The sequence below is a fragment of the Odocoileus virginianus genome, chromosome 2 (assembly GCF_023699985.2).
Source record: "Odocoileus virginianus isolate 20LAN1187 ecotype Illinois chromosome 2, Ovbor_1.2, whole genome shotgun sequence".
NCBI classification, from domain to species: Eukaryota; Metazoa; Chordata; class Mammalia; order Artiodactyla; family Cervidae; genus Odocoileus; species Odocoileus virginianus.
In genome coordinates, this window is record NC_069675.1 from 76320550 (window position 1) to 76392638 (window position 72089).

Sequence of the window (72089 nt, forward strand, 5' to 3'; positions counted from 1 at the left end):
AAGCTATCCATTTTGTGACATGGACAGTGTCCACTGCTAACGCATGAATGCCACTGTCTTCAAAACTTTATAATATTTCAACTATCACAACTGCCATTTGGTGCTGATACCATCATTATGTTCATTTTCTAAGTGAGGACACTGAGATTTAGGCCAATTAAACAACTTGCCAGAGATCACAGTGAGATATGGGGGCTGGGAGGAGACTGGATTTAAGGATGCAAAACCAGGCAGTCTAACCTGGAGTGTACATAACCAGCTATCTAGAAGACCTCTGGAGAACTTTGATTAAAGCTGTCAAAACTTCTCCTGTCTCAGTCCATGATGGCTTGACAAAATCAGATTGGCATGGCACATGTCTCTGACCTAAAAACAGAACCATAAGTGAAGAACATTATTGGACCTTATACACCAGAGTCAGGGACTGGAATTTACAAAATGTTCTCTGTGTATACACAAGAGGGACAGATATGTGTTTAGATGTTTTGGGATGGGCCAAACACCAGGCAAAACAGTGCAAGTGTCATTCTGCCGCATTATGTCTATCCACATTAAGTACTTCAACTTAATGAATGGACGTGGCCTTGCCATTGTGAAAGATACACCAAACACTGAAGCTACACTCAAGCCTAGAACAGGTCTCAGCTGTTAAAAATAGTCTCCAGATTTTCAGAAAGTTCTCCAAAGTCTATCAGGATAAACAATAAGAAATGATCAGGCCCACAAATGAGTCTGCCATTGATTTTGGCAGTACCATAAAATGTACAGCCACAAATGGGATTGATAGGATGAGTAACTTAGAAATATTAGACAGATTTAAAAAGAAGGAAACAGTAATGCTGCTTATGCTACATATTAAACATTTGAACATTGCTTAGACATTGATTCACAAGAACCCAGACAACGGTTATGAATGGATACACTCAAATAAATACTATTTCCTTTTTTAAAAAGTCACATATTCGCAGAGTCAGCTGGTTACTATAGAATCACATGTGATGTCATAAATTTGACATTCTAAATGCAAACCTAAACTGAGCAACAGAAACAACAGGAAATGGAGCTGGGGAGAAGAAAACCTAAGTAACAACAAAAGAATATCCGTAGTTAGAGAAATGAGTCAAACATCTCTGAAACAGAAAAAGAAGGTCAGTGAATTGAATGTCCTAGAATCTTGCCAAAGAACTGAGGAAACATAGATATCAGCCCATCATTTGCTCTGGGGCAATGCTTTGCAGCAATCGTATTTCAGAGGATGACCACACATAGAGACAAAAGGAGAGGTAAAGAACATGGAGAGTGGAGGAAAAGGAGATGAAAGCATGTGGTATACGTCCATCCAATAATCAGCATTCATTGAGCAGATGCTCATATGCTAGTTGGAAGAGGTGAAACACAGTTGCTATCTTTGAAGAATGCACAGCCTAGTAGGAAAGAGAATACATAAACAAAGTACAGTTTGGTGCTCAGTAAAAGTATGTACAAAAGACACAGGCAACACAGAGGAATGTTTAACACTGGGAACTTCTCCCAGGCCATGCTGAGCTTGGCTTTGAGGAGCACTGAAGGGAAAAGTAGGTTTTAAGAAAATAAGGGTGGTATCCAGGCAAATACAAGTCATTTGGCATAAATAGAACAGAGATAAAAATGTAGAGTGGAAGGTATACAAGTTAGAGGTAGACAGGATACAGTATGAGTCTCTTGTCTCTCTAACCAAGCAAACGAAGAGTGCACCTGAAAATAAAGCATCAGTAGATTTATATTTTATAAATATCATAAATAAATCGAGTAGATAGACCTAGAAGTTGAGAGGATGTGAGGCCATAAAATCTGGTTAAAAGCTGTATTTTTAAGATTACATGTCCATAATGATCTAAAGGCCTAGAACAAGGCAATGGTAAAAGGAATGGAGAAGAGGGACTGGATTAAAATATCTTTTGGAGTTAGAAGTGACAGGATTTCGTGGTGGTGGTGGTGGTGGTGGTATGTGGTGTGTTTGGGGGCATGGTGACAAAAAGATTTTAGGATTAGTTCTAGGACTGCACAGCTATGCCATTCTCTTCAGACACAGACTCTATCACTCAACTTGAGATTTTTCATGGGTGCAAGACACAGAGCATAAAGAGACTAAAGGACTGCCCTTGAACACCTCAGTTATGCTGGAAGTTGAGATCCTTAAACAGATAAATAATATTAATCTTGACTGCATTATAGTTACTGAATTGGCAGGAAGCAATAGAAATACTGGTCCAGTAAAATAGTATTCCCTGCAATTGAAAATGAAAAAGAAAATTGAATAGATGTCCATGAAATAAGTTATCTTCTTATGTTTCCCTGTATGGACTTCCCTATTAGTTTATTGATAAGAAACCTCTTTTCACTCGATGCTATGAATAGTTAGATGATATGGATAAAATACATGCCTGTTGATTGATTTCTACAGGATTAAGGTCTTTGATTTTAAAAATCTATTATTGATGAGGCTCAGATCTACAGAAAATTGGTTTATGGAAAAAAAAAAAAAAAGAAGTTTCAATTCTATCTGGTAAATGAAAAAGTTCCATAAGCAGCAACCTTCTGAATAATAGCGAAAAAAATGTTCTGTGTGAGCAACTCCACATTTAATTCCAAGTGCTACTGACCTCTGGGAAATTCTCCCAAAGCATTTCCCCTGTTATCATTTCTCAAATGATAAACACCTCATGTCTCGAAATCTACTGGGCTTTCTTGGTGGCTCAGTCGGTAAAGAATCCATCTGAAATGCAGGAGAATGCCTATAAAGCAGGAGACCCAGGTTCAATCTCTGGGTCAAGAAGATCCCCTGGAGAAGGAAATGGCAACCCACTCCAGTATTCTTGCCTGGGAAATCCCATGGATGGAGGAGCCTGGTGGGCTACAGTCCATGGGGTCACAAGAGTCAGACATGACTTAGCAACTAAACTACCACCACCTCAAATCTATACATCAACAAATTTCTATATTAAAAATTTGTTTGTATAGTTCTCTCATATGTATTATTTTTACTCACGCTTGTTAGAACAGGGGAAAAAATAATATCTAAAATTTATATTTTTTGATAATGGCAAGGAGACAAATTCTAATTCTTATTTATCCTTTCATTCCCCATACCCAAGGTTTCTAATGTCCCTGAGGTAAAAAATTAATAAACATTCTTTGTTTCCATATTAAGAATGAGACTGGATCGAGGTACTCAAAAGACAGCCTAGAAGGAGACAAATCTAGAAAGGACTCTGAGAAATCAGTTCGTCTGACCACTCAGGTGAGCTGACCTCTTTAGAGTTGGTGAGAGGATTAAAGAGTAGACAGCATAACAAAAAATATTAGGGGGCAGTGGAGCTTGGGGAGAAAAGACCAAGCTATCAAGATGTGTATTAAGGGATACCTAATGCCCTTGTGGAGAGGTCAAGAAAAACCTAGGAGAATCTAGCTGGTCCCTGCCTCCCAATCCAGTCCACATCCCAGTGTTCATGCAGAACAAGTGGTATAGAAACCTCCGCTCAGCCCAAGGGAGGAAACTGGTCTATGTTCAAATCAGGGAGGGAAGGGGAGTCTGGCCATCACATTGACCATTTTCTGCATGATCTTTCAGATGAGGCATGCAGTCATACCGAATCACTCGCTGAGATGTTGCTCCATGCGGGGTCACCCATCGTGTAGACGCTGCCTTTGTGCAGCTGAGGGAAAAGTACTTCTTAGCCCCTGCCGCACAATACGTATTTATATTCACATGTGCCTGTTGTGGGAGCAGGGCCGGCAGATGACGGTGATCAGGGTGAGCAGAGATCAAACTATTGATTTTGGAGGGGAGCCACAGGCGATCTGGGTGAGGGGAAGGATATGGGAATAGAAATGTCCACTTGCCTCTCCTTGGTCTCCTCCATCCTGTTTCTCCCAAAGGGAGAGCTAGAGGGCGCTATTCCTTCTCCTGCAGCTGCCTGGAGCCCAGGTGCAGCCTTGACCAGACGCCAGCTGCTTTCATCTTTGCAGTCTGGTCAAAAATGCTGGATATGTCTTTTCAGCATTTGCTAACAGGCTTATCCTTAAGGAATGAAGTGGGGAAAAGGGAGGAAGAATGCTCAACGCTACTAAGCTTCGCATAAGAGGAGTCACAGGTGAAAAAACATGAGATATCAGACTTGCTTCTTGGTTTTGGATGCCCTTCCAGGTAGATTCCCACTTCATGGATCCTCACAGAAGTTAGGATTCAATCAGAGCTAGAAAAACACACAAGGGCCAAGGCTGAATTACAGGTTATAGAGGGCAGGGACCTTCTCACTGAGCACTGCCAAATTTAGCTTGACATGCCTATTTTCATCAGCACATGTGTGGAAGGACAGGAGGTGGGGGATGGGGTATTACACTCCTGGGTCTCTTCTCTCCTCAAAAGGGATCACAAGAATTAACTTTGCCGAAGTCAGACTCTCGAGGGTACGTAGTGCGAAATCAGGGGTCTCGAACATCACGGAGTCCATCCACCAGACCTCCATCAGCAGAGGAGTCCAGAAGCAAGAACACCAGTCTTAAGGTAGAGATGGGCACAGAAGGGAAGAGCACATTGCAGAATAATAGTAACAATAACAACAATGTGCAGTGATACTTTCTATGTGCCAGGCCCTGTTCTGTGTATTTTATATCTTTCAGCTGATTAGTGTCACAAACTACCACCCTCACTAATCCCCAGCGTAAGAAAACTGAAACACAGAGTCACCTAAGATTTCTCATTAGTAATACCCACAGAACTAGATCAAAACCTAGAGTCTCTAGGTCTCTAAACGGCTCACTGAATGATTAAATTCCATGGTTTCTACTTCCTTACTTCACACATTTAAAAACTATTCATTGAGTACTCAAGACTCAGAAGAGAGGGTGAAAAGGTCATCAAAGGGGATAAACTGTTGAAGAATACTAGGTTGTGTGACACTGTGAGCCCTTAACTAGGCCTAGTCACACAAAAGAAAAAGTCTGTCGTGAGATTAAGTTTTTGAATGCAGAGGGTGACCCAGTCCCAGGCACTGGGAGAAACAATCTATCTGTCTCTGTGAGGACTGGCTTAATAATTTAACCAAGAACATGCCTTTTGAAACGTGTGAAATAGTCACAAAAGCTGGAATGATATATGGATGCTTAACAATCTCTCGTACACCTTAGTGAAAGAGTCCTTTCTCTAGAAAATTGCTTCCAGTTTAGGAAAATGAGTCTCTCCAGTCGAACTTCCCTGGCATGAGAAACTCTGAAGGGGAGACACTTGATTCTCCAGCTTGCCGACCCTCCCAGCATTTTCTGCTTTAACCACAGGGGGCAAAGGTGGAGACACATGCCCCCAAGATGCTTTATAAAGCATATAAGCTTTATAAAGTGCCTTCCGTGGTGGGGACTTCCGGTCCAGCCGCTCACTGAGTTTACTGGAGGTGGCAGGTGGAGACAGCGGCAAGCAAGGTCCCTCACTCAAGCCCTCTGTCCTACCTGGAGGTCTCTGACTAAGCAAGTGTATGTGAACAAAGTTACAGAACTTTGCAAACTGTGTGCCAACTATGTGGGAGCAAGGAAAAGGACCTCCGCCCTGTCTATCACAAAAGGAAATGAACAAAGAAAGTGAGAGGCGCTGACAGGGCAGCTGGGGAAAATGAAAGCTCTTCGTGTTCACATAACAGAAATGTCTAATATTTGGAGCCCCTTAAGCCCTATTTACAGCTTCCCTGGTGGCTCAGAGGTTAAAGCGTCTGCCTGGAATGTGGGAGACCCTGGTTCGATCCCTGAGTTGGGGAGATCCCCTGGAGAAGGAAATGGCAACCCACTCCAGTACTCGTGCCCGGAGAATCCCATGGAAGGAGGAGCCTGGTAGGCTACAGTCCATGGGGTCACAAAGAGTCAGACAGGACTGAGCGACTTCACTTTCACTTTCACTTAAGCCCTATTTAAGGGCTTCCCTCATAGCTCAGTTGGTAAAGAATCTGCCTGCAATGCAGGAGCCCGGGGTTCGATTCCTGGGTCGGGAATATCCCCTGGAGAAGGAAATGGCAGCCCACTCCAGTATTCTTGCCTGGAGAATCCCTAGAGGAGCCTGGCAGGCTACAGTTCATAGGGTCGCAAGAGTCAGACATGACTTAGCAACTAAATTACTACTACTACTACTAGTAAGCCCTATTTAAAAGGAGCCGAGATGAACCAGCATCCATGTAAGAGCTAGGAATGGAACAGAGAGAAGGGACAGCTCCTTGACGCCAGCTGGGCAGAGAGGAGTATAGGGACCCTAAGCAAGCCTGGAACCCAGAGGCCTACTTTCTTGTTCCAGCTCCCCAGTAGCTCCACGACCTCCCGGACTTCATCCACCTCCCCTAGCCAGCGAGACTCGCCGAAGCCACTGTCAGCGCAGCCCTCGCCACCCACGCAAAACATGCCACTCGACTCACGGTCTTCCATGTCCCCGGAGGCCCAGCTGCAGACCGCGTCCCGGCGCACAACCAAGTCTGAGAATCCTGACACCTGGTCTCACAGCACGGGGCGGGAGATCCGAGAGAGCCGGGATAAGAGAGAGTCCCGGGACACACGAGACATGTCCCACTCTCGGGACTCGCATGATTCCAGGGACACGCACCAGCGGGAATACTCGCGCACGCCTCCGTCCGAATGGAAATCCTATACTCAGCGCAGGATGCTCTACCCCTCTCAGATGGACCACGACTGTGTGTCCGACCTGGCCAGGAAACGAGAGGAAGAGGAGGACGAGGACGAGGCCTATTGGGCGTCTGTGAGAACACTGTACGAGAAGACACCCAACTGCTCGCGCCCCAGGCCGGTGAGCAGGGCCCGCCTCCCCTGGGTACCCGGGCTTCACCCCCACGCAGCCCAGCCCGGAGGCCTGGCTCCTCCCCACGGTGTAGGGAAGCTTACTCAGGCCACTGCCTCTCCTCCCTAAACCTCCCCCTCTGCACTGTACACGCCAGGATCCCATTCTTGGCTGTCTCCAGCATCCCAGTCCTCCAAGCCAGGCCCACCTATCTGCTTCCCACCCTACCCTGGCATGAGCTCTACTGCTGACCCCTGTGTATCTGTGTGACTGTCCTCCTGTTGGTGCTCCTCTCTGCAGCCCAAACCCAAGCATGCCATCACCGTGGCTGTGTCATCCGGGGCACTCTTCAACATGATGGACAGCAGGAAAATCTATGATGAAGAGGGTCTGGAGAAATACATGGAGTATCAGCTTACCAATGAGAATGTCGTCTTGACCCCAGGGCCGGCCTTCCGCTTTGTCAAGGTACTCTGCAAAGCTGTCTCTGGCCCTCCAGGACTCTAGAGGGCAGGGAAGGGCCCATGCCAACCCCTAGGGTCTCATCCAGTTTTCCTTATCATTCCTAGTCCACCCTTGTCATTCTTGCCCTTTGCGAGTTGACCCTAGGTCACTTTGCATTTTCAAAGAAACTTCAACACTGTTGAGGGAGGGATTGCAGCCTGAGATTTGGAACTCTGAGTCCATATCCTGAGACTTGTAACAGAAACGATCATTCCCTCCACAGAAGGAGCAATAACCAGAAGCAATAATGAGTTTCCAATTCCAAGTAGTAGAAATGAAACACCCCATTCAAATAAGATGAAATTCACATTAGCTTCTCCTGTCCCAAACACAGCACATTAAAAAAAGTCAAGATGCTCTTGGCACTTAGGGGCATGATTTTAATAGAGAAAGTAATCTTGGAACTTACACTGAAATGTATAGCACTTCTAGCTCTGATCCCCTATACAGCTTATACAAATATGATGCAATGACATCATAACCAGGCAGAAACAAATGACACCTCCACTAGTTGTAGAAAGTAGTTATGGGGCATAGTGGAAGCATTGGAGGAAACCACAAAGCTATTCTAAAGACTCATGTTTAAAAAATAGACAAAATGCTCACTTTGGCCACACTTGTGCTAAAATTGGAACAATACAGAGACCATTAGCATGGCCTCTGTGCAAGGATAACATGAGAATTCTTGAAACAGCCTATATGTTTCACAATAAAAAATAATCATCAGATGATCAAAAAAGGCAGGTTTTATGAATCAAAAACAAAAATAGACAAACCCTGAAAGGGTTAGCCTGATCCTATGTCTACCTCACAGAAATAATTCTAGTAAACCAAAACATCACCCATCTTTCAATAAACATTCGCTGAGGTCCTTTGTATGAGAGGCTGAAAATACTGAACTGAATGGGATAACCCTGCCTTAAAGGAGCCACATCTCTCAGGGAAGAGTCTTTGGAGCTTGAATTGGACACCTAAGGGATCCGTTCCCTCCAGACCCCCGATGCCCACCTTGCCTGGCCCTCCTCACACACATTCGTGTTTGTAACCTGCAGGCACTGCAGTATGTCAACTGTAGACTCCGTGAGCTGTATCCTGACGAACAGGACTTATTTGATATTGTACTGATGACTAATAACCATGCCCAAGTGGGAGTGCGGCTTATAAACAGCGTCAATCACTACGGTAAGTAAAATAAATACCGTGTGGAGGAACAGCTTGCTGCTCTGGAAGAGAGAAGCCATGTTATTTTGCTCGCCATGGCCTAACTAATGCAGCCTCTTTGATACTGACACCCCCTTCTGCGTGAGAATGTTTATTTGCCTATGTCAGAACAAGAGAGGCCATGTTCATTTTTAACTTCAGCCCAGAGTCGGGCCCAAAGCTCTGGACTTAACTTGTCAAGTGTGAATTTCAAAGTCTTAATCCCAGGTCCTGCAATATATTTCTCTGTTTTATGTTTTTCACTTCTGAACTTGACTTCAAGGAGCCGTCAACCTAGGGCTTTCTCTGTGTGATCAGACTTCTTGCTCACCACAGATGCATGTTAAAGGTTTTAAGGTTGTTACCTTTCCTTTCCACTCTTAACATCTGACTCTCCCCGGCTGCTTGCCCCATACATCAAATCCATACCCATGCCAGCAAAACTGTCTTTATTCCTTTACAGGGAAAATTTGTTTGACACGAGTCTCTTCATGACATCTCCATCAGTGTGTTAGAGATTTTCAAGGGAGGTCCCCATTTTTCCTCTTATGAATTTACCTGACTTTTGTGGAGACCTTTAGCATATTTGCTAAGTGACATATCCAGTCTTATGGGTACGTCCAAGTAAAAATAAGATTTAAATTTGGTAAAATGGTTATCCTTCAATTAAAAGTAAATAAATTTAATTTAAAAATGTTTTATCACTAAATATAAAATTACTTTCTAGACAGTCTGTACCAATTCATACTTCATCCATAGTGTATGTAAGTGCCTATTTTACAGACTTCTCACCAGCATCTAATGTTTTTTAAAAAAACTGTTTTTGATTCAGAAGGCATTTAATGGTCTATTAATTTTTAGTCTGATAATGACCTCATTTAAAATTTCAAGTCAAGAGAAACAATTTCAGACCTTTTGTTTTTCAGTTGTAGGGAAATAGTTTAAATTCTACCACTACTTGCTATTATATTGTATTGTAAAGGTGCACTGTTCTAGCCTAGACAAGAGTCAATGTTATTTAGTGGGCTTAAACAAGTATTTATGTCTCAGCCTCCTTTTCTATAATGAGGATGATAATGCCTGCCATAACAGCTGTTGTGAGAGTAAACTGGCATGGCCTATCTGGATATACTTCATAAATTATCATGCACCAGACATACCTACTATTATATAAAATAGCTGGGAGATTTTTCAATATTGGTACTATGAAGGTAATTCTAAAATTTCTTTAGGCACTCAGTTATTCTGAAGGCAGCTTTCACTTGCATTTCCAGTAAGCATACTGTCTTTAGTCTCTGCCATAACAAAGTCTTTCTTGCCTGATAATAGGATTACTAATTGACCGCTTCTGTCTGACTGGAGGAAAAAGCCCCATTGGCTATTTGAAGGCATATCTTACCAACTTGTATGTTTCTGCGGATTCTGAAAAAGTACTGGAAGCAATACAAGAAGGTATTCCTTGTTTTTTTCTTTCTCATGAATAAAGAAGTTTCACTAGTGTTTCATTGGGCCTCAATGATTATGTTGTTTATGTCATTGTCATTGGATTTTCTGCTAAGATGTTTCCACAAGTGGCAGCCCTTAAGTTTGCCTTTTAGAGCTTTGACCTTCCTTGAGGTGAGCGTCTTCAGTGATTGTCCTACGCCCATTTCACACTCTCCCATCCCTTAGAGCAACAGAGGCCGTTCAAAGACAGCTCGTTTGAGATGTGTGGTTGTGAGGGAGTTGAGCTGTCAGGTAACAGCCAGAGAGGAAATTCAAGGGAGGACTGTTTTTTGTTTTTGTTTCTCTTTTTTTTTTAATAGTAGATACTAAAACTCATGGTCCTAAGAAGACTATTTATTAATTCCAATGGTCTGCCAGGGATCGCCTCTGCAACAATATTTGATGGCGCCAAGGACACGGCCTACTGTGACACTCAGCTCCGTGTGGTCTTTGATGGGGACGCCGTCCTCTTTTCTGAGGAGCCTGAACATGGTACCAAGGATCACGGGCTGGACAAATGCTTCCAACATGAAGCCCTAGCAGACAATAAGCCTCTTGGCCAGGTAGGTTCAATGAAAGCTACTGAATTTTGATCTACTTATTTTCCAACATATAAATATAATTACTTCTTCACTGTGATGACTTTTAAATTTTTTTAGGTACTTCTCACTTCTTATCCTTTGTAGCTTTCTCTCTTTCTTTCATGAACTCCTCATTTTAAAGCATCTGCTGCCAACTTTTTTTTTTTAAATTTTAGTGTTCTTTTATCTATCCTTCTGGAAATGTTTCTATCCTCTCCTCATGATGAAGAGTTCATCTCCTCCAAATTATAAATAAAGAGAGGTAATACAGCTTACCAATTGGCCAGTTCTACATAATAAGTTCTCAAAATAGTAAGATTATTTCCAGCCAGTCAGTAAACTTGTTGAACCTCTCATCCATGACCTCAAACTCCATGAAGGCATCACATGATTGAGAAAAATCTGCAAAACTGAGAGTTTGAATCAAGTCAAATAATGAGCCTCAAACAAGTGCAAACTATGAACAAGAAATCAAACTGAAATTAAAATTTTAGATTTGAGGAAATCAATCCATGAACTGAAGTGTTAAAGTTGTGGTATGAAATAAACAAAACCTACAACTTCTGAACCAAAGGAGATCTGAATATCAAAATTTTCTCCAAACTGAACCGGAAACAATAGATCATTCAGGTTTAATCTGTGAATCTTACCAAGACCTGCTTTTAATTGGCATTTTTTTTTTCTCAGCTCTTCTTGAACTTAAGATGTACTTAAATATTGTTAATTTTATTACATTTATAAAACTATGAAGAGACTAGTTGAAAGCTGAATGTTTTACTAACTTACCGCACATTACAGCAAGTGATATTTAAATTCTGTGTGTTCGTGTGTGTGTTTAGCTTCATAGCCCCTTCCTAAATACTTTGTTTAGAAGTCTTGAGCCCATGTCAAGTTGTTCAGTGTTAACAAAGTTTACTAATAAGAGGAATACCCTGTGTTATAGTTGATATGCCTGCTTTGCTGAAATTTAGAGTCAATTGTATATTAGCGTTTAAATATTATTAAAATATACAAGATCTCTAAAAACTAGCATTTAAAAATTCTGAAAATAATTATTTCAAGATAATCTTAAAACACCATTTTACCTCATCTCAGGGAAATGAGATTCTGTACTTATCAGTTCCTTTTTTCCATATTTTAAATCATTTTTCCCATTAAACAATTGTGAAGCTCAACACTAATTATTGCAAAAATACCCAATGAATTTTATTATTATTAAGCATACTTGTTTCCATAATGTGGTCCTTCTGACGGTGGAAAAATATGCTACTTTTCACATAGAAAGGGTAGCTCTTCTATAAAGACCAGACTTTGCCAGATGTTTCCAGTGATGGGAAAGAAGTTATGAGGTATGATTCCTAACCATGACTTTCAATTATGTTGGCCATGAGGCTTGTGGTTTGATCATAACAATGTCCAATTGTCTCAAATGGAGGAGATCTGAGGGTCACCAGCAAATGGGACAGCTGGACGGGATTAATTTATCCACTCTCATTGTCTCCCGATTTGATCTGTCTCATTTCACCATTCTAGAATAGTGATCTCCATGTAGATGTGTGTGTATGTGTGTGTGCACGGGTGTGTGTGTGTCTGTGTGTGTTTTAATCAGAATTGTTGAGGTGTACTTCATATATAGTATAGTTCATCATTTTTAGTGCATGGTTCTGAGAGTTTTGACAAACATACGTGTACAGACATGAAACCATGATCAAACTCAAAATACCAACAAAATTCACTTGTGTTTCTTTGTAGTCATTGTACTCCCTCTCTCTAGGATCTGTTAACCACTAATCTGATTTCTGTCGCTATATAAATGAAACCCCAAAGGATGCAGTCTTTTGAATTTGACTTATTTTACTTCAAATGATGCATTTGAGATTCATTTGTGTCATTTGCGTATCAGTAGTGTATTCCTTTTTATGCTGAGTTGTAGCCTGTTCTAATGAGAAGGCAATGGCACCCCACTCCAGCACTCTTGCCTGGGAAATCCCATGGACGGAGGAGCCTGGTAGGCTGCAGTCCATGGGGTCACTAAGAGTCGGACACGACTGTGCGATTTCACTTTCACTTTTCACTTTCCTGCATTGGAGAAGGAAATGGCAACCCACTGCAGTGTTCTTGCCTGGAGAATCCCCCCAGTCTATGGGGTTACACAGAGTCTGATACAACTGAAGTGACTTAGCAGCAGCAGCAGCAGCCTGTTCTATGGATGTACTACATGTTTATAGCAGTTTACCTACTGGAGAATATTTAGGTCATTTCCAGTTTGGGACATTTACAAATAAAGCTACTTTAAGCATTTTCACACAGGATTCTGTGTAACATAAAATCTCATTTCTCATAGGTAAATACCTTGGAGTAAAATTTCTAGGTCACAGGATAAATATATGTTTAACTTTAAGGAAACTATTTTCCAAAGTGGTCATGCCACTTTGCATTTCCATGAGGGATCTTTTACTCAGCATCCTTGCCAGTATTTGGTGATGTCAGTTGCTTTTCATCTGTTTGTTTTAGGCTGTTTGGGGTTACATAATAGTACCTCATTGTGATTTTAATTTGTATTATCCTAATGACAAATGATATTGAACATTTTATTAAGTGCCTATTTGCCATTATATGTATTCTTTGGCAATCTCTTGCTCATGTGAATTGGGCTGTTTTTCATTTTATTTTCAAGATCTGAGAGTTCTTTATATATTCTGGGTACAAGTCCTTTATCATATATTTCTTTGCACATATTTTCTCTCAGTCTGTGCTTGTTTTTAATCCTTTAAATATTGTTTAGTGTCCTTCAATTAGCAGAAACTTATTTGTTGCTGTTGTTAAGTCGCTCAGTCGTGCCCAACTCTGAGACCCCATGGACTGTAGTCTGCCGGTCTCTCTGTTCATGAGATTTCCCGAGCAAGAATACTGGAGTGGGTTGCCATTTCCTTCTTCCGGGAATCTCCCTGATTCAGGGATCAAACCTGGGTCTCCTGCACTGTAGGTGAATTCTTCACCATCTGAGCCACCAGAGAAGCCTCGGACTAAAATCTACCATCTTCTTATTTTTTTTATTTGTTTCATCTTTGATTAACTTTAGTTTATTTTCTTTTATTATTTTTGCTTTTTAACTTATTGTACATGGGGACTTCCCAGGTGGCACCAGTGGTAAAGAATCTGCCTGCCAATGAAGGATATATAAGAGACACAGGTTCAATCCCTGGGTTGGGACAATCCCCTGGAGGAGGAAATGGCAACCCACGCCAGTACTCTTGCATGGAGAATCCCACGGACAGGGAGGGCTGTGGTCCATGGGGTCACAAAGAGTCAGACACGGCTGAAGTGACCTAGCACTTGTTGTATATATTGTATGTTTTTAGGAACCCTAAAATTTCATCGCCATTAATGATTTATTACTCGTGTTAGATTTTATAGTGGTTACCATCAGATATATAATATACAACCTTAATTAATCACAGTCTACTTTTAAATAATATTATGCCACATCATGTATAATGGAAGAATCTTACACTAGTATACTCTTAATTCCTCCCTCCCATGTTTTGTGATACTGTCATACATTTTAATTTCACCAATACTATAAACTCAAGTTTTGTTTTAAAAATTAAGACTTTCTGATTGTATCACATTGCAAAATCCAATTCTCTGTCCTGTGCTATAGGTACAGCTAAAAGTGTTCAGAAAGGCTGAAGAAAAAAGTAAGTGTGAAGTTGGGTATATATAAAGTACAGTAAATATAGACAAGATTGGATTCAAACCCCGAAGAAATTGAACAAGATAGAAAAGTACACTTTATATAAATATTAAAATGTACAATTCAACAAAAACAAATTTAAAAAGTAGTGCTTTTGGTTCAGTTCTAAGCTAAATTTTAGAGTAACCCCATTTTCCCATGGATAGTTTATGTCTGTTGCCCTGGTTCAACTTTTATAGAAGCTTCTTTCACTCTTAAAATATGTGTGTTCAAATGATAAATTATATGGCCATCCTATTTTGTATTCTAAGAATGCAAGGATGGTTCCACAGAAGGAAATATAATCACAATAAATGAAGGAGTTTCAGCATTGTATTACTGGTCTATACTGCATGCTTCATGCAGTATTACAAGTTTCTTATAAACATCTGCTTTTGTAGCATTCACTTCCTTTTGCTCCCTGGATGACAGCTGTGACATATGTTCCTTTTGCAGGGTCCCTTGAAAGGCTTTATGGAAGATTTAGGCAGACTGCAAAAGAAGTTTTATGCCAAAGATGAACGGTTATGTTGCCCTATCCGGACCTACCTGGTCACAGCCAGAAGTGCAGCCAGTTCAGGCGCCCGCGTGCTGAAAACCCTTCGCCGCTGGGGTCTAGAGATAGATGAGGCTCTTTTCCTTGCTGGAGCCCCCAAAGGTCCCATTTTGGCGAAGATAAGGCCCCATCTCTTCTTTGATGATCATATGTTCCACGTTGAAGGGGCACAGAAATTCGGCACCACCACAGCTCATGTACCTTATGGAATTAGTCAGAAGTGAACAATTAGGCTCACTTAGGGATGGGAGGAGAAATAAAGCATCGAGTCTGATATTACGGAATCACCTGTGGATCCCTAGGGTAATTAGGTATTTGAGTAGACTAGACCTCACACCTTTGTTCATTTGGAAAGGTTTTCTCTTGAGTTTTTAAAAACATTTTGAACTAGCAAGTCACCTTCAAGTTACTTCAGTTCGCACTGTCAATGCTGTTGATAACATGGCAACTACCTTTGTGTGTAAGTCATAGTGATGACTCTCTAGAGTAAGTTTAGAACTTGCAAAAGGGCTATGTCAGAAGCCTACTTAGTTTTACAAAGCATTGCTCATTTTTGGATGTTGGTAACTAGAATGAATCATTACCAATCATTGTGATAGAATAGTGGGTCTTCACAAGTGGAAAGAGGGGTTAAGTACACTCTTGAAAACTGGAGCTTTTTAGTCTGTTGTCCTTGCCTTTCTATCAATGCAAAAATGAAAATACTGCTCTACCTGCCTGAGTATACCAATTTTGATATTGCTCATTCAGAAATAAAGAAGCTAGTTATTCATACAAGTTACTTTCATCTAAGATGAGTTCCATACAGAGCATCCTAGAAGAGTTCTTTGAAGTTTATTTGGTGGGTTCATTGCCTCTGGACTACATGGCTTCATATTTGAAGTCTCTGGCTTTGGTTCTGGCAGATAGGTCCAATGTTTGTATAAGGAAAGAAGTCTTGGCTACCACTTCAAAATGTGACAGTAAGTGTAGTTTCCTAGCTTCATTGTTGTCATTCTGTTGTGATTTTCATTTAGCAAAAAAAAAAAAAAAAGCATTGATTGGTTAGTAATCATAATCTACTACAATGTTAGAAACAATAAGCTGGTTATTTTCAATGGTTACCTTATTTTTCATCAAAGCAAACTTCATGACATTATTATCTTCCTTTTTTTTTTTTAATGAATGAAGAACCTAACACTCAAAAAGATTAAATAGTTTGACCAGGGATGTGCAGGTAATAAATGGTAGGACTAAGATTCAAATTCAGATCTCACTTCAAAAGATATATGCTATTTCTCTTCCTCATATCCTCTCTTGCTCCTTCTACTCCATTTCTTCTCTACCCCACCCACATATTCCATCCTTAGTTCTAGTAAACCAGACCGCTGCTGACACACATTTTTTGATCTGCTTCCTAACTGGATGTAAGCCAGTCTAAAATAATATGTCTTTATGCTTTCTGAGTCCCTATGTTTTCTATGCACTCCCCAAGAATAAGGCCACAAGACAGACTCAGATATTATCCCATCCCATCCTATTTAACAATCCCTTAGAAGAAATCAAATATACAAGTTCAAATACCCAACACCGGAGGGTTAATAGTCTTCAGTGCCAACTGAGGATCACACATGAGGTTGAGGCAGAGATCTCTACGGGCTGGAAGTTATCAGGAAATGAAGGTGGGCTTTGAAGGATGGGAAGATGTGGGAAGAGAGAAAGGAAGAGAGAGAGGAAACATGTGCTCCTGGCTCAGTGAGTTGGAGAGGCAGCTTCAAGTTACAGGTAGGGTGGAATAAAGGCCACCGTTTCAAGACTTTTGTTCCCAGTGTTCGTCCCATCTCTGAGCTCCATTCTCAGCATTCATAAGAAACTACCTTCCAGCATCCTACCCGTTTGCTCTTTGTATTAATATTATGCCTTTGGTTGCATGTTATATCCTTCCCAAATATAAGCAAGTGGAGGAGGGATTATCAAAATCATCTGTGGAGTTTAGTTCAAATTATAAAAGTTGCGTGTCTCTTCTTTTGTCTTGAAGATTCTAGAATGGGGGCAGGCAGGGAGGTCTCTGTACCAGACAGTAGACACCCTGAGGGTAGAAATAGTACCCTATTTCCTTGTGACTCTCACAGGGCACTGGGCCTGGTACACACTAGATGGGTGAGTAGCTAAATATATTCCAGCTTAAGAGTAACTCGGCCTAAAGTTTGAAGTTTGCAGCTTAAAGATGTATCTCTGTGGCTATAGCCACCCCCAGCTCCCTCATTTCTGAAGCATTTTACAATGTAAAAAACACTTTCACTTCCTCGTTACATTTAATATCCTCTGCAAACAGGAAAGAAGACACTTGTGAATGAGCCTGTCTGTAAGTCTATATGTACCGTGAGTCCAAGCTTTCCACAGTGTATCTCTGTCAGTGTACCATAAGACCGTCTGAGGATGACTTTTTATACAGTGGTCAGTGCTACAACAGTCTTCCGTTCCCATGTCGTAGTCCCCAGATCAGCCACATCAGATCACCTGGGAACCTGTTAGAAATGCAGTCTCAGGTTCCATCTTGGCTTATAATAAATTCGAAAAGCTAGTGCCTGGACCCTGAAATTTCTGTTTTTACATGTCCTGCGGGTGATTCCGATGCAACGCCGAAGTCTGAGAACCGCAGATCTGTTTCTAACTGATTCACGCTGCTTAAGTCCTTAGAATCAGCTATGGCGGGGGGGGGGGGGGGGGGGGGAGCGTTTCCTCAGACTTCAGTTCCGCAGGGACCATCCTCCCTCCAGAGAATTAGGGTAAACTGAACTGAGGGTTAACAAGTCCCAGGTGTCCTAAACGGAAAACACAGTAAACTAGCCCTGAATTGTGGGATTTGTAAAGCAGCCTATAAAGAGATTCGTAACTTAAAAGTAGTCATGAGGCATTCCCACAGGCAAGGCCACCACCACTCTGGGATTTCCGTGGGCAGTGACCTCAGGAGCCTGAAAATCTAAGGACCTGCGGTCACCCTCCTCTGGCGATGGGAGCCCATTCCACAGAGGCACCACAAACGCCGGACTCTCTTAACAAATCAGGTGCCCTCGGAAAGGAGACTACAAGTCCCAGCATGCCCCACGTCGCCGTCAGGAGACGACAAGCCGCGTGCCCCAGTGTCCTTTGCGTACAGGTGGCCGGCTTTGGGCCAGGCACGCCGCGACCCCGGAAGTCCCGCGCAGGGGCCGGTGGGCCCTCGGCCCCGGCGGCTATGGCAGTGGCTACCGCGGCAGCGATACTGGCCGCACTAGGTGGGGTCCTGTGGCTAGCCGCCCGGCGGTTTATGGGGTCCAACGTCCAGCGACTGCACCAAGGCGGGGACTCCGGCCTCATGCGCGGGAAGACCGTGCTGATCACGGGGGCGAACAGTGGCCTGGGCCGCGCCACCGCGGCCGAGCTGTTGCGCCTGGGGGCTCGAGTGATCATGGGCTGCCGGGACCGCGAGCGCGCCGAGGAGGCGGCGGGTCAGCTCCGCCGTGAGGTCTGCCCGGCTGGAGGCCCCAAATCGGGGGCCAACTCCGGCGGGGTCGGCGAGCTCGTCGTCAAAGAGCTGGACCTCGCCTCTCTGAGCTCCGTGCGCTCCTTCTGTCAAGAGATGCTCCAGGTGTGGGGCTCGGGGCACCTCCTGGAGATACGCGACCGGCTTTAGTTGGGGGGGGGGGGGTCTCGGCGGGCGGGGCGGGGCTTGGAGGGTCGTGGGCAGAACGAGGAAAGGACCGCCCTCAGTCGAGGGTGTATGACCTTGGGAATGACCGAAGCCAGGAGTAGAAACCATCGAGTGATGGAGGCGGCTGGGGAATTGAAGGCTGGAAAAATTGGTAGGGCAGTCTTCTGTCTTCCAAAACTGTTGAGGGAAAACAAGTGGACCCAAGAGGAAAATAAGCAAATTTCTGAACATTTCCTCTTGCCATGTGAGGACAGCCCAGGAGGAGACCCGCCAGTTCTCTAAATTGTTTTTTTTCCTGTGTCCCCAGTGACTCTAATGCACCAAGCCATCTCTCAAAGAGCCTGAGAGCAGATAGGGGAAGTTGCTCGCCAGGGACCTTGGAGCAAGTCTTTTTTTTTTTTTTCTTTTTTTCTTTTAGTTTTTCCCCTGCTGGAGTAGGAAGTTGCTCTCTGCCATCGGTGAATTTTTGAGTAGTATCCTTAGTCGGGACTCTGGCCTAATTTCCAAATAGACTGGAACTTGGAACGCCAGTGGTCATGTGCTCTAAATAGGGACAGAAATAAAAATATCATACCTAGTATTTATTGAAAATTCCTGTGTGCCAGGAGCTGTTCCAAGCATTTCATATATATATATATATATATATATATATATATACACATATATATATCAGATATATATATACTTCTAATTTTTAATGAAATTAAAGGGACTTTGGCTGCTACTGTCATCCAGTCCTCACTGTAACCCTGTGAAGTAGGCATTGCTATCCCCATTTTGCCTCGTAAGGCTACTAAGGCACAGGTAGGCTAAGCAGTTGGCCCAGGATCGCTCTAAAGCCCTTGCTTTTAACCCCTGTATTTCTGCTGTGTGCCAGTGAGGTAGAGGATTTCTTTGTTTAGATAGTAAATATTACACCGAAATGGATGTCCTCTACTGAATTTGTGGTAGAAGCGTTTCCTGCAGAGGTGACTTGCCAGAGGTCTTCAGAAAAGTGATGTCTAAAATTAGCTGGCATAAAAAAAGAACCCATATGAAAAGAAGTCTCCTGGGTCTAGAACAGAAGCTCCATACTTTCTAATTTTTTCATGATGCCCTTGGTTCAAAAACAAATACCTAGTTTATTCATTAAGTAACTAGGTCCAAAACAACCTATTTATTTCTGTAACAGTAGCTGTTTGGAAAAAAAAATACTAGCTGAAAGAAAAGATTTTTATTTCCTTTTTTTATAACCATAAGTATACTATTGGGAAATATGCATCTCTTATTCACTGTACAAGCTTGTCAGAATCAGATTGGACTTTGCCACCCTCATTTCTGTTCTCTGCTGATTTTTAACATCGTACTTGTATTTATTACAACTGCTAAACACTCACCTTTGCAAAGAGAGGAACATCATCAAAAGAAATATAGAATATATTATATTGAATGTGTTCAATATAAAATGTTGAAACTGTGCGCTGCTTGGAGACTGTAATTTTTGAGATGTTGAGCAACATATTGTTTGCCTTGAAATTTTAAAACACTCCAGATCATCCTAGAGTTCCTTGTGACTCTTAGGGTTCTTTGATGCACAGTTGGGGAGCTGTTACAGATCTAAAGAGGTTTGTTTCATTTTGTTTTTAGGACTAGTATTTCATTATCAGGTAAAACAGGTTTAGAAAATAAGAAGTAATAGTTTATAAGAGATGTTGGAAGGATCAAAAGTGGACCTTCCCATTCATTAAAGATGTACATGGGGCAGCAGTGTATACTTATTCCTTGATACTATGTTTTTTTATTACTTTGGAAAGTAAAGGCACTTGACAGAACCAATTAAAAGTTAAGGAGATAAACAGATAACATTGTCCTTCCTGCTAAGTATGTATTTAGTTCCTTCCTGGCTCTGAAGTTCAGTAGTTCAGTGACTGTAATCAGAATTCATAAAAAGGAAGTGTAAATTTCCCACAAGTTGGTATTCTTGGTATTTATCTCATTTATCTTCTAGAACTTAAAAAACAGTAAATGATAAAGTCTTAAAATACACAAGCCCAGCAAAGAATGATGGCTCAGAAATGATTAATACAGGAAACTCTTCCAAAGGATTACTGAAAAGAACACTCCTTTCTTTCCCCCACGGGTGAACTTTTGCCTTCTTTTTGAAGTCGACTATTGGAAAAGCAAAAGGTGCTGAGACAGACAGAATGAGAAATAGTTAATCCTCTGACAGGTAGGCTCTGATAACAGTTGTGAAATTTAACACATTTTTCTTTTCACTTATGTTTGGCAAAAGGACCAGTAATATTTGAAATTTGACCTCAGATTTATATAATTGTGGGTCATCACTGTGTCTTTACACCTGGAACATGTTGTACGTTTCTTTTTTTTCTTTTTTCCTTTGCCTATCAAAAGAGACAGAGGAACAAGGAAAGGATGAGGGAAAGCCACCTTACATTAAGTAAGGAATGAAAAGACTTTCTTTTTAGGACAGTCTAAATTTTAGGACTTTAATCTAGAGGATGCAGAAGGATATGATCAAACTGCAGAACTCTTAACTGTATAGATCACCTAAGTTGGGGGACCTTTGAAGCTTGAAAGGTTTTCATATGGGAAAAAAAGAACTGTGAATTCTAAAATCGTAATAGAGGTCAAAGATGCTTGTTGGGCTTACCTCCTGTTAGTCTCCTTTGCTGTTGTTGTGAGACTTGGTATATCTGATTCATGGTGGTGTTTCTGATATTTGTATACTTGTATAACTGTAATTTTTGTCTTAGTGTTTCTTTGATTTATTCATGATGTTCTCTCCAGTCTTAATTTGTATCCCTGATGTGCAGTATTGCTTGGCCCAGTTGTAAGGAAACAATTTGAAGTTGCTCCATCTTCATGGTGCCTTTTACCTTTAGAAAACTACAGAGTAAAGCAATCCTGACTTACCCCTGGTGTTGATACCAGGAGCCCTGGGAGTGAACAGTGCTGACCTGTCTTCTGCTCTAGTTCCACTTTCGAGCTCACGTTGGTTGTCTTGCTTTGGTTTAAAAATCTCAATTAGAAAAGCAGTCCTGCTTACCAGTTAAGAATAGGGTCATCGGTGTCAATCTCATCTTCAGATTTTTGTTTGCCACTGAGGAACCCTGTGATACTGGACAGATCACCTAACTTTAGTGCTTCAGTTTGCTTATAGAGTTGTTAAGAGTAGATGGCGATAAATGAAAAGCACAGGTCAGGCGCCTCGTAAGCATTCAAGTTGTCATCATCTTTTTTTCTCTGAGTTGTTGAAAACTCATAGAGGCATTTTTTAGAATTTTAGTAGTTTGTGGGAATTTTTTTTTTTTTTTTAGTTTAATTTTAGGCACATTTAAGGCCTGTGTTCCTAATTCTGCCATTCTCTTTTTACCATTTGAAGGAAGAGCCTAGACTGGATGTTTTGATCAATAACGCCGGGGTCTTCCAGTGCCCTTATATGAAGACTGAAGATGGATTTGAGATGCAGTTCGGTGTGAACCATCTGGGACACTTCCTACTCACCAACCTTCTCCTTGGACTCCTCAAAAGTTCAGCTCCCAGCCGAATTGTGGTTGTTTCCTCTAAACTTTACAAATACGGAGACATCAACTTTGAAGACTTGAACAGTGAACAGAACTATAATAAAAGCTTCTGTTACAGTCGGAGCAAACTGGCTAACATTCTTTTTACCAGAGAACTAGCCCGCCGCTTAGAAGGCACCAACGTGACCGTGAATGTGTTACACCCTGGCATAGTGCGGACTAACCTTGGGAGGCATGTACACATCCCACTGTTGGTCAGACCACTTTTCAATTTAGTGTCGTGGGCTTTCTTCAAAACTCCAGAAGAGGGGGCCCAGACTTCAGTTTATTTAGCCTCTTCACCTGAGGTAGAAGGTGTTTCAGGGAGGTACTTTGGGGACTGTAAAGAGGAAGAACTGTTGCCCAAAGCTATGGATGAATCTGTTGCAAGAAAACTTTGGGATATCAGTGAAGTAATGGTTGGCATATTAAAATAGGGACAAGGGGGAAAAAAAAATAGGGACAAGGAATGGACGAGAGCTATTTGTGAAACTGGATGTCAGCTCTGTCTTTAATCAGGAATGGTGTGTCTTGGATCCTTGCTACTTGAAAATACAATTTTGGTTTACAATAGTACTGCTAAGAGGTTCATAGAGGTATTTTTAAGCTACTAAGAAGTTATTATTTAGAGAGCATAAAATTTCCCAAAAGATGTTTTAAATATATATAGTAAGCATATCAATAATTATGAGTGATATGTTTATGCATGGATTACAAATATTAAAGAACTTAATGACTTGAAATAGATACCTTGAGAAGTTTTTCACATACCTGTGAGTTTTATGGTTTATTTAGTGTTAAATATTTTAATGATGATACTGGCTTTTGTGGGGAAATAATATGCCTGGTGTGAATGCACAATTCTTACTTGGAATACATTTATTGATACAGATTCTTAATTGTGTGTTTCTTTAGAAGCTTCACTGAAGATAGTCCTTTATCATATCATTAGCCTCTACTAATGGTATGCCTAGTGTATGTTCTTCCCACAGCATTTTGTGCGTTGCTTTAAGAAGTACTATTTCTAAAATATTAAAATTTGAAGTATTTCTAAAATGTGAAGTATTATTCAAATATAGAAGCTGCATGGGTAAACCAGATTATAGCAATACTTTGAGAGTGGAGTTCTCAAAGGCTTTTCCTGAAAGAAATTTGTGGAATTCAGTAGTTTATAAACAATTTCCAGTTAAACTTTTTAATATACTTTTGAGACTCTCCCTGAACTGGCCACGGGCTTGCCTTGTACTCTTCACTCAGGACTGTCCAGTAGAATTTTCTGCAGTGACGGAAATAATTCTGTCTACACTGTCCAGTATGACAAACTCTAGACACATGAGCTTACTGAGTACTTGAAATTTAACTAGCAATTTAGTACACTAATTATTTGTTCACAACTCCAATTAGGCAGTTGGGATAGGAATTATCCAAGGAAATATATTCTTACTAGATTTATTTCCTCAAGAACCAAGTATTGTACCTGATACACAGTGCATATTGAATAATGAATTATGTATGAGTATTAAACTTAAGTAGGAATATTATAGGCATGAAAAATAATTTTAACTATTTGTTTTAAGCATCTCATAATATTGGAAAAGTGAATTATGACAGTGAAGAATAGACTGAACTACACAGAATTTAATGACCATTTTGACCAGGAGCAGTCCTGACTGTAATATCTGGTTACCAGTATCAGTTCTTTTTAAGAAAGGCAGCATCTTGGCAGATGGTATAGAAGGTCTCTTTCCTCTTAGGGCGCTGGGTGGTGAATATGAGAAGCACTGAGTGTTTATATCATCACAGGTGTGTCTGCAGGTGTAGTCATTATAGCTGCATCATGTCCTTTGAAATGTATTTTTTAAGGATAATCCTGCAAAATTACCTGCTGAATTTAGAAATACGGGCAGGAAATATATCAGAATGCAACCTGGAAAAATGGAAGCTAATAAATCTGTCCTACACCTTGACTTCATTAAAAAGTTGCCTTTTTTTTTTTTTTCATTTAATACCATCTTTTCTGGCTGTATTTTGATACCTGATGCTTTTCAGGGGATTTGGGCCTTTTGTAAGAGTTGAGCCTTTCAGAGTTCTTGTTTGTGGCACCATAATAAAATTGGATATATTAACTTATCATGGAAAACTAGAAACTTGTCTGGAAACACCAACTCTTCAGGTCAAATGAGCTGCCATTTGGAAGATGTCCTTCCCGTGGTGCTCAGTGGACTTGAGGACTAATCACTATAGTAGAACTAGTTAGATTTTGAAGATTATTTAAACCTTTTGCTTTCCTTTCCCCTTTCTGCTGACTTACTTCAATTTCACTGGACAAGGAAATAAGAAAAAGGCAGTTTTGTTACTGTGATACTCTCACCATTAGCAAACTATTGTTGAGATAAGTCTGTAACATGCCGTACAATGGAATAATTGATTTGGAAATCCATTGGTTATTGACTTAATCTTGAAATGTTGATGTCTATTTCAAGCAGGTTATTCTGAAAAGGTGAAACTTCTGGGTCTTCTGCCTCAACTTTGCTCCGAGTAACTATTTTATACAGTGGGATTCTAAGTAGTATTTAATTAGGACAGTGACCCCACTATTTAAATATACCACCACATTGGGTTTAATGAACAACTCTGTGACCTTTCCAAGTTACTTAACCTCTCTGAACTTCTGTTTTCTTGGCTCTGTCATTGAGATATGAATGCCTATTTTGGAGGATTGTTCAGTGAAGAAACCAACAGAGTAAAGAGTTTAACAAAATGCCTGCCACATGTTCATTTCCTCTTCCCAACGTACCTTATCACTGTACTGTTAATCAGTTCAGTTCAGTCGCTCAGTTGGGTCTGACTCTTTGCGACCACATGGACTGCAGCACACCAGGCTTCCCTGTCCATCACCGACTCCTGGAACTTGTTCAAACTCATGTCCACCAAGTCGGTGATGCCATCGAACCATCTCATCCTCGGTCGTCCCCATACTGTTAACAGTAATTAGTTGAGTACACATAATGGGAAAAAACTCTAAATCAAGAGTCAGCAAACTTTTTTTAAAAAAGCCTAGGTTGGGTACTTCCCTGGTGGTGCAATGAATAAGATTCCATACTCCCAATGCAGGGGTCCCGGGTTTGATCCTCGGTTGGGGAATTAAGAGCCCACATGCTGCGACTCAGCCCACCCACAGCAACTAGAGAAGACCAAGCTGCAACAGAGACTAAGCACAGTCAACATAAATAATTTTAAAACATAACTTAAAACAATTTCTTAAAAAAGGCTGGATTGTAAATACTTATGGTCATTAAGCCACAGATACATATTCTTTTTCTGCTACATATTCTTTTTTTGACAATCCTTAGAAAATATAAAAACATTCTTGGATCACACTGGCCACACTATTGTACTTAGGCAGCATCCAAATATATCCTATTTGTTTTTAAGACATGGTATAAGGCAGCAGCTCTCAAGTACACTGTTACTCCTACTTCCGAGTAAGGCTCATGTTGTTTCTCTTAATCATTCTCATCTCATTTGACTGTTTGCTTGCAGACCCAGGAAGTGGAGAGTGTATTTTTCAAATCTCTCTGCAGCTCCAGATTCTGGTGTGAAGAATAGCAGTTATCTGACTTCAGCTCCCTCTCTGACAAACCTGCTGGGCCTGGCCTGAGATCTAAGAGAACCTGTATTTAAATATTTAATTGATTCCAAATGTGCTAAGGAACACTGCAGTGAAGACATGTTCCTAATCACTCTTCAGGAGCTTGGCCCCACAGAAGGAGCTTCACATGTTTCCCAAACCTTCTCTGGACAGCAGGGAGTTAAGTTAGTTACAGGTTAACATGGAGGAATAAAGAATATTCCTAGAGGAAAGTTAGAGGGAGCCCTCAATGTTATACAAAGAAAGAGTTTTTGCTACACTAGATTTTTAATCAAAGTACAGTAGAAGCACTCCTAGCCAGCCATCATGTCTAACAGACTGGCTATAATAACCAGTTCTCTGGTTTTTTTGTAAAACATGATGATTGATGCCCACAGCATGGGGATGCACTAGGCTGGCAGGCTCCCTCTAGCATATCACTGGCACTTCTGCCCTCACCTGTTCTGTGATACATTTAGGAAGGGTACGTTTTGTACCATTCATTTACTTGTTTAATAAATGTTTATTGAATACCTAGATTATGTCAGGCATTATTCTAAGGCTCGGGGGACCTAGGAGGCAGTGAAGGAAACCAAACCAAACCTCATGTGTTAACTATGCCTCTTATTAATCACACTAGAAGTTATTAATCATAATGCAAACTGACGAAATATAAACACAAAAAGAAAATGAAATTTTATGAAAAGAAAGCTGAGTGCTTTGTAAAAGCTAAATGAAGGTGAATCAATAGAAACTTACTGTCGGATAAAGTCTCAAAACAACTGTCAAATACTTAAAAATAAATATTACAAAAATCTAAAAGTTGTCCATATTCAGTCTTTGCAAGTGGCTTTAAACATTCACTCCATTCTAGAGACACAAAAGCTGGAAATCATAGACTACTCTATTTACGTGAATATTAGAAGATGGAATTCCAAGTGAGTTCATACTCAGAAAAACAGTGAAAACAAACCCTTAGTTTTATATCAGAAGTTGGGAAATGAATGAACATGTTAAATGCTTTTACTTCAAATAATAATGTTGCAGTGCATATTATTCATTTTTACAATTTCCTTCTTTAATCAACTTTTCTTGTGACCCACCAAGTTCAAATAAGAAGACTTATGTTGTATAAAATAGAGCTATCAATGACACATCAGAAAAATTTCAGTTTGGAGGAACTGGTTATGAATGTATCTGTATCACATTTTCCCAAATCCTTCTAGTCTAAATTTGGGAATATCTTTTATTTTTTTATGTCCCAATATATTTATTTGATATATTTGGTCCTAAATGGTTTTTGTAACCTCAGTCCTGGGTGTTCATTGGTAGGACTGATTTTGAAGCTGAAACTCCAGTACTTTGGCCACCTGATGCGAAGAGCTGATTCATTTGAAAAGACCCTGATGCTGGGAAAGATTGAGGGCAGGAGGAGAAGGGGACAACAGAGGATGAGATGGTTGGATGGCATCACCGACTCAATGGACATGGGTTTGGGTGGACTCCGGGAGTTGGTGATGGACAGGGAGGCCTGGCATGCTGCGGTTCATGGGATCGTAAAGAGTCAGACATGACTGAGCAACTGAACTGAACTGAACTGAAGACTTACTTTCAGCATCAACTGTTTGCTTCTATCTCTCATTTAAAGCTCCTACAGATTGCATTAAACCAATAAATTCTTGAACACTTTTAATAGAATTATTTTTCAGTATGTCATTGTATCTTCAGAAGTTGCCACGTCACACATGATGTATCACAGCTTGATCTGTCTAAAGTTGCAGGTCTTAAAATGTGTTTTCAAGCTTCCTTTGTAAATGCTAACTTGAAAAAATACTTCTACTTTTGTTTTTCTTCCCGTTTTTGTTTTTTGTATAGCCCACAGATTGAATAGTTATCCAGTCATTAGCAGAAAGACTAAATCCTAATGGCATCTTTTTTGCTACTAAGGGAGCAGTAATGAGTGAATAAATAGAAGTTTCAGCTGTAAATATATTCAAAACAGTTTTATCTGTGCAGCCCTACACACAGTGTTGGCATTTTAGGTATATCTAGGAGTTGTACACATGCTTTGAGGAAATGCTGAACAGGGATATATGTGCGTATATATACACACACAATCATTATTAGTTCAGTGAAAAAACCAAGTGAGTTTCTGCCACCAACCCATGAAAGCACAGGAAATGGCTTCGTGTAGTAGGTGTTCGAGTCTCAGCATTCTATTGACAGAAGCAGGTTCTACCCAGGGATTTTGTGTTAATGTAATCAAACACTTCAGAGCTGCAGCCTAGCAAGCTCAAGTCCACCCACCTCAGAGTTTATCTTTAGCTCATCTGGAAGAGTTTATTTTAAACAGGGAACATTGTTTGCTGCTGTTGAAATGAAAGTGAGAGAGTTACAAGCTTTCTTCCACTGCCATCTGGCAGATTTACTGATGGATCGGGTTCTTTAATCCATGTAGCCCCGTGTGTGGGAGCTATTGTCTCCGTGCTGATCACTGCAGCTGGCTTGGCTGAACTTTCAAAAGCTCACACAAAGCTATCACGAGCCATCCTATAGATAAATGAAGCTGAGGGTGTTGCAAAAGTCACTGTGTATTTTTCATTCTTCTCTGAAGAACACATTTTTTGCTCTATAATTCCCTGTGAACTGGAAAAGAAGATAACTATATTTTGAAAAAATAATGGAAGCTATAAAAAAAAGCGACTATACTTAAATTAGAAAATTATGGCAAAGTAGAAAGGAAAGGAACAGCAGAGTTGGGGATCTGTATCTCATTATATTGAAGGGAAAGATTGAAGACAGAAGGAGAAGAGGGCGACAGAGGATGAGATGGTTGGATGGCATCACTGATTCAATGGACATGAACTTGGGCAAACTCCGGGAGATGGTGAGGGACACAGAAGCCTGGCGTGCCACAGTATCCATGGGGTCACAAAGAGTTGGACATGACTTGGCAACTGAACAACAGCAACATCTCATTAAAGTACATGTTGCAAAAAATCAAATGAGAGTATTCTTTCCAATGAGAATTTACCTATTTTTCCACTTTATGTGTGTTATGGGGACATTCGATGATACACACATTACATAGTTAATCATTAGTTGTAGCCTCTATTGGAATGAAACTATATAGGATCTCACATAGGACATCACACTAAGTATAACTTGCAACTAACTCCAGTGAACAATTTCAATCATACCCACAAATGCATACGCATGCATCAAGCAATCGCCTGTGAGCAGTAGGTTATGTGCAAGATAGGCTACCTGCAATATAACATATTAAATTTATAGAAACATACGACGAATAGAACCAAAAATATTCTGGATGTGGCCAGTTGCAATTCAGTTTTCTTTGCCACCTACATCTGAAGCATGCTTTTTAGCTTGCATAGATTGGAGATTATAACACAGTAAACAAAAAAACATACATTGTCTATGTTCTGGATGAAAATCTGTTTCCAGCAAGAAGATACCCTTAGAGTGACATTTTGAAGAGAGAATTAAAAAGAAAGACATCTTCCTGGTGTTTTTGGCTATTTTCTGCTGGCAAGAAAGGCTGTGGGTACAGAGTAACTTCTTTTTGTCTAGTTTGGTATGGGGTTTTGGTTGTTTTTCTAAATTTTATTTTATTTTATTTTTTTGATAGCAAGGGGCAACTGGGATAGACCTCATAATTCTGTCCATTCACTTCTTAATGGTTATTGAGATGGAGCTGCAGTCGTGGTGGGCTCCTGATCCCAGATTCTTGATCCCAACTATTAGCTGTGGTGCTGCCAGTTGTGACTCAGTATTTCCATGGGCACCCTCCAGATTCCCACTTGCACGTCAGTTCTGTTGTGTTTCTGGAGTCATTCCTGGGACTATAACCTATCCCACTTTTCCAGCCCTTCCTATTATTCTCTAGGCACTGAGTTTACTGTAATCTATCTCTTCCTCCTTAAAATATTTGGGATAGAAATTTTGTTTTCTATAGAGAAAACAGGCCACTGGAATTACTGACTAGAGAGAAGAAACCTAAATTTCTAAATAAAAATCACCTTTCAAACAAGCAAGTGAAAACATGAAGAAATTGAATATTACAGCTTGAAAAAGAGGGGGCTGATGATGAGAAGCAGCCAACATGGCAAATCTTTGGGAATATCAGTATACAATGTTTGGGTCTTAGCTTATCAGCTGCAGATATTTGAATCTGTCCAAATGTCCATTGATAACAAAAAACCACAAAAGGAGAGGGAAATCTCTTTCCTTATGGGAGCATTTTGTACCCAAGTAAAGAAATTCACTTGGGGAATGAAATCAGAATCTTGATTTCTTATTATAGAATCAGAGGAGAGGAAGTTAATTCTGAGGTGGCATGTTTGGTGACATTAGCAATGACACCTGCATAAGTAAGCGGGGGTTGATACTCTGGATGGATCTGCATCTTAAGGTGGACCTTGTAATCCTGCATTCTGTTGTGGCTGACTATGCTGCCTTCCGAGTGATTCTTTTTTCTTTTCCTTTTCTTAAATATCTGTTTATCACCTAAATATTGTTAGTCTGGCTCAGGAGACATTTTGCCTCTGGTATACCTCACAGAGATGTAGGAAAGGGGCCAAGTGAATTAGCCATGCTCAAAGACACAGGGGTGTAGGAATATATTATTCATAGTTGGAAAGACTGGCAGTTAAGAAAATACCTGAGAATCATTTCTAATAGGAGATTTCTGGTGAGTGAATTAATTTATCACAGCTGTTTTCCATTTGAGAAAAATGTGATAAATATCAGGCTTCCTTTAGCAGGCAATTTGATTAAGATTGTAGAAAGACTTGTAATGGATAATCCTACATAAGTGTTTGGGGTAGCGTGAACAGATTAAAAAGACATTCATAACTGAAACCTGGGCTAACCTAGGACTAAATATTTCTATTTATCTGTTGCAAATCAAATCAGAGAAGTAAAGATGAGAGGAGATTTGAAGTCTAGATGTGAGTTTTCAAGAACCAGAAAGTAGCGACGTGGTTGAACATTCTTACTTCCTGCTAACATCTGGTACAGAGCTGTAATATATATATTATTCACAAGATATTAGGTTGATTATTTAATTTGTTAATTAATGACCTAAAACTAAGCAGTCTACCACCCTGCTGATGGCCAGGGTATATGGAACTGACTTAACTGGCTTGGAAGATGGTGTCTTTGTTTTCCTTAGAGAGTGACTTCAACCTTCACAGGGAAAAGAAGGCCTTTCTGACTTGTGAAAGTAATGCTGGATTTTCCTACATAATCTTATGCAAAACTCATGACAAGCATGAAAACTCTAGTAAGTGCGTCACCTTTTTGACAACTGTAGTCAGTGGTAATTTGAAATTAATAGGAGGGAAGCTAGAATGTCAACAAAGAAGGATCATAGGCTAAAAAGAATTACTCTTGCCACAAATTCCCCTGGAAGCTTCTATAGTTTAAATTATTGACTACCGCTGTCCAGTTTTTTTTCTGCAGAGTCCTGTGTATTCTAATAAACAGCTTGCCTTCAGTTGATTAGATATGATCTTCCAAAGCCAACACAACTAATTTTGCCATAACCAGTATGTCATTACTCTGCCCCATAATTAATTTTCAAATAAGTGCATCTGTATTAAAAAAGAAAGAAAGAAAAAAAAAAAGATCTTCCCTGATGTCTCAGCAGTAAAGAATCTGCCTGTCAAGCAGGAGACATGGGTTTGATTCCTGGGTTGGGAAGATCCCCTGGAGAAGGCAATGACAAGCTACTCCAGTATTCTTGCCTGGGAAATCCCAACGACAGAGGAGCCTTGTGGGCTACAGTCCATGGGACTGAAGAGTCAGATATGACTAAACAACAACAATAAAAAAAAAAATTAAAGAGCTTATTTTCTTTTTAAAATAATGTCACATTTTTGCAAATCCCTAGATTTGCATCATCAATTCATAGGACAAATTAAGAGAAAGTCCTTTTCTAGAATAATAAAAACTGCTATTTATATGAGATATTTTACATATATTATCTCTGATCCTTGTAACAACACTGGAAAGCATTTCTATTCCTAAGCCTAGTGGCTTGCCTGAAGCCTGATGGGTACAAAATTTGAACCAAAATTTTTCAGATTTTAGAGCCTCCTTCCACTATTCCAGTGGACACTTCTTTTAGTGAACTAAAATAATATACCCATTTAAAGTTAAAATTTTTCTCTAAAATAAAAATGTAGATGTTTAATTCTCATATTTATAACCATTATTATTCATAATTTTTCCCTTTAGTGCCTTTGTTTTCTAGAGTAGATAATTTTTTTAAATAAGATTTTTTTCTGCCTGTTAGGTCAAGAATGTGTTGAAAAAATTTTCATTGACTACTATATTTAGTTTCCCTGTCAACACCAGTTAATTGAAAAGGTTTCTGCATAATATCCTCGAGTGTAAATTATTTATTGAGATGGTTAAATAACCCAGTGCCCAATCCAGAGTGTTGGTTTTCTGCCAGAGGGAAATATATCATCTTTCATGGGTTTGGAGAAATTGCACAAACAATGAAGATGTCTGACTTAAATCATAATACAATGATCAAAAGAACCATATTACTGTACTTTATAGTAAATGCATCCATTTCTTTTGAAATACAACAGTTCTAACTCTCTAACATCTGTTGAGAATTCAGAGAGATTATGCATATCCTATTAGTAAAAAGCCACTAATCAAAGTTTCCCAATACTTAGGATAGTTTTTCCATTATGTAACCATTAATACAGTAATATTATTTCCTGTAAAATTTTCTAAATAAAATAACAAGTGATGGAGAAAAGATCTTTTGTGTGCTTTTTTTCCAAATAAAAGCAAATATTGGCTAAGCTATTTGGACCAATTCTTATTTAAGGACATCTAACAATTCTGATGAAAACAGGAAAAAAAATAAATTTTCTTAAAAGCATCAAAATGCTGACAAATTAGTGGAAATTCTTGATCAAAATTGTGCAGACTTAGGACTTCTCTGATGGTCCAGTGGTTGAGACTTCGCCTTCCAATGCAGAAGGTATAGGTTCAATCCCTGCTCAGGGAGTGAAGATCCCACCTGCCTCGTGGTCAAAAAACCAAAACACAAATCAGAAGCAATATTGTAAAAAAATTCAATAAAGACTATCAGTGATCCACATCATCAAAACTGAACGTAAGAATCCTATAAGTTAAGCAAGAAGGCAAAATTACTTTGACACAAAGAGCATTTGTCTCCCTGGAAGAAATAATGAGTGTGAAGCTTTTTTGACTACCTAGAAACCAAGAACCTGAAGATGGATGGACGTGAAAGCCTGAACAAAATCTGGGATTGATGGTCACCCACACACATTCACAATAATCTGAGATTATGATCTACTACACACTCAAAGTAAGGGTGAGTGAGGGTTTACCCTATATTATACTTGCAACTTTCAATGGAACACGGGAGTTGTCTTAACACTGAGAAGAAGAAGGAACATATAAAACAAGAGAAAACCTACCCTTCAAGGCTTTAAACGAATGCCCGGCCCCCATGAATGATTTAAAACTGATTTCACCAGGACAATACAAAAAAAAGCTCAAATAATTGGTTTGGTCTAAAGTTGTTGTGCATGCACCCTAAGTTAAGGACTAGTAAATATAACACACACACACACACACACACACACAAAATGCCTTAGATGACCAGCAAGAAAAAAGAATTTCAAATCCACTTTAGAGGAAAGTACCTTCCTGAAAGGGCTTGGGCAACCTCCATAAATAATTTTTATAAGGGCAATGATTAACACTAAGCTTGCAAGTGCTGATACCATGAACTAGAGTCAGCAGTTCTGATCCCAAGATATCAGATATGGGAATTATCAGACTTAGATGATAAAAACCACTATACTTACTTCCTATTAAAGAAATAAAAATGGGTTTGAAAATTTCAGCAGGAAACACAAAAATATGGAAGCAATATATTCTAGTATGACATGGAACTTTGACTTCCAGAGATGAAAATTACTATGTGAAAAGTGAAAGTGTTAGTTCATCAGTTGCGTCCAACTCTGTGACTCCATGGATTGTAACCCAAGGTTCCTCTAGCCATGGAATTTTTCATGCAAGAATACTGGAGTGGGTAGTTATTCCCTTCTCCAGAGGATCTTCCAGACTCATGGATCAAACCCCAGTCTCCTGAACTGCAGGCAGATTCTTTACCACCTTAGCCACCAGGGATGTTATAACTGAAATTAAAAGCTCAGAGTGTAAATCTGGCTGCAGGTTGAACCTGACAGAATAGAGAAATAATGTCAGTAATTAAATGTAATTGGGAAACTCATATGCTTAAGAAATCAAGAAATATACTTCTAGGTTAATGATGGATCAAATAAGAAATTAAAATAGAAATTTTAAAATATTGTTAGAAAGTGATAATAAAATAATAGCCTTGAGTGAACATGTTAGAAATAGAGAATAATTGGAAATCAATCAGCTACACATTCACATGCAGAAGTTAAAAAGAGTACAGGAAACATTAATTCAAAGAAAATAAAAAAAAAATTAAACAAATAAGGAATTTATAACAGTAAGTTTTAATGAATTAGAAAGCAAACATATAATAGAAAGGATCAATGATATCAATTATTTGAGAAGATTTATAAAACTGGCCTGCTTGCAGAGAAAACACAAACAAACAGTATCATTCACTTGGTTTAGGCTCATTACCTCTGTGTTCAGTTATAAAGTAAAAAAGAGAAGAAAAAGAAAGAAACTATTTTAAACAAATAGCATACTAAAAATATTACTCCTAAGGTTGCACCAAACCAGTAAGGTCAATTAAGGATTATGTGATAGTTGATAATTAGCTGAGACCAGCCTTTTCTTATTATACATCTATAAATTTATAATGCTTGTTCAATTTAAATATATCTCACTTTCACATACATCTAAGAAGCATATTATATATGAACACAGGACAACAGGCAGGCAGGCAGGGGAACAGTCTCAGGCTTCTATGATTTGTCCTCCTTCAATGCCCCTAAGCATTTAGGCCTTTCTCTCAGCAGACTGCCATGAATCTCTTTGAACCTGATCTACTAAATTAGGGGTCCCAACCTCTGGGCCTCAGACCAGTACCTCCTGTCAGATCAGCAGCAGCATTAGATTAGAAATAAAGTACACAATAAATGTAATGCACTTGAAACATCCTGAAACCACACCCCTGCCCCTGGTTCGTGGAAAAACTGTCTTCCATGAAACCGGTCCCTGGTGCCCAAAAGGTTGGGGACCACTGCACTAAATCTTGAAGTCAGTTCTACCTCCTTCCCAGTTATTTTTATCTTTTTAAAACTCTCGTAGACCCAGTTGAATGATTATCTACTGGTAAAACTTCACAAACTATAAATTAAACTAGAAAGGTGGGTGGCCTTTCGTCAATTCCACCTTTCTGCCCTTGAATCCCAGTTACCGGGGGCCGGGGACAGGGGGCTGGATTTGGGAAGCATACGTTTCCAGCCTCTTCTGAATAATGGGAAACCTTTTTCAACAGATCACCATCATCTTAAAGGGTTTCCAGAACTGCATGATACCCCCGGAATTAAATAAATTACACGTGCGGTTATAAGAAAGTTAAGTACTTCTGTATCCACATCATTAGTCATCGAAATTCTTGTCGGGAGTAACAGCCCAGCCCCACAGGTCAGCCACTTCACGTTTCCTTAGCACTTCCACTGTTTTTTAAACACCCGCTTCTTGATTTATGACTGTACCGTGGCCTCAGCCTGGACCTAATAAGGCAGCACGTACCACCCCCCGATCCGAGTGACACACACATTCCCTTGCACCAATTTAAGTCATCCCATATGTGGGCTCTTGCCTTTTCTTCTGCTGTCTGGAAGTTCATGAAAGCAGGTGACCGGTGTTGCAAGCCAAGGACCATCACTTCAGCATGAAGACTTTCAGCAAATGATTCTTACTTCTCCACTAATTTCAGCCACTCAATATTCTTGAAGCTTTTTTGGCTGCTTCTAATTTCCCTCAAATTGGGCCACTTACATCTACTGGGAATTCTCCCCCTTGTTTTTACCCTGCGGGCAAGAAATTGCTTTGCACTCCATTCCTAAAGTCACTACCCATATGATGAGCCCCAGATCACACTCTACAGGAATCCTTTCCACCCCCACCTGCATTCAAGACTTTCAGACGCTACCATGAGTCGTGTCTGGATCTAGGTCAGATCCATATTGTGCCTTATACGTGGGACATATTTGGCATCCACAGAAACTCTACTAACTTTTTTTTGCGTATCTATCATATGCATATGGGATTCCTTGGTGGCTCGGATGGTTAAGAATCTGCCTACAATGCAGGACACCAGTGTTCGATCCTTGGGTCAGGAAGATTCCCTGGAGAAGGGAATGGCAACCCACTCCAGTATTCCTGCCTGGAGAATTTCTTGAACAGAGGAGACTTGTGGGCTACAGTCCATGGGTTCGCAAAGAGTTGGATATGACACAGCGACTTTCACTTTCTCTTATATTCTGGTTACTATATTAGGAGCTGGGGATACCCTGATTAATAAGACCATCAAGTTACTCCCAGTCTAGCAGATGAAGATAATACATGCATACAAATAGCCATAATACTACATGATGAGTCTATGATGAAGAGCTCAAAGGACAACTCGTGGTGATGTGTGGGAAGGCTTCAACCAAGCATGGTGGCTTGAGTTGGCCTTGAGTTCCTTGGAAGAGAAGGGAGAGAAGAGTGCTATAGGTTCTGCAATGGGAAGAGCCAGGTTAAGGCTCAGGGATGTGATCCTGGTATGGCAGAAGAGTGGAGAGAATAGAACACACAGGACAGATAGATGACATGCCAGCCAAGAAGGGTGTGAACATTAGAGTGGGGACAGTGGTGGCCAAGCAAGCCACTTGGGAAGTTGGTTTTCCAGTCCAAGCAAGAGCTCACTGAGGGACATCTACTTTGGAAGAATTGACAGCTCTGGGAGATTTATTGAATGTGGGAAGGGAGCAAAAGGAAAACCTTAAGAAATTAAAATAATTAATAATGGATAAATAATCTAATTATTTTAATACCCACTTTAATACAGGCATCCCCTTGGCACACCATCTTCCCTGAAATATGGCTGAAGGAACTCCAGTAACCTCTGGCAGACTTAGGTCAGCTCAGCAAGTTCTCTTGGACCCAGCAGAGGAGGAAAAAAGACGTGGCCATTGTGGACAAGTGAAACGTTTGGCTTGACCTGGGGCAGGACAATGTCTTTCATTCCCTCACTCGTTCTATCTTTCCTTCATGATCAGTTCATTCTAGGAGAGTTAGAGGAGGAAAAACATCCTCAAATGAGATTTTAAAGGATGAGCAGGAGTTTGACAAACAAAAATCGAAGGATGACATCTCAGACAAAGAATTGCTTCTTTCTGGCTCTTCCATCCATCTGTCCAAACCAGTCCACCTGTCCATTACTGAAATCTTGTTTGTCTCAGCTGATTCTCAGCCAATCCTTATGAACAAAAGAGCATGAGGCCCACTCCTTCTTGAGGCTGCTCACCCAGACATCCCTGGCCCCTCCTAGCTACCCCTCAGACTCAACACACTGATCTAATCTTATGGATTGAAACTGCTTAGAGCACATACTCATCTGTGCACTCCCGTAGCCAGAGAAGTGGTATTTCTCTATTGGCCAGGCCAGCTTGGGGACAGTACCACCCCTCTGGTCAGTGTCACCAGAACCACATGAACCAGCTTCCACACAGGAAGGGTGAGCTTTACTATTAGATATATTGGGTTGGCCCAAAAGATAGGTCAGGTTTTTCCATATCATTTTATAGAGATCCCCAACCTCTGGGCCGCAGACAGGTGCCTCTTGTCAGATCAGCCACAGCGTTAGATTAGAAAGAAAGTGCCCAAAAAATGTCCCATGATTGAATCATCCTGAAACCATGCCCCCTGACCCCAGTCCCTGGAAAAATTGTCTTCCACGAAGTCGGTTCCTGGTGCCATAAAGATCAGGGACCACTGATAAACAGAAAACCTGAACTAAATTTTTGGCCAATGCAATAGAAGAAACAGCAGGGATTTGAAAGCAGCAGCTGCTCTTTGCAATAGTGGTATTATTCCTATTCAGAGAAAGCCAACTCAGAGAGGTTAAGTGCCTTGCAAGCATCATCATTCATTCATCAACTCAATCATCACTTCCTGAACTCTTACTGTATGTTAAGCACTGTGCTAGGTACTTGAAATCAAGTCGTGAAGAGTACAAGCAAAGACTCCACTCTACTGAAGCTTGAATCCCACTGAGCCAGGACATCAGTGCAGTCACATTAAGAAATCAATTGCATACTAAAATGGTGATAGGAGGAAAAACAGCATATGTGGAATCCCCTTCAAGTACCTCATGCTGCACAGGGGTGGAGGGAAATACAAAGGCATGGTAATAATGGAAATGGCTGAGATGTTTCAGTGAATTTTAGGTCAGGCATTCTGCTAAAGTTGTGAAGGTCTTAACCTCCGAGGTTTGTGTTTCTGTCCTCACTTTACAAATGAGGAAATGGGCACAGAGAGGTTGTGTGGCTTGTCCAAGATCACACGCATGTGATCTGTCTATTCCCAAGCTCTTTAATATTCCACAACTTGGCTTCAATGGGCTGCAAGTTGATCTGGGGGTGGAGGAAGGGCCAGGAGAAGACAGAATACAGTTTCAGACCATACTGTGTGTTGGACACTACGGGCTTGAGCGGGGTTTTTGTGAGACAAGACTTTTTGTCAGCCTTAATATTAGATATTGCAGAAGTTGCCTAACCTTGGCAATAAGTAGGATTTACACTCCCAACATTTAAGGAGTCCTTATCAGATATTATGCAGTGTTCACAGCACTTTACTTGTGTTAAATAATGTCATCCTCACAGGCACCACCCAATAGCCATTTGTTAAATTTGTTAGCTGTTGCTATGTAACAAACTACCCCAAATCTTCATGCCTTAAAATAACATGCATTTATTATCTCACAGAGTCTGGGGGTTAAGAATCAAAGCCCAGCTCAACTGGGTCTTACAGATAAGTCTCTCACAGGGCGGCATCAGCTCTCAGGCATGGGCCCGTCATCTCATTCAGTTGGGCAGGGCCCAGTGCAGCCTTGCTCAGTGGGTGTTAGTAAGATTCCATCCCTCGGTGACTCCTGGCTGAAAGGCATCCTTAACTCCTCGTCCTCTGGGCCCTTTGACATACATCTGGCTTGATAGGGAGGGAGGTGGGAGGGGGGATCAGGATGGGGAACACATGTAAATCCATGGCTGATTCATGTCAATGTATGGCAAAAATCACTACAATATTGTAAAGTAATTAGCCTTCAACTAATAAAAATAAATGGAAAAAACAAAAATAAAGCAAGCAAGCAAGAGAGAGAGAGTCAGTTAGATGGAAGTCGCAGCCCTTGAAAACCTAATTTCACATACGGATGGCCAAAAGGCACATGAAAAGATCCTCGACCTCACTAATTATTAGAGAAATGTGGCTCAAAACTGAAATGAGGTATCACTGCCCACTGATCAGATGGACATCATCAAAAAGTCCACACATAATAAATTCTGGAGAAGGTGTAGAGAAAAAGGGACCCTCCCACTTTTTTGGTGAGATTGTAAATTGGTACAGACATTGTGGAGAACAGTTGGAGGTTCCTTAGAAAACTAAACATGGTGGTAACATCTGACCTGCAATCCCATTCCTGGTCATATATCCAGAGAAAACCACAATTCAAAAAGACACACACACCCCAGTGTTCAATGCAGCACTCTTTACAATAGCCAGGGTATGGAAGAAACCTAAATGTCCATTGACAGGTGAATGGATAAGGAGGATGTGGTACATAGATGCAATGGAATCTTACTCAGCCATAAGAAAGACTGAAATAAAGCTATTTGCAGCAAAATGGATGGACCTAAGGACTGTCATACTGAGTGAAGTAAACCAGAAAAAGATAAATATCATATGATACAGCTTATATGTATCAGGCAAGGAATGTACAAGCAAGGAATCTACAAAAATAAATAAATTGTTTCTATGATGATGGCTTAAATTCTATTAGGACTTCCCTGGTGGCTTGGATGGTAAAGCGTCTACCTACAATGTGGGAGACCCAGGTTCAATTCCTGGTTTGGGAAGGAAACCAATCCTCTGGAGAAGGAAATGGCAACCCACTCCAGTGCTGCTGCCTGGAAAGTCCCATGGACAGAGGAGTGTGGTAGGCTACAGTCCGTGGATTCGTATGCTCAGCTCTGGATAATGCAAAATTTTTTATTTATATACAATTTCAGTCTGTCCTTTGTTATCAGTCCTTCTAATGCAACTTAGCCTTCCTCATTTTTCAGGATATGAATCAGTCATGAATTTACATCACAGTGTAATTCAGTGGAAGTCTAATCTTTAAAACAAAGCAAAATAAAAAACCCTAATCTTGGAATAAGAAACCTATCACTTTATCCTAGTCATTAGAAGTGAGTCACTAGATCCAGCCTTCATTCTTCAGAAGGAATTACACAAGGACATGGACCCCAAGAGACAAAGATCAGAGGGGACATCTGAGAGACCTGCCTAATACTAATGACCCTCATTCCGTATGAGGGGAAAGCGACGCACAGTGTTTAGAGAACCCCCTTTAAGGTCTCAACTAAGATGATGGAAGGAGGATATGAACTTGGGCAATCTGAATCCAGGATGCTCGTTGAGCTGGTCAGGATGGTGTCCAGATGGCAGAACCTGAGCTCCAGGAAAGATAAACTTCTCTCTTCATCAGTCACTATCACTGCCAGGGGGCTTGAGCCAAACTCATCTTACTGTAACAGAGAGTCATCTGAATTTCTAGTTTGCTATGACCAACCTAGACAGCATATTAAAAAGCAGAGACATTACTTTGCTGACAAAGGTTCATCTAGTCAAAGCTATGGCCTTTCCAGTAGTCATGTATGGATGTGAGAGTTGCACTATAAATAAAGCTGAGCGCCGAAGAATTGACGCTTTTGAACTGTGGTGTTGGAGAAGACTCTTGAGTGTCCCTTGGACTGCAAGGAGATCCAACCAGTCCATCCTAAAGGAAATCAGTCCTGAATTGTAATTGGAAGGACTGATGCTGAAGCTGAAGCTTCAATATTTTGGCCACCTCATACAAAGAACTGACTTACTGGAAAAGACCCTGATGCTGGGAAAGATCAAAGGGAGGAGGAGAAGGGGATGACAGAGGATGAGATGGTTGGATGGCATCACCGACTCGCTGGACATGAGTTTGAGCAAGCTCCGGGAGTTGGTGATGGACAGGGAAGCCTGGCGTGCTTCAGTCCATGGGGTCTCAGAGTCAGACACAACTAAGTGACTGAATTGAACTGAGCTTGCTGCAACCTGAACTCAGCTGAGCAAAACTTGTGGCCCTGTTGGAGCAGAGGGTGATGGCCTTTGGAGAATGAGGGCATAGCAAAGCAAACACTAAATGTCCAGTTGAGCCTGTCTCAGGGCCTGGGACTAATTCTTAACCCCTGTGGGTGAACATTCTCCCCTCAGCTTTACAGAGTGCTTTCATTTCAACCTGCCTTAGTCTGAGGCTTTCTGTGATCTTTCCATTCTGAAGTAAACTTTCCACACCATCACTGTCCATCTCATTTTCAGGTTTTATTTTTATAATACTTCTTTTGATCTAAAATTATTTTATTAGGTTAATAGATAAATATTGATTAATTTTGTTGATAATCTGACCCCCCTTCCAGAACATATGACCCATGAAAAGGAAACCCAGTCTGTCTTATTCACCCCCACGTCCCTAGAACTTCACATTGCTGTTCAGTTGCTCAGTCGTGTCCGACTCTTTACGACCCCATGGACTGCAGCATGCCAGGCTTCCCTGTCCTTCACCATCTCCCAGAACTTGCTCAAACTCATGTCCATCGAGTTGGTGATGGCATGATGCCATCCAGCTATCTCATCCTCTGTCCTCCCCTTATCCTCCTGCCTTAAATCTTTCCCAGCATCGGGGTCTTTTCCAATGAGTCGGCTCTTCACATCGGGTGGCCAAAGTATTGAAGCTTCACCTTCAGCATCAGTCCTGCCAGTGAATATTCAGGGTTGATTTCCTTTATGATTGACTGGCTTGATCTCCTTGCAGTCCAAGGGACTCTCAAGAGTCTTCTCCAACATGACAGTTCAAAAGCGTCAATTCTTCGGCGCTCAGCTTTCTTTATGGTCCAACTCTCACATCTGTACATGACTACTGGAAAAACTATAGCTTTGACTGTACAGACCTTTGTCGGCAAAGTGATATCTCAAAGTACTTCATGTAGAAGGAACTTAATAGATGCTTTCAGATATAATTCACCACATATATAGCAAGCTGAGGATTAATTGGTACCCAGGTTGTATAAAAAATACATTCATGTTATACAACATAGTGATTTGATATTTCTATACATTTCAAAATGATCCCCAGCATAAGTCTAGTTATGCTCTGTCACCATATGAAGAAATTATTGACTCTATTCCCCCCAACATTTCAACCCTTGACTCATTTATTTTGCAGCTGGAAGTTTGTACCTCTTTCTGTTTCTCCCCCCCCCCCCCCCCCACTGTTAACACCTATCTGTTCTTTGTAGCTATGACTCTGTTTCTGCTTTGTTGTGTATGTTTATTTGTTTTGTTTTTTAGATTTAACATGTGAGTAAAATCATACAGTTTTGTCTTTCTCTGTTTGTCCTATTTCACTTAGCATAATACCCTCTAGATCCTTTCATGATGTTGCAAATGGTAAGATTTCATTATTTTTGTGGCTGAGTAATATTTCATTGTGTATATACATGTATGTGTGTGTGTGTGTATATTTGCATGTATATCACTTCTTTATCCATTTATCATTTGATGGGCACGTAGATTACTTCCGTATCTTGGCTATTGTAAATAATGCTGCAATGAATATAGGAGTGCATGTGGTATATGTGTGCTTAGTCACTCAGTGATGTCCCGACTCTGCGACCCCGTGGACAGTATCCCACCAAGCTCCTCTGTTCATGGGATTCTCCAGGCAAGAATACTGGAGGGGGTAGCCACTCCCTTCTCCAGGGGATCTTCCTGACCCAGAGAGCGAACCTGGGTCTCTTGCATTGCAGGCAGATTCTCTATCACTGAGCCACCAGGGAAACCCATAGGAGGGCATATATCCTTTCTAATTAGTATTTTAAGTTTCTTTGGATAAAAATCAAGGAGAGGGATTGTTAGATTGCATGGTAGTTCTATTTGTATTTTTTTGAGGGATTCTCATACAGTTTTACATGGTGACTATACCCGTTTTAATTTACACCAACAGAGCATGAGAGTGGTCTGTTCTCCATGTCCTTGTCGGCTTTTGTTATGTGGTTGTCTCTTTGAAAATAGCCATTCTGATGAGTATGAGGTGACATCTTTAGCACAATGTTGGAGTTCAATTATACTTCAAAAACAAATGAACAGACAAACTCAAAAAGGGATCAGATTTATGGTTATCAGAGGGACAGGGTATGTGGCGGGGAGTAGGACGAATGCAGTCAAAAGATACAGAGTGTCAGTTATAAGTAAGCATTAAGGATGCAGTATACAGCATGACAAATATAATTAACATTGCCATATGTTATATATGGAAGTTGTTAAGACAGTGAATTCTGAGAGCTGTCATCATGAGTAAAAGTATTTTGTTCTATTTCTTGAGTTGAATATTTTTATAAGTTTGTAGATGTTCACTAAAGTTATCATGGTAGCCCTTTTCTGATGTATGTAAGTCAAATAACTATGCTGTACACCTCAAACTTGTACAATGCTGTATGTCTATTGCATGTTAATAAAACTGGAGGAAAAAAAATAGATTTATAAGGAAGAGACAACTCATTTGAAAAATTGACCAGGAATGTGAACAGGAATTTGCAGAAGTAGAACCCTGAAATGGAATGAATTTGAGAGCCCTACTAATAAAATAAGAAGATACAAATCCATTTCTACTTGATGAGTGGAAATTAAATGGTCTCACAATTATCGAAGGTAGTGGGAAACAGAGACAGTTATGCGTTGCTGGGGGAAGTGTAGAGGGGGATCTTCTACTGAGGAAAGAAAATTGGCATTAAGGGATGAAATTACAAATGGCCATCCTTTCTGGCTCTGCAGTTCCACACCCAGATGTATATTCTAGAGGAATTTCGAAAGATACACACAGGAAAACACATCCAAGAATATTCATTGCAGCTTTGCTTTCAACAGTGAAAATTGGAAAACACTCAAATATCCATCTATAAATAAATACAGTGTACTGTGTATGTAAATTATATTCATCTGCTAAAAAGAATGGCCCACATATATATATACAATCTCCAAAACATATGTTATCTTCCACTTCTGGTTATACACAGTAGCACTAGCAAACCATTGTTCTAGCTAAGAACAATAAGACAAGTAGATAAAATAAAAGGCAGTAGAAAACTACTGTAGAAGCCAAGACTTAAGGGGCTAGGTTGTGTGCACAGTTTTTGACTCTGCTTTGATCTGGTGCAATTGCCAAGTTTGGGGGCAGGAAGACAGTCCGCAAAGTCTGGCAGAGAGTAGTTGCTAAGAGTCTGGGGAGATAAACATTGAAGTTCAAACTGCTAAAGCAGCCAGGACTCAAGGGGCCATGATTCTAGAGAGACTGGAGACATAGGGAAATGACACAGTACTCAATGGGAACTTGACCATAAGGAAACTGACATTATAGTATTGTCATGGGAACTGAAGAAAATAAATGTACCTAACATGATGACTTTTTGGAAATGATTTTCCACCAAAGAGACAGTGGGGTATGTCAAATGTGCTAAGAATGTAAGAATGGTGGATCTTTAGAAGATACATGGCTGAGTAAATCATGTGTAAAATCGTCCAGAAGTGAAAGTTGTGAGTTTTAATCCTGATTCTAGTCTTTTTCCTCTACTCCCTTCTCTAAACTTCCACATTATTTTGTATATTTTACAATACGGTAGAAAGTTAGATGAATTGATAGTACACAAAAAGATAAAAATTCAAAATTCCTCAACTCTCTAAAATTTATAAAAATTGAGAATAGCATAATGATCAATAGTGCTGAATTACTTGTAAACACTTTTCACTATTGTTCCATGGCAATGCTATGTACGTCAGCACACTCTAATTCCTCACCTGTCCATTCCGCTGTTTATCCAAGCAGGTAGGGTGGAACACCCTTCCTGCCATTTCATTCATTACTCAGTGTTCTTATAATTTAAGTATTTTTTTCTATATCTTTTGTCAACTCTGTCCAAATGTACATTAAGTGGTAAGGATAGCACTTTGGCTGACAAACATTCCTGAGAAGAAAAACATTATGAAATAGATTTAGATGTGATAAAATACCATGAAGATGATCAAATATCTTGAGGATAACTCAAACAGCTGATTGAAAACTGATTTAGAAAAGCACCAGAGATGACCTCGAGAAAAAAAAAAATTAGCAAACTTCTTTTAGTTTTCTAAAAATATTTATTTATGAATTTAATGTTTTAAATTAAATTCAAAAGCAAAAAAAAATCATTTTTTGTTTGTTTTTTTTTTTTACAGTACTGATAGATTTGTAAGTCTCAAAACTGCAACCTTTCTCCTTTGATGCTTATAAGAAAACTGTGTGTGCTAGTTGCTTAGTCATGTCTGACTCTTTGTGGCACCCTGGACTGTAGCCCTCCAGGCTCCTCTGTCCATGGAAGTCTCCAGGCAAGAATACTGGAGCAGGCTGCCATTCCATTCTCCAGGGGATCTTCCCAATCCAGGGATTGAACCTGGGTCTCCTGCATTGCAGACAGAGTCTTTACCACTGTACCACCTGGAAAGCGCTATATGAAAATGAGTTTGGATTATTCACATTTGTAGTTGTGGGAAGTCTCCCTGATAGTTCAGTTGGTTAAGAATCCACCTGCAGTGCAGGAGACCCCGGTTCGATTCCTGGGTTGGGAAGATCCACTGGAGAAGGGATAGGCTATCCACTCCAGTATTCTGGCCTAGAGAATTCTGTGGACTCTATAGTCCATGGGGTCGCAAAGCGTCGGGACACGACTGAGGACTTTCACTTTGCAGTAACAGATCACTTGCAAAGAAAGGGGTGGCCCTCCACTGACTGCCATGTTGGTTCTATAACTCGGGCCCACAGCTCTATGTTGATGGCTGAGTAGTCGCCCTGGCTTCCCTTTCTGTGCCCTTCTCTGCATCCAGGTCCAGGGCCCAGGCTGCCCTCAGGCTGCGGAGGTTTCCAGAACCCCTCCAAGTCTGGTCAGTCCATAGGGGACTGTAGGGACAGCATGGCTCCCATCCCTTCCAGGCCTGGAGGACCAGCCTAAGATTGTAGGGCTCCTGATGAGGCAAATAAACCTGGATAAACTTTGAGCAGTTCGAGTCTAGGATTTGCTCTGTGAGGCGGTGAAAGCTCAGTGCAAAGGACGGCAGTGTTCCAAACCCTGATAATTCCAATATGTTTCTCAAACTTTACAGAGAATTCCGCCTCTAGCCAGGAGCTCACGACGACCTTGAGAAAAGGCAGCATTACCCTTGGACGTGACTTTGCCTGGAGAGTCAGCCCACAGCGCAAGTGAAATGGTTCAGGCCGAGAGGCAGCAGGACATAAATGCAACTAGGAGCTGGGGGCTCGGCCCTTCCCCTCAGAGCCTGCAGAACAATTTCCCTCTTTTGGCCTTGATTTCCTCATATGCAAAATGCAGGCCCTGTGGGATTATTTCTGAAGCCCCGCTTTCTTTTATGGTCATAGGAAAATAAAAAGGAGTTATCCACCGCCCCCCAAAAATTGAACATAAATTTTACAGCACACCAAACCCCACAATAAGCATTCCTTCTAGCACTGCTCCCTGCTACCTCGGGCTTGGAAACACTCAGAGATCTTCCCCGTGCTTCCCGTTTTATGATTTGAACTTGACGGAGTCCAGAGAAAAGGAAGAAAATGTCTCCCTCTTTTCAGGACCATCTTTCTGTCTCCACGTGCTCAGCTGTAAAATGAGAATAACAATCATTACCATAAGGAAATACTTATCTCCAAGGGATATGGGAAAAGTTCATGAGATAATGGGTCCTGTAGCTGCCAGGAGGGGTGGAAGGGGAGCAGGCACCCCCACCCTGAAAGTAACTCTTTCAGGGTCAGAGGCAACTGCTCTGGGGATCAAGTTGGGAGCATCAAAAGTGTGGAATGGTAGCTCAGTTTTTGTTAAACCTCCAGGGGTTGGTCCCCTGTCTTTCCCCACACCTGATGGAAGATGCCAGAATCAGAGGCCCCCGGGGCCTCCTGCCTGGACAGTCTTCTCAACGGCAATAGTCTGGAAGATACAATTGTGGATATTTACCCCCAGTAAAGCTGCTGGTGAGTTTGAGTTAAAAGAGCCAACTTTTGTAAGCCAGAATTGCATCTCACCGCCCTCCAGTCATTTCGGGGCACCCAGGCCAGTGTTGGGAGAAATTTGTTTTATTTTATTTTTTTTCCATTTATTTTTATTAGTTGGAGGCGAATTACTTTACAACATTGCAGTGGTTTTTGTCATACATTGAAATGAATTAGCCATGGCTTGCCTTTCACCCATGGAGAACTGGAATCCTTTTGGCACACAGATGTCCTTAGGGCCTTACCATCTCTGTACTATATCCACTCACACCTGAATCACTGCATTAACCCTTCTCAGGGCCCTCTGATCCTCAATGCTCATTCTTCCCTGTATGCCCTGCCAGCTCCAAACACCAAGCACCCTGTGCCACCTCCCAATTCAGAGAGTCAGCTCACCTGTCCTCCTGTTCTCCTCTCACTTTTGCTGCACCAGGGCTTTCAAATGCAACATTCTGCTTTTCCACCATAAAGACCGTTTGAGCGAGATAGACACTCCTATGATTGCTCCTACCTTGAAAATTAGAAAATTGAGGTCCAGACTGTGGTTTGCCCTAACTCAGAGCATTATTGATGCCAAGACCAGAACTCAGATCCAGTTCTCATGAATCTAAAGCCAAGGCTCTGTGTCTGCATCATGGTCTTCCTCTCTGTGTTTTTCAGGCCTTACTAAGTATCAGAGTCATCTGTGAAAGATAAAAAAAGATAGTAATTGTCCCAACCCATCCCTAGAGATTCTGATTCTGTAGGTCTAGGGGCTGGGGATGCATGTGTGCACGCTCAGTACTAAGTCGTGTTCAACTCTGCGACTGGGGATATGTGTTTTCAGACGGTGATACCGTGGTTCATCCCAAGATGAAAGCCACTGTCCCATCATGTAAAGATTGTCCTAATCGTCTTGACTAGCTAGCTCTACTTCACATCTCTTCTTCCTGATATCCAACTTGGGTCAGGCGAGGCTGGTCAATTCACTGTGTTCTGAATTTCCCTCAATCTGTCTGGTTTCTACTCCTTTGTTTTTGTGGGACCCTCTGCTTAGAAGGTCCCTTCCCGCGCACCTCCGCCCCTCCACAGACACACACCCCAGATCCCTTCTCCCTTCTCAAGAATTCTCCTTCCAGGGCTTCAATCAATCCTGCTCCTTCTATTAACCCTACCATGAGTATACAAGGCCACGGGGGATAAGTCCTGTGTGGAGTCTTTAGCACACTTGCAGCCTGAAGCATTTATTTTGGCATTTATCATTGATGGCCTTGTGTCACTACAGATACTTTTTATGGCTTACTCTGTGGCTATAAGGGATTGCAAGAGGCACAGAGAAAATATGTGATGAGACCAAGGAGCAGAGCATTCAAGGTCAAGGATCTCAGGTCTCTGCTCCAGGTCTACCAACTAGGGGGTACCTCAGCAGAGCATGGTTTGTTTCCTTACTGTTGTTTCTGGTACTATTGTTGGCTTTGTCTTTGAGCTACAGCTATCACTGTCATAAAAAAGACTAGTTGCTCACCTCTCCCAAGATTATGCCTCAGAAAACACCTAGCACCAGTGCTGGTCCCTGAAGGGCTCTGAATATTTTACAGGCCTCAAACTGAGACCTTAATCCAGGCCTTCTGTCCAATTTCATTCTCATACCACACGGATTCCAAGAACTGGATATCTCAGAGGAAACTGTAACTTGAAATATGACTTATCACATCAAAAGTCAGGAGAATCCCAGCTCTTCAAACCCCTGTAGATTGTGTTGAACAAAAAGATGAGCAGATGGAGTATAATTCTGAAGTTCTAAGGAGTGATGCAGAGAGGAAGAAGGCCTGAGTGCATCAGATAAGGGGAACTGGAGGAGACATCGGTGAAGATGTGATATTTGGATGTGGAGGTCGGAGGAAATAACTAATGTCTTGTCTCCTTTCACCCCACCCCCAACATTCAGAGCCAATTAAAGCAAGAAAAAGTAGAATCAGAATGAAGGCATATATACCTTGCAGCCAAAAGCCTGGGAAGCCTGCTGAGGGCAGGCCTGAGTCTGCAGGGTCATGTATTTACCTTCCTCCCACTGGGACTTCACTGCTTCAGCCCAGTCCTGCCCCAGTGGGGGGAAAAACCACCGAGAACGGGGCATCTGGTCCGGCCTCTGAGCCCTGGCCTGGGCGGGCAAGTAGTTCAGTTCAGTCGCTCAGTCGTGTCCAACTGTTTGTGACCCCATAGACTGCAGCCCACCAGGCCTCCCTGTCCATCACCAACTCCTGGAGCTTACTTAAACTCATGTCCATTGAGTTGGTAATGCCATCCAACATCTCATCCTCTGTCGTCCCCTTCTCCTCTCGTCTTCAATCTTTCCCAGCATCAGGGTCTTTTCAAAAGAGTCAGTTCTTCACATAGGGTGGCCAAAGTATTGGAGTTTCAGCTTCAGCATCAGTCCTTCCAATGAATATTCAGGATTTCCTGGTTGGATCTCCTAGTAGTCCAAGGGACTCTCAAGAGTCTTCTCCAACACCACAGTTCAAAAGCATAAAGTAGGAGCCCTACAAAATGAGAAGAGGTTGGGGCCAAGCCCAGCGTGCTGAGGCCCTGGTTCCAGTCACTCCTCTTCTCTAAGGAGAAGGGGTGAGAAATGGAGAGAAGTGCTGGAAGTGTAATCTTCTTATTGCACATTTACCTAAAATATGAGGTAAGAAATATGCAACTAAGTTTCTCTAACCTTTCCTCTCCTGGAGAGGATGGTGAAACTCACTAACTTGCCTCTCCCTCTTTATGAAATTACAAGGGGCATAAAAATATTTCTCTCTAAAAAATGTTCACGATTGTAGCAGGCAGACATTGCAGGGGGAAAAAAAATTCAGGCAGAAAAAATTGTACGGATAAAAGCCTGACGTGAGAAACGTGGGACATGCTCATGGAAGGGGTGTGCTCCGCGGTGCCTGAAGCCAGGGGGCTTATAAGGAAGTGGGGGAGGATAAGGCAAGAGAGATATTGCCAGATTTGGAGAGCCTCGAATTCCAGGCTTAGAGGTTGACTTTGATCATTAGGCAGTGCAAATCCATGCCTCTTATTGGAAACATAACTCCATGCATCTGCCTTCACTGGAGCAGGGAGCAGGGCTGGGTTCTGGCAGGAAGAGCTGCCCTCGGCCACCTTGTCCTCTTTACCTGCTTATGGGCAATACTGGGTGCGCCCCCTCGCCTCCAGGATGACATCATGCTGCACTTTTACCTAAAATATAAAGCAGGAAACATGCAACTAAGTGTTGTTGAGTTAGATACAGAAACAAAAGGCATGCAAAGACTGAGTGACTGAGAGTGGGGCCCACTTCAGGGGTTTGGAGGAGGCAGGCCACAGAGAACAGCTTGTGGAGTGTCGGCCCCGTGGTTCATCACCCCAGGTCCACTCTAAGGATGGACCTGAGCTCAGGGTGGGAGGGTGGGAGAAAACAGGCAAACTGAGCTATGGACTCATTGACTCAAATCAGAGAGAGCATCCGGGAAAAAAACAGTTGACTCCATAAATAGAGGCACGTTATTCAGACATAGAGAACCATGTCAATAATCCAATGCAACAAGCTGGTGTGAGAACCGTTCCTCCAGTTTCTCCCCAAAATGAAGAGTGCAGATCCTTTATATTCACTCAGTTCAGTTCAGTTCAGCTGCTCAGTCATGTTGGACTCTTTGCGACCCCATGGACTGCAGCACACTAGGCCTCCCTGTCCATCACCAACTCCCAGAGTTTACTCAAACTCACGTCCATTGAGTCAGTGATGCCATATATTCACTCAGCACACGGCAATTCACAAAGCCCTTTCTCGTGATATTAACTCATGGGTCCTCACAAACAGTCCTGTGAACCGAGGAGAGCTGGGCCTAGAATCAGGCCTTGCTTCCCTTTGGCTCCAATAGAACCTTGTGGTTCTGATGGGGTTCTTGACGGGGTCTTCCTTTGAGGAAGACAATGCTGGGATTGATCATAAGCTCATCATACCTCCCTCCATATGGAGATCAGCAGTAAAGAAAGTTGCTAGGATCCTTAATTCTATATGATACCACCCATACATAATATCTCCAAAGTGAGTTTACCTAATCCAAAGTGGGAAAGTAGGCTTAAATATATATAAAAGTGAATGTCAAGTTACAAATCATAACCCTTGGGTCAGAAGATATTTAAAATCATGTTTAAAAAAACGTAATTTAAACCCCAAATACAGAGCATGTGCCTTCCAGTTTAACACGGTCCCCACCATTCACTGGTGGCCCAGATGGTAAAGAATCTGCCTGCAATGTGGGAGATCCAGGTTCGATCCCTGGGTCAGGAAGATACTCTGGAGAAGGGAATGGCAACCCACTCCAATATTCTTGCCTGGAGAATTCCAAGAACAGAGAAGCCTGGTGGGCTACAGTCCATGGGGTCACAAAAAGTCAGACACGACTGAGAGACTAACGCGCACACGCGCGCGTGCACACACACTCACACACACACACACACACACACACACACCTTTCCCTAATGACTACTACTAGACCCATTTTCATTTGCTCATTGAGTCAACATATATTTATTGGGCACTTGCTCTGCGGCAGGAATGCCTTCATGATTATATTTACATTACCTGCCTGGACCCTGCAGACCTGTGAACAAGTGACCACCATCCTACAGCAAGCGTGAGGGGGACTGAAGTTTGACTTGTGTGTGTGTGTGTGTGCCCTGAGTCACTCAGTTGAGGTCCGACTCTTTGAGACCACACGCACTATAGCTCACTAGGCTCTTCTGTCTGTAGGATTTTTCAGGAAAGAATACTGGAGTGAGTTGCCATTTCCTCCTCCAGGGGATCTTCCTGACCCTGGGTTTGAACCCACATCTCCTATATCTCCTGCCTTGGCAGGCAGATTCTTTACGAATAAGCCACTTGGAAAGCCCAGATAATGTTTGACTAAAGTTCCTTTATTCATCTCAGTAACCTGAAGTTTAAATTATTTTGAGGCTGGGACATTAAAACTATTGTCCACCATAGTCTCCAGAGACTGTTTTTTCTGAAGACTTGCTATTTTTTCTCTCCGTATTCCCATGGCCAGTGTCAAAAGGTAGGGGGTTCCTCTTCCCAGAGTCCAACGAGGTGATTGAGGCCAAGACACTTTCAAGGAGCTTCCCCCCAAGGCGACAGGAAGACTGGCCTGGACAATTGGCCATCTTGATCCCAAGTTCAGAGGTAGATCGCCTGTCTTTGCGGGGCTTTGGTTTCAGAGCCTGCGTGGGAGAACAAAAGAGATTTCAGTTGTCACATCTCTGCAGCCCCGAACTGCTCTCTTGTCTTTCTTGGCTGGCTTTCCCAGTGTGCTGTTTCCCATCAAAGACCTCCCCCCTCCTCCCCACAGATGATTGGTTGAAACTAAATATCCTGGAATTACATTGAAAGGGGGGAGCCGTTAACACAAAATTTTAATCAAAATACGAGCCTAACAGTTACCAGCCTTTGAAATGCGAAGCAGATACAGGGGGTCCATAGGGATGTCCCAACCTGTTTTCAGGTGTGACGTTCACCAGGAGAGGAGCTGTCCCTGACAGAGAGAATCACCAGTAAACCAGCCCCCTGCAAACTGGAGATTTCCAAATATAGCTGGACCTTCTCTCCCTTGCCCTTGTGTGTGTATGTGCATAGTCACTCAGTCGTGTCTGACTCTTTGCAACCCCATGGCCTGCAGCCCACCAGGCTCCTCTGTCCATGGGGATTTCTCCAGACAAGAATACTGCAGTGGGTTGTCATGCCCTCCTCCAGAGCATCTTCCCAAGCCAGCGATTGAACCCAGGTCTCCCTCATTGCAGGCAGATTCTTTCCATCTGGGTCACTAGGGAAGCCCCCTTTGCCCCTAACACAGAACAAAAACTCTGCTATGGACACTGGAGATGACCCTCCAAAGACGTCTGGATTTTTATTCTCCATCCCCACCGAGCGTTGGTCCATATGCAAGAATCCAGGGACCCGGAGGTTACACGAGCAGAAGAAACCGGACAATGGTCTTCCATGGGAGCTGACATTTCTGGCACAAGAGCAGCCTGGAATGAATGAGGTGGGCATTGGCGCCCTCTGGTGGAAGAGGTTCCAGTAGACAGCCTGAATCATTTCTCCCTGGAATTAACTCTATAAATAGACAGATGATTTATTAAACAGATTTGAGGCTCATTTGAGGCGCTGGGCCATGATTGCTTCAGGGCTCAAAGAAGGGAGTGCTTAGGACCCTGCCTCTTATGCAAGCACCTGGACTTACTTAGCGAGTCACTAGCATGATCTACATTACAAGTGCATCGGACTGTTGGCTCAGCCGCTCCCAGCCAGGAGATGCCAAATTCCTCATATATAAAAGGAGCTTTAGTAACTCAAGCAAAATAAGCACACTTTTTCCCTCACTGCCTTCCCAGAGACCCAGGCGGCAGGGTTTCTGGGAGGATACACAATACCTTGTTACAAACAATGTAATGTTTTAAAAAGTATCTATCTGACAGCCTTGGCTAAAGCCAGATCTTCTATCTCGATTACTTCAATATGTCACATCCCTATCGCACCACGGCGTCCAGGCTTTCAGAGCCAAGGCCCCTCTGTCTTGTCCAACCTTCCCATCTGGAAGCAATGAGCTTAATATTCTGGCTCTCCCCCCATAAAAGCTATGTCACAAAAAGTAGCAGCCTGTGAACTGCTTTATCCCCCCAAGACAGAGTGGAGCTCATTCTATTCGGTTACATTTTAAGACCGTCCCCAGCCCCTCCCCTCCCCTGCTGCCCTGCATCCCCAGAAGGCCTGTAACACTCAGCCAGGGACCAGGACAGAAGCGAGTTGACAATCATTCACACTTTAATCTCGCTTTTGACATTTTGAGGGTCTCAGCTTAAAATACAGCAAGGGCTTAGGGAACCCCTCTGGACAGAAGTGTTTGCCGAAGAAGCAGCCTCCGTTTGCCAGCAGCCTACTGTTTCTGGTGGCCTGATGGGGACCCACCTTTGGAGTCTGCCCTGCACCCGTTTCCCACTCACCCTGGCTCCTCAAGCATCCCCTGGAAATCTCTGCATGACTTTGTTTGGTAGTTTGGGTGATGGTGACGTTTCCTCTGATGCGTGCTTTCCTTACACATCGATTCAGTTCCTCCTTGAATTTTGATTGAATACCTGGCATGTTCCTTTCGCTTTGCTCCCTGTTATGCTGCAAAGTCAGATGAGGTCCTGGCCTGAACAGGGGGTGAGCCCCAAACTCAGAGCAATTAGAACAGTGGTGCTCAAAGCACAAGGCGGATCCTCGGAGGTACTTGTTAAGCATGCCATTTCCTGGCTACAGCCTAGACCTGTTGAATGAGAATCCGTGGGAGCAAGGAAGGCTCAAAGAGCTGTACGTTTAACAGCGTCCCCAGGTAACTTCGACACGCACAACCCGGAGACTCACTGAGTGAGGCCAGGTGGGGCAGCAGATGATGAAGTGTAAAAATCGAGAAGCCACGTGACCTGAAGGGAGCCCTTCAGTCTCTGCCTGCAAATGTTATCACGCTCCGCTCATCCTCGGGTCCCAGGGCTCTGAAAGATGAGCGCGAGTGGAAATCGCCCTGCAGCTGAGCTCCCAGGACTTGGGCTACTTGACTGCTCCTTCAGTTGGAAGCTCCTGGGGTCAGAGGCCAGCCTTCCTGGAGGAGGGAAGCCCCCGGGGAGGGAGGGCTTTGAAAGGGAGGCTCATCCAAGCTCCTTGTTTCGCAGGGAGGACACTGCGCCCAGGAAGGGTAGTAGGCTGCCCGAGGTCCCACAGCCTCTCCAAACAAGTGCCTGTAGGCTAAGCAGACATCAAGATGTGGGTATATGCCAACGCCATGTTTGCGAAGGCCTGTGCTCGCCGGCTTCCGCCGGCAGTGACGTTCACTCACTTTCACCAAAGACTGTTTCAGACACGCTCGTCCGAGAGCCATTCCGCCAGCCGGGCCTCGAGTGGCCCAGCCTCCCCGGGCCACATGCACAAAGCCTGCTTCCTGAAGCACTTGCTGTCTTGTTGCACTGGTAGTTAACCTCTTTTTTTTTTTTTTTTTGGCAAATTAGTCCTTGACCTGGGAACAGTTAAACGAAACTGTAGGCACATCAAGAGGAGGTTATTTGTGTTCTGCCTTTTTTTAGACCAAGCCTCTGATGTGTTTATTTGGAGGCTTGGCTCACACTCACTATCCCACTACTTACAGTTAATCCTGTGTTTTCTTTGAGCTACCTTTAAATCCATGTCGAATGAAAAATACTGCCTGATTTTGAAGTACATGGTATTATAAAAAGAATCCCAAGGTTTATGATCTCAAATTTATTGTCAAATGTATTTACTTCTCATTTTTCTTCTTCTTTTTTTTTTTTCTTACAAACTCACTTCAGCCTAGACGTTTTTAGTGTGAGTCATGAACCAGCAAGGATGGAAGGTGCCGGATCGTGTTTCTTGGGAGACTCTTCGTCCCACAAAGGAGATCCCCATAGAGAGCGCCCCTCAACCACAGCCTCTTGAAGAGCAAGGTGGTTACAGAGGGCAACAGCCGCGTCTGAGTCACCTCTGTGTCCTCCGTATCTCACAGGGAGTTTGGCACATGGGGCCGCTGGATTGATTGCCTTGAAAAAGGGTGGGAAACGAGTGCCTCTGTTCTGACTGGCTTTTACTGGGTTTTTAAAGAGCTGAAATATTTTTCTGTTATTTTCTTTTATGTCCATGAGACAAAGAAACTTACTCTCAGGGAAAAAAAGAAAACGGTGTTCATGCCTTTTAAATCAATTCTGTAGTTAGTTAAATATTCTGGAAATAAAAAGTGTTCACCTGCCTCTGATGTTGGCTTTCAACTAGTTATTACAAAGCAAGATCCAGGAAAAATTAAACTTGCTTTTTATAACAATTGTTTTAACTTAAAATAAGCCTTTTGATCAGAATTGTTCTTTACCATCAGTTTTAGGGCTCCAGCTTGGTTGACTTTTGGACCTGGAGGGTCCTCTGTGAGACAGCGAGGTTTTCCCCATGACCTCAAAAATGTAGCAGAAAATGAGGTTTCTTGGTGGGTAAGTGTGAAACAAGTAGCAGAGGCAATCCCATGGACAGAGGAACCTGGCTGGCTAAAGTCCATGGGATATCCAAAGAGTTGGACACGACTTAGTGACTAATCAACAACAACAACAACAAATATGAATCAGGGAGCAAGAGGCTGCAATAGCAACCTCAAGGCCAGTATTCTTTTCTTAGCGGGCAGCTTCCCATCGACTCTGAAGGGCTGTGGGTAAAACGCAGGACAAGGTTGAAGGGGAAAAGAGAGGACACTTCCAGGCAGATATAGGTGGGGAGGGAAAAGGGAATCCAGTACCTCTCACCTTCCTTTTCCTGTCACTCCTGTCACCACACTAACTCGAGACGATGTGAAAAGACACTGAATGCTTTTACATGCTGTAAGATGGCACTTGCTCTGCTTTCAATTTGGGTCACTTCTAACTCATATCTCTTTCTTTTTAAGATCTTTTGGATCAGTTTTTAAAAGTCTTTATTGAATTTGTTGCAGTATTGCTTCTGTTTTACGGGCTTTTTGTTTTCAGTTTTTGGCCGCAAGGAATGTGTGATCTTAGCTTCCCAACCAGGGATCAAACCCACCCCACTGCATTGAAAGACCAAGTCTTCATCACTGGACCCTCAGGGAAGCTGCCAATTCACCCTATGTTGGAGGAACATGTTGGCAAATCTTAGTGGATCCCTCAAAGTCTGGATAGATCCTCTACCATATCCCTGGGCATTAGGTCTAACAGTTCCATCTGGTTCTGCATTTGTTTCCTGGTGGGTTAGACTCGCCTCCCAACCAGACTGTACCCAACCCCCAGAACCCAAACCTCTGTTCACTAACCCAAGAGAGCGCCCCTTAGCCTGGCCATGTCCCGCGTCTTCTGAGACAATGCTCTCCAGATCTCTCCAGGCAGGAGATGACCCGGGTACCTCTGGAAGATTTAAACTGGCTTTAGGAACCTGCAGAGCCCCATCACTAGTTGGACTCTGAAACGGCCATAAATTTAGAATTAATGGTTAAAACCCACAAAGCTTCCTAAAAATGCTGCCAGACTGCATTAGGCAGATTGCTAATCACAAGGTAAATATTTTGCACATTTTATTCTATTTACTAAGACCCTGCCTTCTGGGACTGTGGTATTTCAGATGACTCTACTCCTGTAGGGTTAAATCGACTCCATTTGGGTTCACTCTAAACAAAATCACATTCCAGCCTTGCAGCCTCCGACCAGCACACGCAGAGCCCTCAGCACGTCCCATGCACCTTTCACATCTGAACCGTCCATCAGACATTAATGTGACGGAGCCATCACCAGACAAGTTCATTTTGCCATTAATATCCTGGAATACGAACATCAAATATATACATCCTGAGATTTAATCTGTAAACAGAGCCCTGAGCATCTGGGAGAAGGAGGTGTGTTTATGTTTCACTAGTGCTACTTCCACAAAGCAAGATGGGTCTGTCTTTGGCACTAACCAGAGTCATTTTCTCCATGGTCGGGGCGTGAAGTTTCAGATGACATTCTGACCTGTGATCTACACACTTGGGTGCAGTTGCATTGGGCTAGTGTTTATCTTTGGCCACCTCTGTAAGGGAAGTCACAGGAAAGACTCTCTCCCCTTCTTCCAGAAAATGACAAAAGTCCAGGGGCCAAGGAGTTCTCTGAGGTCCCAGGATTCCAGACCCTGTTGTCAGCAGCTATTGCTTCAAAGTGGAAGGTCCAAATGCAAATTCGAGAAGAGTTTGGTTATCGTCTCCAAAGCATCAAAATATGCAAGAGATGTTGACACTTAGAGTCACCCCAAGTAAATCATTTCCAGCTTCATCTTTTCTTCCTACTCCAGCTCCTCTAAGAGTGACAGCTTCTGTCTCCCCTTGGGTCTGTGATTATGAATTCAGGATTAGGAGAGACGTGAGAAAGGAAATCAGGCTCTTGCTTACTAAAAAACAAAACAATCAAAAATAAAATAACAGAGAAGCAGAAGAGGATGACAACAGAGACCAAAGAAGGAAGCAAAGAGACTGTTTGAAATAAGGGTAAAGCACTGTCCTAGGAGCTAATTTGGAACAGATTCTCTTCCCTTAAAAAAAGACTCAAACCAGCAGCCACAGTCTCATCCCACTCTTGGGAGTGTTTTGCTTGGCCCCATCAGGATTGGCCTGGGGAGGTCCTTTGAAACAGAGGCATACCTTTGGCTCTGAGAAACTTACATTTCTACAGATTTTCCCTTGAACACCCAGAGGGAGACATGGTTAGGCCTGGGGAAGATATTAACTCTTGGTGGCTCTGCAGTGCCCCTGCTTAAACCAGGGCATCTCCTGGAGGGATCCAGTGCCGAGTCGCGTGGGTGTGAGATTATTCATCCTCACTACTTCTGCTCCTGCTTTCTGCTGCCGTAGATACACTGATGGTCCAAGCCCTTCCCAGCTTCCCAGGTATCCTGGGGGGTAAAAAACCTCCTGCCAATGCTGGAGATGTGGGTTCAATCCCTGGGTTGGGAGATCCCCTGGAGAAGGGAATGGCAACCACTCCAGTATTCTTGCCTAGAGAATCCTAGGGACAGAGGAACCTGGAGGTGGCTACAATCCATGGGGTCCCAAAGAGTCAGACACAACTGAAACAACTTAGCATGCATCCCAGCTGCCAAGCTCCATCACATCCACACACACACAAACACATACACACACACACATGCGCACACACACACACATGCACACACATTCTTACCATCCACTGTGGCAGCAAGAGGCTGCAGCTGAATGGTAGGCAGTCTTCACTGAATAATGCGTGTTCTCCTATTTGCCATGGTCCTGTAGGCACTGGACTTTGTCAGTGGTCCGGGTTATCTTTTAAGATTTTTTTGATAGAGGCCATTTTTAAAGTCTTTATTGAATTTGTTACAACATTGGTTCTGTCTTGTATTGGGGTTTTTTTGGCCACGAGGCATGTGGGATCTTTGCTCTCTGACAAGGAAAAGAGCCCACAGCCCCCTGCATTGGAAGGCAAAGCCTTAACCACTGGACCACCAGGGAAGTCGCTATCTACTTTGTTTTATAACTTTCAGACTTGTTTCTTCTCGCTTACCTCTGTGGAGACACTGGGAGGGACGGCAGAATTTGGGAGGCATGGTGCGGTCCACAAAGACAGAAGGTCTGGTGCTGGACCCCAAACCTGTGCAGCTAGTGACCTGTGCGAAGCATAGCCTTACTTTCAGCTTGTTTTCTTTAATCACGGCTCCTCATCATCTGTGAGGGTTTCGGATACACAGAAACCCTCTCACCAGTGGACACTCCATGGTTAATATCCTTTTCTGCTCTTCTATGATCAAAAGAAATTCTGTTTCCTCAGAGATGCTGGAAGTCCCCTACAGAGAAAGAAATATTATCATTTCTCTCTCATCTTCTTGTACTCATGTGCTAACACAGCTTCTCAAACCTCATGGGCTCTGCTCACAATCACCAAACCAAGGGGAACGCAGCTGGGAACACAGCCCAGAAACTTATTCCCAGAAGTTTAGGTTCTGGCTCCCATGGAGGGCGCCTCTGTGTGCATACCCTGTCTGTGTGCGCTCGCAACACGTTCTCAGCCAGATCGAGTCTGCGTCTCATAACAGCCCCAAGGAGCCACAGGGACAGGCGTCATTATCCTCTCACAGTACAGATGACGCGTGCAGCAGGTTAGAGTGCGGCTGCCTCTAAGAAGCCAGGTGGCCTGGCTACTTCACCATTCTTTGGAATCTGCTGTGCAGTTTTTCACTTAAGATTATCCTAAACAAATCAAATAATGCTGTCTAATTTCAAGCTAAAGATAGGACTCTGAGCTCCAGGAGGGAAGGACAGTTTGCAAAAACGTGATTAAAAAAAATTTGTACTAGTCCTGTGAAAGATTAGTGAGGGTGAGGAATGAATGAATGGAGGGGAGAGGTAAATGGTGAGGCAGGAAAAGGGACTATTTAGACTTTTGGAAATCTCATCACTCTGAACTTATTAGATTGCAGTTGCATAATTATGTTAGCAGAAATTGGAGTAATAGCAATGTTATGGAGACAGTAGTTGGTATCTAGGAAGTGCCCAGTTTTTATGAGGTTGTCACATATAATTCTTACAGCCTCTCATTAGTGGGATAGAGGTATTCTTATTCCCATATTAGAAAAGATTACCATTTAGCTTTGGAATAAATATTAATATGTAAAAATATATTGAGAACCTCCAAGATATCTAAAGGCAATTTATCAACAATCCCCCTTCTAAACTTTTTTCTGGAGAAATGATAATAAATGGGAGTAAAGATTCATATACCAAATATTGATATATTTTCATGAGAAATTTGAGAAAAATAGAGATAGGGAAAAAGTTAAACAAGTCATGGTATATTGATGATACATTATATAGATGTGAGAGCATGGCTAATGTTGTCTAATACTATAAATATAATCACACATATATATGTGTAAGCATATATGTATACAATTTACATATATGCATGTGCACATATGTGTATATGTAACATCAAAATAGTAAAAGTGAAACAGTATCTCTCTGGGAGTAACAATTTTCTCATTTTGTTTCCTTTATTTTTATCAGAAATAATTCATATTGTTTTCATTATCAGAAAAAAAACCCTATAAAAACATCTTGCAAATCAAGAGAATGAATCACTTTCTGGTAATAATTGTTAGAAACTATGGAATTCATGTAAAACAACCATTCTTTCCTCCCAGGCCCTCATATATCACTAGAGCCCAATGCTGAAGTTATTCCAACACATCTAAGATTTCAAGAAATAAAATTCAGATTACTATGTAGGTTATTGAAACATAATGATCATTTTGTGAATATCTAAAATGCTATAAGAAATACACTCTTGTATTATAAACACTAGAGAACTGATGATGTGTGTACATTATCTGGCCAAAATTTAAATACAGGCACTCAGAGAGGTAAGGGGACTTCCACGACTTCTTTTTGCCTGAGAGTGTTGGGAAAACCAGATTAAAACACAGTTTGCCGGGGACGGAAAACATAGCCTAAGCTTTACAAGAGGGGAATCTAATAAGAAACTCATGCCCATAAAGCTGGAGTCCAACCAGAGATAAAACTGCTTTGCCTAATCCCCCAAATAAACCTGGGTCCTTCCTTCCCTGAAGAGGCTGTAGAGAAAGCTGCCTTGGTACAGCAGAAGGAAAGTCTTCAAGAAGTTGTAACCACGCATGATATCTAACACATATTGGCAATCCAAATTCACATTTACTCTATTAAGAAAATCTTCAAACCATATAGGTTAAAGCAGTAGAAACCCATGTCAATACTTTCCGGAGGAATGCACCTTCATCCAAATCTCAGAGAAGGCCCGCAGATAATTTCCCAAGTAAACAGAGCAGCTCATGGTCAAAAATAACAAGGAAACAACAAGGACCTACTGCACGGCACAGGGAACAATATTCAATAAGTGATAATAAACTACAATGAAAAGAAACTGAAAATATTATATACATGCATATGTATTTTGTTGTACATTTTGCTGTACACTTAAAACATTGTAAATCAATTATACTTCAATTTAAAAAAATAAATTAAAAAAAAGAGATGATGACCCATAAGTAAAGACCAGGAAAAAAAAGTAATAGAAACAGTTTCACAAAGACTTAGGATGCCAAAATAGTTACCCCTACTTTGTTAAAGAAATTAAAAGAAAATCTTAAAAAATATCTACAGAATAGGAGGTTAAGACATGGCAGATTTAACAACAAAAAGTAAAACTTCTGGAAATAAAAGATAATATTTGAAATAAAACTCAATGCTTATGTTTAACTCCAGACTTGAAACTGCTGAAAAGTTTAGGAAGTTATAAGGTTGGTTCAGAAGGCTATATCCAGATGTAACATAGAGTGACAAAAGAGAAAGTGTGATGGAGAAGGTATGAGACATAAGAGGCTTAAGTGAAACTTTCTTACCTATTTCCAATCAGACTGCCAGAAAGAGAGGATGCATAGACTATATGAGAGGAAATATCAGAAGGTATAACAGCTTAGAGCTTCCAGAGCTGACAAAAGATGCTGACCTAGAGATATGAGAAGTTTAATGAATCAAAAAGAAGACAAAGAAAAGTCCAATCCAAACATACAGAAAAACTGCCAAACTCCACAAAGAAATAAAAAGCTAGAGAGGGGGAAACATTAAGTTTAAACAATAGCAAACCAGCTGACCTCAGAACAGCAACCTGGAAACCAAGAATGGTATTTTCGTTGGGCATTGGGTACGTAGCACACCTCTCTGGAATGAGGAAAAAATAAAGATATTTTCATACAAATTAAAACAGATTTCAAATCCGGTGGCTGTCACTTAAAAGAAATTCTGAAAAACCCAAAAATGTTGTTTCAGGAAGAAACTGATGCCAGGTGGAAGATCTGAGCTTTAAGATGGAATGAAGACAGAAAAACTAGAAATGTATGGAAATATTTAAACAAATACTGCCTATGTAAAATTATAGTAATGTCTGTGAAATTTAAAAAACATAAATAAACATATAATTTATGAAGCAGTTACTGGAGTCAGTGTGATTTAAGGTCCATGCATTGTGCAGAAGGGTTAAAATGTTGATAAATTTTAGACTTTTCTAAGTTCAGTATTTATGCATTAATTTTGATGGTAATTCCTAAAATTGTAGAAATGGAGTGTATATTTATAGCAGTTAAAAAAAGAAAATTATTCTAAAAATACTCATATCTGCCTATAATGATTAAGACAGAGAGACAAATAAAAAGGTCAAAAGTAGATAAAATATACAAATCCAAATATGTAATATATATGAATGAATAAATGCTCTCATATGTTTAATATTCTAATTTTAAAAATAAAGATTATTAGACAGTATTGAAGTATCAAGATGAAAGCATTTATGAGACATATCTAAATCATAAGGATACAAATGACTTAAAAAAAAAAGATGGAAAAGAAATACTGATCAAAGAAGCTGGTATGTCTATGCTCATATCTGACAAAGCAAACTATAAAAACTGTATATATAAAATATAAATATGGTCACTTCATAATAGGAAATTTTTCACTTGCTAAGAAAATATATAACAATTCTAAATTTGCAAATTTTCAATAATATAACTTGATAAACCCTTTGCCACATCAAAAAAACAACAACAAGCACACACACACACAAAGCAAATAAACATTGAATACAATTTAACAAGAACAATTAATCATTTAAAAATACCCAGGTTTGATCACTGGGTCAGGAAGATCCTCTGGAGAAGGAAATGGCAACCCACTCCAGTACTCTTGCCTGGAAAATCCCATGGATGGAGGAGCCTGGTAGGCTGCAGTCCACGGGCTGGCAAAGAGTCGGACACGACTGAGCGGCTTCACTTTCACTTTCATTATCAGTAGAAATTGGAGAAGGTAACATTCATTTTAAAGAGGGTGTATATTCACTGAGGAAACCAGATCTGAAAGAGACACGTGCATCCCAATGATCATCACAGTACTGTTTATCATAGCCAGGACATGGAAGCAACCTAGATGCCCATCAGCAGACGAATGGATAAGGAAGCTGTGGTATATACACACCATGGAATATTACTCAGCTGTTAAAAAGAATTCATTTGAATCAGTTCTAATGAGATGGATGAAACTGGAGCCCATTATACGGAGTGAAGTAAGCCAGAAAGATAAAGATCATTACAGCATACTAACACATATATATGGAATTTAGAAAGATGGTAACGATAACCCTATATGCAAAACAGAAAAAGAGACACAGATATACAGAACAGACTTTTGGACTCTGTGGGAGAAGGCGAGGGTGGGATGTTTCGAAAGAACAGCATTGAAACATGTATATTATCTATGGTGAAACAGATCACCAGCGCAGGTGGGATGCATGAGACAAGTGCTCGGGCCTGGTGCACCGGAAGACCCAGAGGGATCGGGTGGAGAGGGAGGTGGGAGGGGGGATCGGGATGGGGAATACATGTAACTCCATGGCTGATTCATGTCAGTGTATGACAAAACCCACTGAAATGTTGTGAAGTAATTAGCCTCCAACTAATAAAAATAAATGAAAAAATAAAATAAATAAATAAAGAGGGTGTATATTAATAAAAACCCTGCTACAACTATAATTAATATTTGACTTTCTTAACATTAAGCATCTCTGAGTTTCTCACCAAGACATGAATGGCTGCTATTACTACTATTTTCAACATTGTACTGAATGTCATAGAAAGCATGATAAAGCAATAGAAAGACATTCGAATGGTAAACATTTGATAAGAGACAAAACTCTCATCATCTTGTGATGAAATAATTATACACTTGAAAATCCAAAAGAATTTTCAGATAAATTATAGAAGCAAATAATTAGCTTCAAATAGAAGCTGCTTGAATCAAATTTAGATGTTTACTTGTAAACCATCATATGATTTTTATGACATATGTATTATATAAAAATGCTTATGTATATACCCACAATAACCTATTAAAAAATGAAAGTTTTAAATCATGTAATTTGTAATAACATAAGAAAGCATGAACTATCAGGAAATAAATCTTGCAAAAGTTGTGCAAGATTTTATGGAAAAAATTATTAAACTTAGGGAAGAGTTATTGCAGAAGGCCCAAGTAATTGGAAGGTTAGGCTTTGTTTATGATATTCAGAAGACTTAATCTTTTAAAGATGTCGAATTTTTGCAATTTGGTTTATAGATTTAATACAATGTCAATCAAAATTCTAAAAGAGGAATGTATGAGTGTTTGTTATTGTGTGTCAATTGACAAACTTTCAAAAGTGTATGTGAAAAAACAAAGGAATAAACGTAAGCTCAAACAAGGGTTATGGATCAACCTAGAGAGATGGGATGGGAAGGGAGATGGTAGGAGGTTCAAGAGAGAGGGGACATATGTATACCTACGGCTGATTCATGTTGATGTTTGACAGAAAAAAACAAAATTCTGTAAAGCAATTATCCTTCAATTAAAAATAAATAATTTAATTTCTTTAAAAAAGTAATTCAGACATTCTAGATTGAGAGTATTTGCTTTAAAAGTAATAAGTATTTTTGTGAAGCCATAATCATAATTGATGCAGAATGAGCCAATAAGTCAACATAAAAGAACTCAGAAACAGAATCATGAACACATAAACTCTCAAATGTAGAAATATAATTTTATCTCATTTAGGTAAATATGGTTTTTTAAAACAATTATACTGAAGTAATTGACTAACCATATGAAAAAAAACAAAGAATTTGTATCTCCATTTTATAAACAAAAAAGTTTGCATGCTTTTTAAGGACCAACTTAAGAGAGACAAAACTGTATGAATTTTTTAGATTATAAGAGAATATCTTCAGTGTCTTAGAATAAAGAAACTATTTAGCAATAAAAGACCGATAATTGAACTACATTAAAAATAAGAACTTCTATGTATCAAAGATAATACTTTAAAAGGTAACATAAAAACAATGAAAATTCTAGCTATAGAATAGAAAAAGCACCTACAACTGTCAAACAAAATAAGTAAAGAATTGCATGAATCCTCAAGAAAATGACAGACAACACAAAAAATGATCAAAAGATATGAACACATCCTTCCAAACTGGCAATAAAGCTTATGAAAAGGTGCTAAATCTCGGTGGTAATCAGAAAAGTGAATATTGAAGCCATGATATGAATCAGAATGTCAAAAATTTTTAAAGTTGAGCAATATCAACTTTGGTGAGATGTGAGTCAGTGATCGCTCTCATTTACTGTTGGTTAGAATGTAAACTGCTACAGTCACTTAGAGAAAAAAGTTTGACATTATCTCCCAAAGCTGAAGATTCATGAACACTGTGAGCCAACCTTTCTACTACTAGAGCCTGTGTGTATTAGAGAAACTCATGTGCAAGTACAACGTGGGGCATGTATAAGCACATCCACGATAGTGGAGACTGAAAACACACACTGTCTACCAATGGTAGAATGGTTCATTGTGATGCTCTCATAGCAGGGGGTTCTATACAGAAAATGAACATCCAATTATAATGAAAAGTGGAGAGGTCTTAAAGCTTCTCAGGAAAACAAAGAAATGATTATGACTATAGTTAACAAAGTGGTTGTTGCTCAGTTACTAAGTCATTTCCAACTCTACGAGCCGATGGACTGCAGCATGCTAGGCTCCAGTATCTTCCTCTATTTCCCAGAGTTTGCTCAAATTCATGTCTTGAGTCAATAATGCTATCTAACCTTCTCATCCTCCGCTGCCTCCTTTTCCTTTTGCCTTCAATCTTTCCACGCATCAGGGTCTTTTCCAATGAACTGGCTCTGCAATCAGTGGCTACCCCAGTCAGTGAGAAGAAGGTAGCAACTGGGGAGAGGCAGACATAGGTGTTTGAGGTTCTATAAACACTCTATTTCTTGACCTGAGTACTGTTTTCACAAGAGCTTGCCTTTGTAATCATTCATGAAACTTTGCATATATATCTTATGCACTTTTAAATGTATATCTTACAGTATGAAAATGTATGAACATGGAGGGAAGGGAGAGAGGGAAAGACTGAGAGGGAAGGAAAAAGAGAGGAAGGGAGCCAGACAGACTGAACAGATGTAAATGTCAGAGCCCAACCTCCCCTGGAGCTATTATCCAAGCTGTTGGGATTTGCTTATTGTTTGGATAATTGGATATGTCATAATTATTCTGGATACCTTCCTCTGGAATACTGGAGGAACCATCAATCCAAACTGCCAATAATGATGAAAATTTCAAATGCCAGCCTCCACACTGACTTCAACCTCTCACCTCTGATCTAGATAAAACTGCAAGCCAACGCTGCCTTGGATTTCAAGATTCTCAGCCTGCATTCTGCTTCTGTGAGGAACTGCCAATGTTTTGCCCTCAGGCAAAGGGGAAACCCGATTTGTTTCCCCTGACCAAGTCTCAGAATGTCCAGTTCTAGAAGTTATGATCTTTTCCCTGCTGAAGTCGCTAATTAAGAACATATTCACTCACCTCTCTCCCCCTCTCCTTCTTCCCTCTCTCCCTTCTTTCTATGGCTGGCCCTGAATCATTGTTTTGTGGTCAAAGTGAGTATTGTTACTGTGAAAAAGATTTTTATTGAAATATCGTTGATTTACAATGTTGGGTTTGTTTCAGGTATATAGCAAAGTGATCCAGTTATACATATATACATACATGTATTCTTTTTCATATTCTTTCCTATGATGGTTTGTTACAGGAGATTGGACTTCCCTGGCGGCTCAGATGATAAAGAATCTGCCTGTAGTGCGGGAGACCTGGGTTCGATCTCTGGGTTGGGAAGATCTCCTGGAGGAGGGCATGGCGGCCCACTCCATTATTGGAGAAGGAAATGGCAACCCATTCCAGTATTCTTGCCTGGAAAAACCCATGGACACAAGAGCCTAACAGCCTACAGTCCATGGGATCGCAAAGAGTTGGACATGACTGAGTGACTAACACTTCCTATGATGGTTTGTTACAGCATATGGGATACAGTCCCCTGTGCTATATGGTAGGACCTGGTTGTTCATCTAAACGTTGACTCATTTTGATCGAAAGATTTTGTGATACTGTTCAGTGAGACAACGCATTTCAGATACGAAGTGTCACAGCCATTTTTACTGTTTTCTGTCCCTTTTTTACTGTCAGGGGAGAAAATACCATTTTCTTCCAGGGTTTCAAGTCATGTGGGGATTTAGTTTTAAGTGAGTCCCCAGAGAATTGAAATAATTATATGCACACTTTAACCTAATTTTAATAGCACCCACTTTCTCACAAACATAATTTGGAAATGAACTGATATTACACGAATGTGAGGTTCTTTGTTTTGCCGGAGATTCCAGCATTAAGAGATGACAATCAGTGGATGATACACTTATAGCCAGTTCTCAACAGACCTTATCAGTGGATTGAGTGGGTAAGTGTCCAGGTCACTAACACAAATTGTATGAAAATAAGTAAGAATATTCTAATTTATACATAGATGCATTTTATTCTTAGAATTTGCTCCAGCTAAAGTGAAAATAATGATGATAATAATAATCCCACTAATTATTAAGCCCACACTATATGTCAGACACTGCACTAGTTGCACTAGTTGCTTGACATGCTCTATTCAATTTAATCTTCAGTGGTTCTCCACAGATGTATTCTCTTTTTGCAGATGAAGAAACTGAAGCTCAAAGAACTGAAGTGAATTGAGATTATGGTGCAAAGCCTGCTGCTCCTTCAGGAGCAAGGTTTCTTCCTTGTCTCAGTTCTAGAAGACTTCTCTGGCCATGCTGACCCATAGGACTCTCTGCTTTCTGAAAATAAAGTTATCATTGTCCACACCAAGACTCCCTTGGACTCTTCATCAACTTTGTTTCACAACACCTCCTACTGCTTTATCATGAAAACATGGATATTTACACGTTTCCCCAGCCTGACTGAGTAAGAGACCATACAGTCACATTTCCAGCTTTTGTTTCTTCTCATACTTTAACTCAGAAATGGCCAAAAGCAGAGAAGCAGCAGACATCTGCTGAGAAATAGAACCTACATGAGGTCTCAGGGTTGGACATGACTTAGTGACTGAATAACAACAAAAGGACATACATGTGAATGAACAAAATCAGACATGAAAGGGTCATGACTGAAAGCACAAAATAATTTCTAAAAATCCATCAGGAGGTGTGAAGGAAAATAGGTGGGATGAGGAAAATTCCCATTCAGCTCAAGCTGTGTCTGACTGAAACATACACCCTTAGCAGTGGTCCCAAGGCCATTCTGAACTGCCCTCTATGGAGTGAACATTCAAGTTTCTTTTCCTTCAAATGGAAACTTTTCTAATTGTGTCCCAGAGGTTTAACTGAGTCTGAAATATTATTTGGAACATTGAAATGTACACACAGCTATATTTAAAATAGGTAACCAAAAAGGACCTAGTATATAGCACAGGGAACAATGTTTAATATTCTGTAATAACCTAAATGGGAAAAGAACTTGAAAAAGAATAGTTACATGTATATGTACAACTGAATCACTTAGCTGGACACCTGAAACTAACAAAGCATTGTTAACCAACTATGCTGTTCAATCACTCACTCGTGCCTGACTCTTTGCAACTCCATGGAATGCCGCACCCGGGCTCTCATGTTATTCAACTATGCTCCAGTATAAAACAAAAGCTTAATAAAAAAGAAAACCATCTTAAAAAATCAAAATGTAAAATAGAGATACAGTTGTATAACTTACAGGGTATTAAAGACGATGGGTGGTGGGAGTGGAAAACTTGGAGATATAATTCCCAAAACTACTGCTTGCTACCCTAGAAAGCCACCAATTGTAACTTCCAGTCCCAATAACTTCCTTCGTTCGTCAACTTAAACATGGAAATGGGTACATCATTTAAAGCCATGTCAGCAGAAATATGTATCAATGCTGTTTCTCATTTGAGAAATGAGCTTACAATTTCAACATTTTTTTCCAGAATCCCTCCAAGAGAATCTCCCACACCAAAAATTAAACTCAAGACAAGTTTCACTTTTTGCAATTTAGCAGTTTGGGGTTTTGTCATGCATGGGCGACACTCCACCCCATCCCACTTCACCCTAAATTGAGTTTGAGGTTTTTTGTTTGTTTGTTTTCACTCTTGCACAACATGAAAACAAGTGAACACATTTTAGTCAAAATTTCCATCTCCAAGTCTCCTAAGTGGTGTGAAAAATCCTGGAAAATCTCAGAGCAAAAGAGGACGTTAGGAAAAATCAGGACAAGTGAAAACAGCAGTGAAGGATGTAACTTAATGTCTGTATCAACACAACCAACATTTCCCAAATCTATTCTCTCTCCAGTGAGGCTGTGCTATTGAGGTGAAAGAGGAACTCATCTTGGTCAACATCGATTGTCATGATTCACCCTTGCAACCACCAGCAGCTGACACGGGTCTGCCTTGTCCCCTAGGCATACTTTGTCCAGTGCCTACAGCCTGTAATATGTATAACATGGTCAAGATCCCATAAGAACACTGTTCCAAAAAAATAGTAATGATGTTTGTACCTCTACATTGCACAAATTGTTATTATGAACAGCAGTTCACAAATACCCACCCTGAGTATCATAATGAATTTCTGGTTTAAATAGCAGGAGCAAGTTTTCTTTTCTTGATCTCCAGTTACAGAAATGGAGGTTAATGTCATGGTAAAGGAGACTTGTATCAAAAACATGACAAGGTCTAAATCCAGGAACTGGTTCTGTCACTCTGAGAAGTCAGGAGGATTAATTTCTTCTCTGCAGAGGTAGAACACTGATGCTATCACTATAGTAGCTTTAGTAAGGAAAATGCACACGGCACCTGCTAATTGTTAGCATTATAAAAACAAGAGAAATATTATTTGCCTCAGACTCAGAATTCTTTATTTCTGCAACATTCTCCAAGGAGTTATCTGGAAAAGAAAGGACCATTTCCAACAGAATGAAAACCATGAAAAGCACTCCACACCTAGAGGTTACACCTCCTCTTCATATGGCTTTATCTTGAACTTTCCCTCATGTCTTGAGTATGAATGGAATGGATTTTAGAAATAGAAGAAATCAATGAGTCCAACTATTTCCTGAAGAGGAAACAAAGCTTGGTTAAAAACAAAAAAAAGAGGTGGTTTGTCCAAGTTAACAGAGAGAGATTCCTCATTGTCCGAAGAGACTGACTCCTAACGCAACTGTTTCTCCTGGGTGACACTGTCCTCCTAAGAAAACCTACATTGTGTTCCTGCATCTGAAGTCATTTATTAATGGTTTCCTTTAAGCACCTTCCTACAAGAACAAAAAGTATGACTAGGATTTTGTGGGCAAGAAACTGAGGCCAAATAATCCTTTTGCTTTCTGACTCTAAGCTTGTTCCATGCTCAATCCCCTAAGCGTGCACAAGTTACTTGCTTTGTAACTCTGGGAAAGCTATTCAAATCTTTAAGATTTAGTTCCTTTTGTAAAATGGAGGGGATTTGTACTAAACAATAGAGTTGTGCTGAGGACCATTAATTGAGCTTCCATCGGCAAAGTACTTAGCACAGTGACTGATCTGTAGTTAGATAATCAATGAATGTTGCTGTTTTATTGTAATAGTATGATTAAAGTGTTTCAAGCCATAGTTAATTTATGATTCTTTGCTTATCTAAGGATAAGATGTTAAACTCCTGAAATAGCTAGAAAAAACAAACCAGAAAAGGAGACAGATTTCTTATAAGTAATTTAGTCTAATTTTTGGCTCGTTCCTAAATTTTTTTAATTGTGTAAGGCTGACTGCTAAGTGCTATTGTGATCATACAAAATCATAGAAAGCACAGTTTTGGATTAATAAATGCTTAATAATAAGCCAGAAATAGGAAATGAGGTATCTTATGACAGTAAATACAATTATAAAAATAGTTTTCTACAGAACTGTGAGACAAGTTCAAACTTTGAATATACAAGATAATATTCTACCCACACAAAATACAAGAAATTTAGTAGACAAAAATTCATGATGATCAACTTTGAATAAACCACCCAGAGTTGAAGAAGGACTTTTTAAACACCTACACAAGATATTCCCAGAAAGCAGAGGGAACAAAAGTCTATCAGGAAGTCCTCAGTAGCATCAGAAAGTATTGCACACACCCAGAATTATATTTTCTAAGTGGCATGTCATGCATGGCCCAGGAGGGAGGACTTGTCGTCTGACCCTTGCATTAGTTAGAATGCAAACAAAAGTTTCAGTTATGTATCTGGTACCTACATGCAGTGGAACCCTTGTTGCTCAGAGATAAGAAACAAGTATGAAAGAAAAGATGGAAATACAACTGTCATATGACCCATATTGATTCAGGTATATCTTTTGTTTTATACCCTCTCCATTGGAGAATAAAGTATTTTTATAAGGACTTTGCTTTAAATA

General features: G+C 41.0%; 2 protein-coding genes, 1 long non-coding RNA gene and 1 other non-coding gene across 6 annotated transcripts; 3 read left to right on the forward strand and 1 right to left on the reverse strand.

The window, feature by feature from the left end:
* Positions 1 to 1024: 1024 nt before the first annotated feature.
* NT5C1B (5'-nucleotidase, cytosolic IB) lies at positions 1025 to 15154 on the forward strand. 3 transcript variants are annotated; one of them, XM_020910114.2, is made up of 11 exons: positions 1025 to 1148; positions 3191 to 3280; positions 3611 to 3793; positions 4409 to 4546; positions 6314 to 6817; positions 7109 to 7276; positions 8365 to 8494; positions 9842 to 9964; positions 10376 to 10560; positions 14243 to 14279; positions 14771 to 14922. In XM_020910114.2, the coding sequence occupies exons 1-11, from the start codon at positions 1116 to 1118 to the stop codon at positions 14833 to 14835; spliced, it is 1656 nt and encodes a 551-aa protein (XP_020765773.2). In that variant the 5' UTR covers positions 1025 to 1115; the 3' UTR covers positions 14836 to 14922. The 3 variants fall into 3 exon arrangements, with proteins under 3 accessions (XP_020765773.2, XP_020765771.2, XP_020765772.2); XM_020910112.2 differs by lacking the exon at positions 14243 to 14279 and having other exon boundaries at positions 14771 to 15154; XM_020910113.2 differs by lacking the exons at positions 3611 to 3793; positions 14243 to 14279 and having other exon boundaries at positions 14771 to 15154.
* Positions 7911 to 8017, forward strand: LOC139031613 (U6 spliceosomal RNA). The gene has a single exon (XR_011484119.1). It is a non-coding gene; the product is annotated as a U6 spliceosomal RNA (small nuclear RNA).
* A 2834-nt stretch (positions 15155 to 17988) lies between the features above and the next one.
* RDH14 (retinol dehydrogenase 14) lies at positions 17989 to 24236 on the forward strand. Its single transcript, XM_020910131.2, has 2 exons — positions 17989 to 18480; positions 21926 to 24236. The coding sequence occupies exons 1-2, from the start codon at positions 18088 to 18090 to the stop codon at positions 22541 to 22543; spliced, it is 1011 nt and encodes a 336-aa protein (XP_020765790.2). The 5' UTR covers positions 17989 to 18087; the 3' UTR covers positions 22544 to 24236.
* Positions 24237 to 52048: 27812 nt separating this feature from the next.
* On the reverse strand, positions 52049 to 54986 carry LOC110148214 (uncharacterized). Its single transcript, XR_002317111.2, has 2 exons — positions 54152 to 54986; positions 52049 to 52372 (listed from the first exon to the last, which is right to left on the reverse strand). It is a non-coding gene; the product is annotated as an uncharacterized lncRNA (long non-coding RNA).
* Between the last annotated feature and the right edge of the window lie 17103 nt (positions 54987 to 72089).

Coding starts and splice junctions, on each gene's coding strand:
- NT5C1B (XM_020910112.2), top strand. CDS start 1,116: ATGAGTCAAACATCTCTGAAACAGAAAAAGAAG. Junction 3,281..3,610: donor CAGTTCGTCTGACCACTCAG/GTGAGCTGACCT, acceptor ATGATCTTTCAG/ATGAGGCATGCAGTCATACC. Junction 8,495..9,841: donor AAACAGCGTCAATCACTACG/GTAAGTAAAATA, acceptor GCCTGATAATAG/GATTACTAATTGACCGCTTC.
- RDH14 (XM_020910131.2), top strand. CDS start 18,088: ATGGCAGTGGCTACCGCGGCAGCGATACTGGCCGCACTAGGTGGGGTC. Junction 18,481..21,925: donor TCTGTCAAGAGATGCTCCAG/GTGTGGGGCTCG, acceptor TACCATTTGAAG/GAAGAGCCTAGACTGGATGT.